The sequence below is a fragment of the Phascolarctos cinereus genome, unplaced genomic scaffold (assembly GCF_003287225.1).
Source record: "Phascolarctos cinereus isolate Bilbo 61053 unplaced genomic scaffold, phaCin_HiC Scaffold_7;HRSCAF=346, whole genome shotgun sequence".
Classification (NCBI taxonomy): domain Eukaryota; kingdom Metazoa; phylum Chordata; class Mammalia; order Diprotodontia; family Phascolarctidae; genus Phascolarctos; species Phascolarctos cinereus.
The window spans coordinates 14,599,669-14,671,757 of NW_027556180.1; the positions used below are offsets into that span (position 1 = coordinate 14,599,669).

At 39.2% G+C, this 72,089-nt stretch overlaps 1 long non-coding RNA gene across 2 annotated transcripts; it reads left to right on the plus strand.

Annotated features, from left to right (window-relative positions):
* The first annotated feature begins 12,308 nt into the window (after positions 1-12,308).
* On the plus strand, positions 12,309-52,944 carry LOC110210123 (uncharacterized). Of its 2 annotated transcripts, XR_002325028.2 has the most exons (4): positions 12,309-12,476; positions 37,615-37,801; positions 42,206-42,387; positions 52,845-52,944. It is a non-coding gene; the product is annotated as an uncharacterized LOC110210123 (long non-coding RNA). The 2 variants fall into 2 exon arrangements; XR_002325030.2 differs by lacking the exon at positions 37,615-37,801.
* Positions 52,945-72,089: the final 19,145 nt, after the last annotated feature.

Here is a 72,089-nt window from a genome sequence, read left to right on the forward strand (position 1 = left end):
AGATTTTGAGTTCTAATTTTTCTCCCCATCTCTCCCCTTCCCCCACCCCAAACTGGCATGCATTCTGCATACCCCTTCCCCCAATCTGACCTCCCTTCTATCACCCCCCCTTCTCTTATTCCCTTCCGCTTCTATTTTCCTGTAGTGCAGGATAGATTTCTATATCCCATGGCCAGCATATCTTATTTCCCAGTTGCACGTAAAAACAATTTTAACATTTGTTTTTAAAACTTGGGGTTCCAAATTCTCTCCCTACCTCCTTCTCCACCCACCCCTATTGAGAGGGCAAGCAATTTGATAGAGGTTATACATGTGTGGTCATGAAAAACACTTCCATAACAGTCATGTTGTGAAAAAGTAACTATCCTCTCCTCCATCTTATCCCACCTCCTGTTTATTCTATTCTCTCCTTTGATCCTGTCCCTCCTCAGAAGTGCTTGCTTCTGATTGCCCCCTCCCCCAATCTGTCTTCCCGTCTATCATCCCCCCTGCTCTCTTATCCCCTTCCCCCCTATGTTACTGTAGAGTAATAGAGATTTCCATACTCAGTTCAGTGTGGATGCTATTCCCTCCTTAAGCCAAATCTGATGAGAGTAAGATTCACTCATTCTCTCTCACCTCTCCTCTCTTTCCCTCCACTGTAAAAGGGGTTTTTTTGGTCCATTTCATGTGAGATAATTTACCCCATTCTACCTCTCCCTTTCTCCTTCTCCTAGTGTAATCCTCTCTTGCCCCTTAATTTTATTTTTTAGATATCATCCCTTCATATTCAACTCACCCTGTGCCCCCATCCAGCACTCTATGCACTACACCACCTAGATGATGCATCTTTTGGAATCCATGGCTTCAAGGCTCAGTTCAAGTACACACACACACACACACACACACACACACACACACACACACACACTTACCAATACATATACATGCACATATATATATATACATTCATACATGTATACATATACATATTGTGTATTTGTGTGTATGTGTACACACACACACACACACACACACACACACACACACACGTATATATTCCTACCCTAATGCTGAGAAAGGTCTCATGAGTTATAAATATCATCTTTTCATGTAGGAAGCTAAGCAGTTCAACTTTAATAAGTCCCTTATGATTTCTCTTTCCTGATTACCTTTTCATGCTTCTCTTGAGTCTTGAATTTGAAAGTCATTTTTTTTTTTTGTTCAGCTCTGGTCTTTTCATCAAGAATGCTTGAAACTCCTCTATTTCATTGAATCTCCATTTTTCCCCTGAAGGATTGCACTCAATTTTTTTTTCCCTAGGTAGGTGATTCTTGGTTTCAATTCTATTATATTATATTCCAAGCCCTCCAGTCCCTTAATGTAGACACTGCTAAATCTTGTGTTATCCTGATTGTGTTTCCACAATACTTGAATTGTGTCCTTCTGGCTGCTTGCAATATTTTCTCCTTGACCTGAGAACTCTGGAATTTGGCTATAATATTCCTACGAGTTTTACTTTGGAGATCTCTTTCAGGAGGTGATCAACGGATTCTTTCAATTTCTAGTTTGGCCTCTGGTTCTAGAATGTCAGGGAAGTTTTCCTTGATAATTGCTTGAAAGATGGCATCTGGGCTCTTTTTTTAAATCATGGCTCTCAGGTAGTACAAAAATTTTTAGATTCTCTCTCCTGGATCCATCTTTTTTTTTTTTTTTTGCTAGGCTATGGGGTTAAGTAACTTGCCCAGGGTCACACAGCTAGTAAGTGTTATGTGTCTGAGGCCGGATTTGAACTCAGGTCCTCCTGAATCCAGGGCCAGTGCTCTATCCACTGTGCCACCTAGCTGCCCCTCTCCTGGATCTATCTTCAGGTCACTTATTTTTTCCCATGAGATATTTCACATTGTCTTCCATTTTTTTCATTCTTTTGTTTTTGTGTTATAATTTCTTGATTTCTCATAGAGTCATTAGCTTCCATTTGATCCTTTCTAATTGTTAAGGAATTATTTTCTTTAGTGAGCTTTTGGACTTCCTTTTCCATTTGGCCAGTTCTGCTTCTTAAGGCATTCTTCTCCTCATTGGCTTTTTGGACCTCTTTTGCCATTTGGGTTAGTCTATTTTTAAGGTGTTATTTTCTTCAGTATTTTTTTTTTGGAACTCCTTTAGCAAGCTGTTGACTTGTTTTACATGATTTTCTTGCATCACTGTCATTTATCTTCTCAATTTTTCCTCTACTTCTATTATTTGCTTCTCAGAATCCTTTTTGAGCTCATCCATGGCCTGGAACTAATTTATATTTTTTTCTTGGAGGCTTTGGATATAGGAGCTTTGACTTTGTTGTCTTCTTCTGGTTGTATGTTTTGGTCTTCTTTGTCACCAAAGTAAGGTTCTATACTCTGAGTTTTTTCTCACTGTTTGCTCATGTTACCAGCCAATTACTTGATTTTTAAACTCTTTGTTGAGGTAGGGCTCTACTTCCTGTGTGGAGGGTGAACTGTCCTAAGCTTCAGAGGCTTTGCGTAGCTGTTTTCAGAGTTACTTCAAGGTACCCATAAATTTTCAGTTCTTCCAAGGTGGTATGATCAAATGAGAGGTATTTACTCCTTTCCTGGCCTTGCCTCTGATCTATGAGTCACCACAAGCACTCTTTTCTGCCTTGGAACTGTGAAGAGGATTCCCTCTTTACTGCCACTACAATCTCTGCCATGCCAGCACTCCTCCTTGCCCCAGGACCAGGACCCAGAACTGCAACCCATATCCAAGCAGAGGCAAAGCAAGAGAATCCTGCCTCAGCACCAGCAAAGAGAGTCCTGCAATCCCCCTCTGATCAATCGTTCAATCCCCTTACCATGTGTAGGCCAAGAGCACCAGAAACAGCCACTGCCCTGGGGCTACACCACAGCTGAGGACAGACCACGTTCCTCTCTCACCTAAGTCGGATAGACCATTGCTACTGACCTTCTAAGTTGTCTTTGGCATTTGTGAGTTGAGAAGTCTGGAAACTGCCACAGCTGCTAGTGATTCAGTCCCCTGAGGCCTGCTCCAGCTTCACTAAGGCCTGGCTTTGCTGTGGGGCCCATGCTGAACTACTGTGCTCCTCTCCCAGCCCAGCACAACAGACCTTTCCTGCTGACCTTCTAGGTTGTCTTGGGCTGGAAATTTGTTTTACTCTTTCTTTTTGTGGGTTCTGCTGTTCTAAAATTTCTTAGAGCCATTTCTACAGGTGTTTGGAGGGATTTGGGGGAGAGCTCAAGCAAGTCACTGCTTTTGCTTGGCCATCTTGGCTCCACCCCATTGATCTTCATTTTTGGAGGGCCAAAATGACATCACTTCATCGGGGTCAAGGTATCATGTGTGTCCAACTGTGGCTAATGAGGCCAATAAGAGCTTAGAAGTCTCTACCATAGTTCGGGCCAAATAGTCCACATGAATGTTTGGAGTGGAAATATCTCTAAATTTGAGTGGAGATGTCTCTAAATTTGCACAACTCATGTTTCATTTGATGTGCTGTCATTTTGCTTCACTCATAGAGCACAGTGCCTTCTTTGTTGCAGGTATTCCATGCTGGGTGGTCCTACGCAGCATCTCCCATGCCTCACAATCAGTTCAAAAGTTCTTCAGTGAGATCTTGAGAGTGTCCTTGTATCATTTCTTCTGATCTCCACGTGAGCACTTGTTTTTGTGAGCTCTCAGTAAAAGAGTCTTTTAGGCAAACATACATTTGGCATTCAAAAAATGTGGCCCAGCCATCGAAGTTGCATTCTCTGCAGCAGAGTTTGAATGCTTGGAAGGTCAGCTTGAGAAAGGACCCCAGTATCCGGTACCTTGTCTTGCCAGGTGATCTTCAGAAGCTTTCTAAGACAATGCAGCTGGAAGTGATTCAGTTTCCTGGTATGGAGTGTATACTGTCCAGGTTTCACAGGCATACAACAATGAGATCAGCACAATGGCTCTGTAAACCATCAGGTTAGTAATCAGCCTAGTGTCTCTTCTCTCACACACTTCCCTTTGGAACATCCCAAACACTGAGCTAGTTTTGGCAATGTGTGTCTGTCAACCTCATCGCCTGTGTCAGCATCCCTAGTAAGTATACTGTGAAGGTAAGTGAATTTATCCACAGCATTCACCATTTCTCCATTTGCTGTAGCTGAGGGTTCCATATATGAATGGTGTGGTGCTGGCAAGTGAAGAAGCTGAGTTTTCTTGGTATTTGTCAGATCAAAATGAGCACAAGCAGCAGAGAATCTAGCCATACTTTGTTGCATCTCAGTGTCAGAGGCTGCATTGAGTGCACAATCATCTGCAAAATACCCTTTCAGAAGGAAGCTGTTCACTCTCGTTACCACGTGGCTAACTCAAGCCACGGTGACTCAGCCCTCTCCCCTCTCTTAATGGAGGGGTAGAGGGTAAAGTACTAAACTCCTCCCAAAGCCTTTTCTTTATAGAGACTTTGAGATCACTCCACTCTACATCTGCAGATCTGCTTAGTTTCACCTCTTCGGACCAAGAGTCCCCCCACCTCAGCCTGCAGAGTTCCCCCACTACCTCCCCCTACCCCTGTGCCTCTTGGTGACTCGCTTCTCTTTCTAGCTTCCTTTTGCACATTACCTTCCCCCATTAGATTGTTAGCTCCTTGAGGACAGAAGCTGTCTTTCTTTTTCTTATGTGTATCCCCAGTGTTAAGCATAGTACTTGGCACATTTCGTTGTTGTTGAGTCATGACCTCATTTGGGGTTTTCTTGGCAAAGATACCAGAGTGGTTTGCCATTTCCTTCTCCAACTCATTTTACAGATGAGGAAACTGAGGCCAACAGGGTTAAGTGACTTGCCCAGGGTCACATAACTGCTAACTAACTGTCTGAGGCTGGATTTGAACCCAAGTCTTCCTGACTCCAGCCCTGGCACTTTATACAACATGCCACCTAGCTGCCCAGGTGTATATTAGGCACTTCATAAATGTTTATTGAATTGGATTGCTTAGGAATGTAATTGGATCACCCTGCACAGGGCATAGGGATAATAATTGAAAAAATTAAGAGTACATTTTGGGGGGAACACCCAGTAATACTTCAGACCTTTTTTTCCTGCACAACCTTTGTTCCAGGAAATAATAGAAAAAGAAAATGCCTGTCTATTATTTACTCAGTGAAGAAGATGAAGCATTTTCTGAAGAAGTAGAAGAAGAAGAAGAAGAAGATGATGATGATGATGATGATGATGATGATGATGATGATGATGATGATGATGGAGACAAAGAAGAACAAGAACAAGAAAAACAAGAAAGAAGAAGAGTGGTCTTCAGGAAAACCTTTATGGAATGAGGTTTTGACATGGAGCATCTAAGCCCCAGTTTCCATGGAAAAGTCCTTCTGGTCATCAATCTTTGAGGAGTTATGATCCCTAATTATTATTTTCTATTATTTTGTAGCACCCATCTTCCAAAAGTGCTGTAAAAGTTCTAAATTTTTTGTATGAAATTAACTTTGTTAATTCTACTCAATTACATTTTACAATAGTCTTATTTTATTGGTTTTATTTATTTAAATTAGGTGAACTTCATTTTTATTTAAGAATTTTGCCACTCATCTCAACAACATGGTATTATAGTATCTACAACAAGGCGTTGTCCTCTATAGTTCCAGCTCTTATAAAAACCTTGAACTAAACACAGCCAAGCCCAGGATGCCAAGGCATGCTACTGGTTCTTCATTCTCGGTTAACACCGTGTGTGGTACATAGTAAGCAAATGCTTCGTTGCTGAGTAGGTTGACATTTACCCATTAATCAACTCTTTTGAGAGTTGATTCAATAAGTTCCAAACCCACCTAAAAGGTCTGTCATCCAGTCCTCACCTCTCTTGTCCTAGGGGACATTGAAAGATACTTTGTCACATGGCTGAAATGTAGACTAACTGTGACTACATGTTAATATTTTATAATACTAAATTTTAATATTTTGTAATTGCATTGGCATCTTTCTAAGAATGGATGATACCCACCAATAAGCAATATACAAAAATAAGAACATTTTCTTGTAATTTTAATATGATCCCACTATTTCCTACGTCAATATGTTGCCCATAGAAAAATCCTCATGGAGACAAACCTCTACCTAAATATTGTCCTCAGAACAACACGAATGGTCCTCCTTTATAACTTACAAGAAGGGATGCCTCTCCATTGATCTAACCATAAGATCTTTGGGAACACTCTACCAATCAATCAGTCTAACCCTGACAGCTATGCTTAATAATATTTAAAGGCTAATTGAATCCTCCCACTCTTAAGGTATTTACACACTCAACTGATATGCATCAATTTAGCAAAAATAAATAAATGGGGCGATTCATTACAGCAGCTGGGATTTTTGCCTGTACATGATACCTAATAACCAGTTTCATATATGTATGTGTGTGTGTTTATTTATATCTGTATATCTATGTATGCATATATATGCATGTGTGTATGTATATCTATATCTGTACATGTGTGTGTGTAAGTATGTATATCTATCTATCTACATATATGTGTATGTATATATGTACGTATTCCGATCTGGATAATACTGACTTGACCTTAATAAAGCTATATCAAGAATACACCATTTTGAGAGAAAGTTATCTTGTTCGGACCAACAGTTCATTCAGTAGAATTGTGTAGATGTGACCAACGATCCACTATGTGTCAGTCTTACAAAAAATTGGAGGCAGAGAGCCCCAATGAACAGAATGCATTCCAATTCAAAAATATTAATTAGCTAATGGAATGCAAGCTCCTCAAGGGCAGAAGTAGTTTCATTTTTGTGCTTGTATGCACAGTGCCTAACACATAGTAATCAACTGATGGATCAAAAAGCATTTATTAATCACCTAAAACGTGTCAGGCACTGTGCTACACACAAGGAGTACAGATACACATTGAGATGACAGTACACACACTTCCCCAGCGTCTGCTCAAGTTTTTGGATGTTGAATGCTCCATTCAAAAGGAACAAAGTGTAGATTAAACAGTGGTTTTCTCTTTAATGGTCACTTTTTCTATTGGTTTTTCCAAAGTAACTTCCGAAAACAAGATATCTTGAATTTGGATTGAACATGAGTACATGTCCCGTCTGTTGTCTGGTTTCCCTGGTGACCATTGTGGCATCATCTGATATTCTGAGACTCAAGCTGTACAGCACCACCCAGGTTCAGTCACGATGAAATAAGAGACAGAACAGAGAGTTTTCCTTGCAGGCATTTACATTTTCTAAAAATATACATTTGAAGACTCTGAAGATGCTACACATCTTTCCCTTCAAGAAGCCTATGTTCACCTTGGTACAACCTGGGAATAAAGAATCTTGGCTTCTACTCTAAATGCTTACATTTAAATTATATTGTAGAACTTGTATAGCACTTTGCGTACATCTTCTCATTCAATTTCCATAATAACCCTGCGTAATGGGGACTATTATCCCTATTTTACAGGTAAGAAAACTGAGACAGGAAGATTAAGTGACTGGGGCATGATCATCCAGCTAGCACAGGCCTCAGACAGGATTTACTAATGGATCATATTTTCATAGGGTTTTAAAGTTTACAAAGCGCTTTATACCTAGTTGTCTCATTTGGTCTGTTCTTCACAACCATCCTGTTAAGGAGGGACTATTTTTAACCTCATTTGACAGATGAGGAAACTGAGGAGGAGAAGTTTAAGAGGCTCACCAGAATCAGACAGCAAGGGTTTAATAGTAGTGAACTCAGATCTTCCCTCACTGGAGTCCAGTGCTCTACAGATAAGCCAAGCAGCCTCCCAGATGTCTGCTGATTTAAAGTCACCACTCTCTTCATTCTCCAATCACCCTGGAGTTCATTCTTGTGCCTCCAGTGGGGGCTTCTGAGCCTCCAGAGCTGGAAGGGCTTTGCTGTTGACATGTTTGTCCTTTCCTAGTTTCTCAAACAGAGTCCACAAGGGTCGGCAGTCCAGTGTACGGGATTTTCAGTGGACGGGTGAGATGAAGAGTGTGTGCCACACGTTGCCAGGAAGGGTAAGAGATGCAGCATCTCCAGCGTCCTCATCTGTGTATTTTTAGAAAACATAAGTGCCTGCCAGGAGAGCTCTCTGTCCTGCCTCTTGTTTTGTCGTGACTGAATCTGGGTGGTGCTGTACAGCTCGGGCCCCTGAACAGCAGATGATGCCACAATAATCACCATGGAAACCAGACAACAGATGGGATAAGTGCCCACATTCAGCCCAAATCCAAGACTGTTGTTGGTGTTGTTCTTGTTCTTTGTTCTCAGAAAACATGGTATCCCAAAGTCACTTTGGGAAAACCAATTGAAAAGCTGGCTGGTTTGTTTTTCTTAATCACTGTTTAGTCTACATTTTGTTCTCTTTGAATGGAACATTCAGCATTCAAAAACTTGAACAACTAATAGAATAGGAGATTGAGAGAGAGACTGGGGAAATTGTGGGAGAAGTGTATGTATGGAGCTGTCTCAAGAAGACAAAAGATGGCCAAGATGCCAAGATGGTAAAGGAGCGCCATCGTGCAGTGCAGCAAGAAAATATTTTGAGGAGGTGCCAGTTTCAAGACCATGTTCCAAGAACAGGAATTGAATTCAGGAAGACTTGTGCTCAAATTCATATCTCTTAACACAAACTAGACACGCACCATCCTGTTCAGGCCCTCGTCACTTCTTACCATCACTATCACAACAATCTTGTCTCAACTCTCTCCTCACCCCAATCCCTCCTCCACTCAGAGATCAAAGTGATTTTTCCTAAAATACACACTAGGCCATGCTACACCCTCTCCCCCTCAACTCAATAAACTCCAGTGGCTCAAAGATCCAATATAAAATCCTCTACTTGACAACCAGGAGATCACTGTACACAGTAACAGCAATATTGTATGATGATCAACTGTGAATAACTTAGCTCTTCTCAGTAATACAGTGATCCAAGAAAATCCCAAAGGACCCATGATGAAAAATGCTATCCACCTCCACAGAAAGAACTGATGGAATCTCAATGCAGACTGAAGCATAATATTTTTCACTTTATTTTTTCTTGGGTGTTTTTTTTTGTCTGTGTTCTCTTTTGCAACATGGCTAATATGGAAATATGTTTTGCATGACTGCATATATATGTGTGTGTGTGTGTGTGTGTGTGTGTGTGTGTGTGTATGTGTGTGTGTGTGTGTGTGTGTGTGTGTAAAACATATCAAAGTACTTGCATTCTCAACAAGTGTAGAGGGGAGGGAAGAAATTGGGAACTCAAATTTTTTAAATGAATGTTAAAATGTGTTACATATAATTTTAACATATAATTTACATATAATTGAGAAAATAAAATATAAATATTCTTTAAAAAATCAAATCAAATCCTCTTCTTGCTATTTAAAGTCCTTCACAACCTCTACTTTCTCATTCAGTTTTGGTTTTGGTTTCATACTTTATTCCTCTTCACTCACTAAGAGCTAGCCAGCCTGGGTTTTTTGTTTGTGTTGTTTTCCATGTTCCTCTCACATGACACTAGATCTCCCAATTCCAAGCCTTTGCTCTGCCTTCTTCCCATTCAGGAAATGTTTTCCCTCCTCACCTTGACCCCCAAGCTTCCTTCGAATCCCACTTTCTGGAAGGGGCCTTTCATTTACACTCTATATATCTTGTATATGAACATAGATGAACATAGCTATTTACATTTTGTCTCCAGCACTAGATTGCAAGTTCCTTGAGGGCTGTGACCATGTGGTCACATTTCTTTGCATTCCCAGTGTTTGGCATGGTGCCAAGCACAAGGTAAACTTATAATAAATGCTTAAATAAATGCTGACTGACTGACTGGCTGATCTACTAGGCAAATCAATTAGCCTTTTTATTTCTTTAGACAGATCTCCAAGATTATGTATACATTACAGAGAAGTGGGCCATCTGCTCTGGTGCAGACAATTCTCTTTATGAATGAAAGCCCAAAGATGGACCTCCCATTAAATAACTTCTCAACAAAGATAATATAACTAGATAATATATATATATATATATATATATATAATGTGTATATATTACTATTTGTAATATATATATATATATATATATATGTGTGTATATATATATACACACACACACACACACACACACACACATACACACACACACACACACACATATATATATAATATAACTCCTGGTTTTCCTCAATGGGAGCAGTAAAGTGAAAAACTCTATGCATTTTTTCTATCACTTAAACCAGAGCCTTATATGTGCCAAGAGCCCCTTTGACAGCCTGGTAAAATACATGAACCCCTTTTCAAAATAATGTGTGAAAATACATGAAATAAAATACATGAGATTAAAAATGAAACCAAAATAAAAGTGCATACTTCCTTCTCCACTTTCACAGGCCCTATGCAATCTATCCATGGATCCTAGGTTAAGAAATCCTTGACTCACCACCATTGATTCCCAGCCTTTGAGCTGTGAACCCCTGGGGGTCACAGAGTTATTTATTGCAAGGGGTCCATAAATCCAGATTTGTGGCCTTGTCATTTTGATCCTCCTTGAGTTCCAACAAAACTTGTTGCATGAATAATGGGTTTCATGTTGACAATTTTATAAAAACAGCTCCAGCCATGTTAAATGATTCCATATAATAAATAAGCAAGCAGACTTTTGTGGACTCAAAAGATAATATGCCTCACAAATAATGCACGGCAAATTTTCAAATGTATGTGAATACTATTGTGATTTTTTTTCGGGGGGGAGGCAGAGGGTAGATGTCTAGGTCTGTGATTTCATCAACATAGGGAACTCACACCATATAAAGTCTCTCCATCGATATAATTCAATAAATCATTTGTAATTTGTAATCTTAGGGAGGGTTCTGAGGCACTCAGAAGTTAAGTGACTTGCTCAAGGTCAGACAATGAATATAAATCAGAATTAGAACTCAAATCCAGATCTCTCAGTCTCTAAAGCCATCTGTTCTCTAAACCATGTTGCTTCTCTCTGCTATTCTGATTAATGAAATGTAAATTCCTTTTAAAGTACCAGGAAGCATGGGCATTACGAACAGAGAACTGGCCTAGATTCAAGTCCCATATCTTGGCTGGGTGATCCCAGGTAAGTTCTCTGAACTGTAGGCATCCTGCTTCCCAGAGGGTGTTGACCTGAATGATAAGAGAAGATTCCACACAGGGGGCTCCCTTCACTAAGGACTCACCAATTCAGTTCCCAAGCTTCAGGATTCATCCCGGCTTTTTGTCCTTGTGCAAGTGATCAGTCATGTGGGACCCATGACATTTTAATGCAGAAAAGGGGTCACCTAACTCAAAAGGCTGGAAAACACTGACAAACTGGGAAATCCCACTGCACTCCTATACCACACCTGGCTTAAGTGCAAAAGAAAATTGAACAACAACCATCATTCTGAACCTATGGAATATGCTTAGGATGATTCCAAGGTGAAATATTCACATCCAAGGAGCAACTGACTTCCCATTTCACCACTGACAAATAAAAGAATTGGAGGCTCATATAATGTTAAGAGTCCAAAGGGGGCTCAAGGGTCTTCGGGTCTACCCCAAAACTAAACAAGAGGCCAGACTACACTGTACCTAGTAAGTGGTCATCCAGCCTCAGAGGGATGGGAAGGCCCATACTGCTTTGCATTGTTCTAATTCAGGGGTTCCTGACCTTCTCAACCTTCATAAGCCCTTGGATCTCAGTAAACCTTCCCATTTCCCTTATTCGACATGAAAGCAAATAAATTGTAAGGTTCATTCACATCGACATAAAAAAATATGAAAGATTAATTCTTCATAAAGAATTTTTTAAAAACTACATGTTTTGTACCATAAATTTATTCTCTCCCCAATGCATAAATGTATTAACTAATACTTTTAAAATATTTCATTAGGATGATACAGTTATTTACCAAATATGTCCATACATTTTTGACTAGCTTTTCCAGACTGGCTGGGGTTGGGAATGCTTGCTCTGATTGTTAGGAAGTTTTTTCTTTCTTTTTTTTTCCATGACACAAAGCTTCAGTTTATCTCTCACAGCCTCTACCCATGGCTCCTCATTCTTTCCTCTGGGGCCAAGCAGAACAAATCCAAACCCCATTCTACGACAAATTGCAAATATCCCAAAGTAATACCACCATTGAAAAAGGCATTTAGTCTAAAGAGTCATGACTGTCCTTCGACGTCTCATCATGACATGTTGGTAACTAGGGGTTCTAGAACACCAACACCAGTGGAATACAAGCCCCAACCTAGAATAGCTTTGATTATGACCTAATGACAAATTGTTGTCAAAGCAATAGCCTAAGAGAGGTCAGAAAGATTCAGTGCTAAAGAACTGATGAACAAGTAAATGAGATACAGAAGCCTATGAAGTTGGTGTACTACAGGGGCATTGTTGAGGCCCATGAAATCACCAAGCAGTTAAGAGGCACCATGGACAGAGCATTGGACCTGGATTCAGACAATTTCCAACTGTGTAACCCTTAGTAAGTTACTTAACTTCTCAGCCCCAGTTGCCTCATATGTAAAACAAGGATAATAATAACACCTGCCTAACAGGATTGTTAGGAGGGTCAAATGAGATGACATGTATAAAATGTTTTGCAAATTTTAAAACACCATACAAAAGCTAGGTGGTCATTATTATAATCATAGATTCTCTAAGAATTTGAGTAGATCTAAGTATTCAGGATGTGGGACGGCTAGGTGCTGCAGTGGAAAGATCACTGGGCTTGGAATCAGAAAGATGAGTTCAAATCCAGTCTCACTTACTAGCTGTGTGACTCTAAGCAAATCAGTTAATCCCTATTTGCCTCAGTGCCTCTCACCTGTAAAATGAGGACATACTGGAGAAGGAAATGGCAAACCATTCCAGTATCTCTGCCAAGAAAACCCCATGGGCAAGTCTATGGGGATCATACAGGGTCAGACACAACTGAACAACTATACAATAACAACAAGGTATTCAGGACAAGTCAAGTCAAATCAAGAAGGACATAGACAATCTTGGTATTCACCCCTCATAGGTATTCTCTGGCCTTCTGATTGGAGGGCAGAATGACAAGCGCCTCCTCCAACTCTATTTAAAAGGGTGCCCAGACCAGCCATCTCTCATTTACCATCTGGCTGCACTTTACCTTGGACATCTCCATCACGCTCCCTTGTCACTTACCTCCTCCTCACCTTCCTTTTGTCTGTAGTCTTTCCACAATAGATAATAAGATTTTTGCTGGAAAGAACTTTCACTTTTCCTTATTTGGATTCCCAGTGCTTAGCATAATGCCTAGAATACAGTAAGTGCTTAATAAATGTCTATTGACTGACTATGTGCCAGGCACTATCCTAAGTGCTGCAGATATACACAAAGAAAGGCAAAACTAGTCTCTGCCCTCAAGGAACTTAAAATCTAATTATAAGGACAAGAACTTACCTGAATGCCATCTCTAATCCCAAGTAGAGAACAAGGGACTTAAGGGAATATTAAAATGATATCTATAATATCTCCTAAATACCGAGTCTTCCGGATCTGCTTGTTTTAGGATTAGATAGAAACAGCCTAGGGTTATATATTTGTTTGCTTGAATTATGGCTGGTCGATTTAGTTAAATCATGCCTGTCGTGTGCTGTAGACACTGGGCTGTTTTACGTGTTCTTCTAATTGATTTTTGTTGGTTCTTTGAAGTGCCTTCCATATACATCTTTAGATTCTGACAGCTGCTCAATGCCTGTTCTGTCAATGACAAATATCTGCAGAGGTCTCATTGGAGTGAGATGTTACTTAGGTGTCCAATTTTTCACTTCAGAACAGGACTACTTTCACTAAACCACATTTGTTTATTGTTCTCTGGCCTGCAATAATGTCCCAGTGCTTTGGCCAAGCAACAGTAGATTTATCTGGGCTAAATCAGAAAGAAAGAATTCAACTTTTTTCATATGGTAATTTGTAACTACTTTCCTAAATGTGGGAGGGAAATATTCACTTGGGATTATACTTTCTCAGTTATGTCTCTGCCTTAGCTTTTATGACATTCCATTTTCATGGTTCTCTTCCTATCCCTCTGACTATGCATTCCCTGTCTCTTTTGCTATCTTATTCTCCTACTTCCCCTTAAGTATGGTTTGGCACCCTGGTTCTGTTCTAGAGAGGGCCAGATTAAGGTCATTGTCGACACTAAGTGCTTCTATTTCATAGACCCTTTGTTGGTTTCATTTTTTAAGTATATCTGAGATATCATGTGACTGGTAAGATAACAGAATATTTGTTTGGGGGTAGCCCTTAGCAAAATAAAAGCTTCAGAAAGCAGAATTATGCACCATAGGCTATTTAAAACTGAGGTGTGGTGGAAATGGCATAGTGAAGGGATCAATGGCTCAGGGAGCAGAAGATCTGGATTCAAATCCCACCTCCGATTTTCCTACCTATGTCATTTGGGGCAACTTCCCTTCTCTGGGTCTCAGTATCCTCATCTGTAAAATGAGGGGAATGGACTCAATGGCCTTATTCCAGTTCTACACAGGATAGTCTATGAATAAGGTCTGAGGGCATCTGGATTTATGTAAAAAAAAAAAAACCAACACTAGGAACATTGTATAAGGTTAATCTTCTCAAAATAACATCAGAGGATTTAGGATCACAGATCTGGATCCGAAGAGGACATCTGCTCCAACTACTTCATTTTACAGATGACTTGAGTATTCAGAGTTCCCACGCAGTGCCATCATCCATCCCACTGTGCACTAGTCACAAGTGAGTGCAAGCCAACTCATAAGACTTGGGATGCAGTCTGGCTATGATGGGCCCTGTCTGCTCTCTCCACAGCAATGACTCAGCCTCAATCATTCTTCAGACTCAAAAAAGTAGCATACACTGATCCTGTCTAGCCAAGCAAAGGACATGGAGAACAAGTTGAGGATGGGATTTGGGGCAAGGTGGGGTGTTGGAAAACAGCACAAAAGGTAAAGGAAAAAAGAGCATCCATGTTCAGTCATGTCCAATGCTTCATGACCTCATAAACCATAGCAACTAGGTTCTTCTATCCTCTACCATGTCTCAAAGTTGGTCCAAGTTCACATTCATTGTTTCCATGACACTATCTATCCATCTCATCCTCTGCTGTAGCCTTTTCCTTTTGCCTTCAATATTTCCCAACATCAGGGTCTTTTCCAATGACACCTGTCTTCTCATTATGGGGCCAAAGTATTTAAGCTTCAGCTTTGGTATTTGACCTTCCAGTGAATATCTGAATTAATTTATTTAAGTATTGACTGATTTGATTTCCTCACTATCCAAAGAACTCTAAAAAAGTCTTCTTCAACACCATAATTTGAGAGCTTCCATAGCTAATGTAAAAAGGGACTGAAAATCCAGCTGGGGCCAATTGTCTGACCTTCCAGAGTTTACTGGACAAGAACCCAAGCCAGGTTGACCAACTCCACCACCACCACCACCATAGACATACACACTCATGCAAGGAGGTTGAGGATGCTCAGCAGCTCAGCCTGAAGTATCTGCACAGCATTATAAAGGAGAATGGGAACCAGAATCAGTAGGGAAACCAAAGCAAGTGACTAGAAATGCAAGAGAAAGACTAAAAGAGTAAAAATTAAAGAGAGAAAGCATAATAAAAATCTACCTTATAACCAGATAGATCAAGAGAGAGGATCATAAGGATAAAAATAAAAGTAATACGAGTAGAGTCCAGAAAACCAACTGCAAATAGGAAGTTAAGGAAAATGACACAAAAATCCCCACAAAAAAAAAAATCAATCCATCCCACTCCCTTGGGATCATGAAACAGCAGCAAGAAATTTTAAAATGATTCAAAAGAGAAATGAAACTCTTAGAAGAAAATATTAGGATTGAAATTGGGTCAGAAATCAGAGTTCTCCTAACAGTACTAAAACACACGGAGAGATGATTAGGGAAAAAAATGAATGAACACTGGAGAAACTCTCCAAATAGGAGGGTCTGAGAGAGAAAAAATAGCAGATCTGGAACTCAAAATGCTGACATAGAATAAAATTTAACAGAATAGAAGGAAAAGACAATGACATTTAAAATAAATCATAAGCCATATTTTTTTCCTTAGGGTCTTTATACAGAATAATTTATACCAGGGCAGCAACATTGTACAGCAAAAAACTTTGAAAGACTTAACTCTGATACAGGAAAGCACAGACCAGTCTTTTCTCCAGAGGACTGATGATGAAATATGTTACCGAAATCTTGTCAGAGATGGGGCAGACTCCAAAGAAGACATGCATTATTATTTTGCTTAACTATATTTACTTGTTCCAAGGTCTTTATCGGGGTGGGGGTAAGCAAGGTTAGCACTACAGATATTAAAATAAAATAAAAGACCATTGAAAAACATTTTAAATGCATAGAAAAACCAGGAGAAAGTTCTAAAGGAAGCACAGATGAGCAGAATCATTTCGAATGTATCATTGAATTTATTATACACACCCACACATATTTTAAAGAGCACATAGTCTGAAAGAGATATACAGCTTCATATACAATCTTCTGATTTCTTCTGTGTACATGGAAATGTTCTTTTTGGAGTGTTTAAGCTCAGAATTAAAAAAAAAAAAAGAAAACTTCTTAAAAAAGATGGAAAAGTAGTAATCCCGTACTATGTCCTTGTGAGACCTCTTCTGGTGTATTGTGTTCAATTTTAGGCACAAGGGTTTTTTTGGTTTGTTTCTTTTGTTTTGTTTGGGACTGGATCTCTCTATCTCACCCATGCTGGAAATAGAGCAGCCGCTCATCGGCTTGATCTTAATACTGATCAGCATGGATAAAGTTTTAACCCACTTCATTTTTCCAACCCAGGCCAATTTTCCCCTTTGTAAACAACCAAGTGGCTCTTTGCTGCTAGAGGGTCACCATATTGGTGTCAGACGGAGATGAACACTTGATAAACTTTATTCTTATAGTGTAATATATGTTAGCCCTACTGTAGCTCAAAATTCCCAGACTCAAGTGATTCAGCAGCCTCATCCCAGCAATGAGGATTCCAGATATGCCCACCTTGCCTGGCTGGCAAGATGTTTTAAGATTGACATTGATAAACTGGAGAATGTCCAGAGGAAGGCAACCAGGATGGCAAAGAGTCCTGAGTCTATGTCATATGAGGATGGGATTGGAGAGAAAAGAAGACAAAGGGCATCATGTTAACTTCACAAGTATCTAAAAGGCTTTCATGTAGAGGAGAGAATATTCAATTTGGACCCAGAGGACAGAATTAGGAGGAAATGGGGACAAATCTAAGCTTGATGTTAGGACAAACTCTAACATTAAGATTTGTCCAAAAGTGGAATGGGTTTCCTCAAGAGGTGATTGATATTCTCTCCCTGAAGGTACTTCAAAGGCTAGACAATATTCCTCAAGTACTTTGTATTTGTGATTATCTTTAAATATGGATTGGACTGGTCAGTATCTAGATTCCCTCCAAATTCTCAAATTCTGTGAGATGTCATTTAAAACTTTGGCAACTACACTGTCTTCCTCTGGGAATGTAAGTGAATGGTTATTTTTGCTTAAGAATTTATGCATACATGTACATATGCATGTTTGTATATAACAGTATTGATCACTGAAGTCCCCTTTTCCTAATATTATGGTGCCTGTCTAGTAGAGTATCTATCTGGCACATGTGTAGAACCTGTCAGTTCACTCAGCTGATGCACCACAGGCTGAAGCTGGGAAGCCTGATTCCAGGAGAGTCAGGAGGATGAGAAAGGGAAATGCCTTGGAGAGACTAGTTAGACATGATGCAATTGCATCTGGCTGGTTAACCCCATGGTACATGGGAGGCTCTTTGATTAGATGCGGAAGTATTCACAAGCCTAATTCCCTTCTACCATCTCTATCTTGCCTCTGGTCTTTTCTTCAGTATCTGGTAAGAGACCATGTTTTATGGGGAGAAGCTGTGGGGCCTTTGCTCTGTCTGACGTCAGGTGGCCCCAAAAAATGGGTCTTGGCTTTTGGTGCCTGTTTTTTGTTCTTTTGCATTTGAGGTGAAAAGAATGGAGCTTACATAACCTTAGGAGTTTTAAAAGGTCTGTAAGTCACCTTGGCATCCCAGCATTCCAGAGTATGGGTTGATGGTGAGTAAAATATAAGTGCCCTGAGGAGGAAGGGGTGACCTTTGAGAATAATTTGTGGGCCCACAGGCCAGCTGAGATGATAACTCATCAGGAAGTCAGGCTGTATCTGGACATAAATTTGTTCTGCCCAGTGCCGTGTAAGAACTGAGCTAAGCTGAACCTACTTTCCCCAGGTGACTGAGGTGGTGAAAGGAAGAATGAGCCTGAAGAACCTGCACTTTGGCACTTTTGTTCTTGCAAACCTTCCAAGCAAATATCCCTTTGAAAAAGCTAATTGGTGTTAAATGGAACTGGGGAGCTAGCCATTGGTTCCTATGGTGCAGGGACAGACAAAACTTGTGGGGGCTTAAGCCATAACGTTTTGAAAAAAGAAACCTTCAAACTTTTCAAGAGTAACCTCGATGCCTGAGCATTTATACAGCCTGTCTGACTTTGGAGGAGAAAGTCAGAGAGCATGGCTTAGAAGAGATTCATTCCTCCCATAGAATTCAGTCTAGTATTAATATAAAGAATTCCAAGGAAAATCTTGAGTACCTCTTTTAAAGGGCCTAAATCTACTCTCTTGAGAACAGAGCCCAAGGCCATTCTTCTGGGAGGGAGGAAGACAGGAAAGGAGAAAAATGGAAAAGCAAAGAAAGAGACAAAAACAGAGAGAGAGACTTAGATACAGACACAGACAGAGAGTTATCAATTATTTATCATCCTGCATGCCTACTCTTAATTTTGTTGTTTAGTCGATCAGTTGTGTCTGGGTCTTCATTTGGGTTTACTTGGCAAAGATACCTGAGTGGGTTGCAATTTCCTTCTCCAGCTCATTTTACAGATGAGGAAAGAGAAGCAAACAGGGTGAAGGGACTTGCCCAGGGTCACACAGCTAGTAAATGTCAAAGGCTAGATTTTAATTCAGGTCCTACTGACTTCAGGGCTGGCATTCTAGCCACTGCACCACCAAACTGCCCATCTAGTCTTCTAGTCTTAATCACTTCTTTTTTCTTTGTTTTAAATTCTTAAAACCAAACAAAAAGGTCCCCTCCTATTTCCACAATTTATTACTTCATAAAGAAGTGTTGAATCGGGCCCTGAAAGCTTCCTAGGGTATCACTTTGGGTCATGGAAAACAGATTTTTATTTCCCCTTGTTTATGGACTGTGAGTAGACTTAGGTAAATCAAGCATTGGGATTTTAGAAAGGAATGCGCTGGTAAATGTTAGATAACCTTTGGGTGGGGGCTAGGGAGGAGACAGGAAATGTAAGCTCATACAATTTCAAGTTTAATATGTATTATTATTAACATTTTCTCCATCACTTTCTCAAGTCTAAACAATCAACAAAATAATAAATCAAGCTCTGATTTGTAATGTTTGCTAATTTCCAAGGTGTTAATGCTCACACTGAAAATTTACCAATCAGCTCTCACAAGGCAGTTTGAACTGGCACCAGCAAGGTCATTCCTGATTCTATGGTCCTCACTGCTGTCATTGTAATGAATTACGATAGTCAAAGAGCTCAAAGCATAGATGTGGTGCAGAGGTAACAGCTGACTCTTTGTTTCCCCATGGGTCACTATGCCAGCACCCTAAGATTTCTAGGAAGCAAGGAAGCCATATTACATATTATAGATAGGGCTTTTCCCTGTATAAAAGAGGAAAAGCTGATCCACCATATTTGTTAATCTGTTGCTTCACTCTTCCCCCCTTCCATGAATTACATTGTGCACAGAGTTTGAGGTGTGCAGCACAGCTGAATCCAGGGACTTCTAGAATCAGTTTCCAGAAACCTAATTTGCATACATACCTTTTATGTGGTTGGTGTCCTCTCTTTTCCCACTTTTCCCTACCATGTAGAGCTACTGATTTACCACAGAACCACTCACTTAGAGGAAACGTATTTACTGAGAACTATAGAAATTAAAACAGGGAGGAAAAACTTGATCAATTCTTTTAATTTATGAAAAGCCTTGCAAACTCAAAGCCAAAAGCACAAGTGTGAACTGTTGCCTCTTTAGTGCGGATGATTCAATGACCGTCTGTCAAGCACAGTGGAGATGGTGTCCTTGTTCATGATTCATTGGATCACCTCTGAGACTCCTTTCAATACAAAGACTATGGTTTCAGGGGAGAAAAACCTTGGGAAACGTAGCAGCCTCCAAGCTCTTCCCTCACCTTTTTTGGAGGGTTTTTAGGGGGATGTCAGTATGGGAGAATCTTTATAACTGAAACTTAGATAAATCAAATGCAGAGGTTGTAGAGAGAAGAGGAGAAGGTGGAGAATGGAGAAGCTCACCACAGGTCCACCTAGGAGAATTCGGGTCTTTAGAACTCTTGTAAGGTTGAAAAGGTTGAGGATAGAATGGTTAAATCATCCAATCAGCAGCTAAAAGGGTGACTGATCCTTACCCTAGGAAGTTAACTCTAAAAGTGGCCTCCTGCAAGAGGTAGACTTGGCCAATCAGAATGGAACAGGATGATGAAGCAAACCTCTGAGGTCAAGCAGAGCTGAAGCCCAAGAAAAGGGTCCATGCATCCATGAATCAGGTCAAGTGGAAAGTAGGTACTCTCTTCACAAGATAAGTAACCCAGGAGCAGCTAGGTGGCTCAGTGAATAGAGCACCAGCCCTGAAGTCAGGAGGACCTGAGTTCAAATCCGGCCTCAGACCAAACACTTAACAGTTACTAGGTGTGTAACACTGAGCAAGTCACTTAACCTCAACTGCCTAAGAGACAGAGAGAGAGAGAGAGAGAGAGAGAGAGAGAGAGAGAATGAGAGAATTAAAGAGAGAGAATATAGTTGAGATTAGAAAGAACACACAGATCTGTGTGATTTATAACCTTACAGATTTTGAGTTGGAAGGTTGGAAGGGACATCAAAGGCCAGACAGCAAGGTGGCACAGTAACAAGAGTGCTGGGCCTAGAGTCAGGAAGATCTGAGTTCAAATCCATCCTCAGAATTTTTTACCTATATGACGTTGGGCAAGTCACTTAACCGGTCTGCTTCAGTTTCCTCAACTGTAAAATGGGTGGGGGGGAAGAGGAGAAGAAAGAGAAGGAGGAGGAGAGGAGGAGAGGAAGGAGGAGAGTTATTGCTGTAATGATCAAATTAGATATTTGTAAAGCACTTTGAAAACCTTGAAGCCCCATATACATACTAGCTATTATTATCTCCTCATTTTACATATGAAGGAACTGAGACCTTTAGAGACTGAGGTAACTTGCTCCAAATAACTCTGGTTAGAAGTAGCAGAGATAAGATTTGATTCCAAGAGGTTAAGTGCTCCTTCACTGTACCAGTACTCATTGTTTCAAATGGTAAATGTCAGGATGTACTTCAAGGATCTATGATTTCATAAGCGCAGGTCCACCAGCCACTAAACAAGATCATTAGTAGCTGTAGCCAGAAAAGGAAATAAATCATCACCATCTGACCAAACTTCTTTAGATCATCTTCTGCAAACTTAGTAAGGCTGATTTTGGACATGAGATGTACAGGTTTTTGATGAGAATATTTTCCAGCTTGGAAGAACCTTCTGACCTTGCCTTCCAATATTTTACCTTAATGTCATAGACATTAAGAAAAAGGGAGAGAGAGAGGAAGAGAGGGGAGGGGAGGAGGGAGGGAGGGAGAGAGAGAGAGAGAGAGAGAGAGAGAGAGAGAGAGAGAGAGAGAGAGAGAGAGAGAGAGGTGCACAGGCACATGGAAAGAGAGACAGAGGACAGAAAGACAGACAGACAGACAGATTGATTGATGATAGACAAAGCATTTATTAAATACTTATATGTTATGCACTATATTAAGCACTCAGGATAAAAATACAAGCAAAAATAAAGGCATTCCCTGTCCTGAAGGAACTTACATGCTAACAGGAGAAGACAACACATATTCTCCCCCCAAACTGGGGGAAGGTTAAAAAAAAGTCCTGAGAGGCAGAGGCAGAGGAATAAAGGAGTCAGCCTGGCTGGCTGGGGTGCTTCCTCCAAATAGAGGCTATGGAAAGCACTTAATAATTGGAAAGGGGGCATTAAAGGTTTAGATGGATCTTCTATAATAAGAAGACTGCAGGACAGAGACATCTTCCAGAGTGAGACAACTACTAGGAAATCGTGAAAAGTCCAGAGAAGTGGGAGAAGAGTGGAGAAGTGAGCATGTCTGGCTTGGTCACTTCCTAAAAATGGGGGAAGGGAAGCTCCTGTAGTGCAGAGACTGATCGTGGTTTTATTTTTGGATTCCCAGAACACATAGAAGTGTCTTGAATGAAGACGATGCTTAATAAAAGTATCACACATACATGGAAGGGAACTCAAGATAACAGCTTGTACAGTGGTCCCTATTTGGTGCTTCTTAAACGCCTTGGGAGTTCACAATGATAGGCCAAGGGATTGAGCTAAAAATTCTTAAATATACTTCCAGCAATAAATCATTATAAATGATTTTATGGGTAGTATGTCAAGTCACCTTGGGATTCATAATATGTTTTACCGTTGCTGTTATAAGGGGTTCATGGCCTAATGGGAACCATTGATCCAGCCTAGCCCTTCCACTTTGTACATAAGGGAACTGCGGCCTACCACAATTAAGTAATTTGCCCGAAGTCATGATACTAGTCAATGTCAAAATTAGTACTTGAACTCGGGCCTACTGGTCTTTTTACTACTCTGCTCCTCAGAAAATGAGACTCAGAGATGTTGAGGGATGTACCCAAGGCCACAGAGATAAGAAATGTACAGCCAGGATTTGAAATAAGGTTCATAGCATCATAGAGCTAGAGACAGAAGGTACCCTCGAAGCCCCCTAGTGTCAAAGGTGGGATCTGAATCCATGTCCCATGATTCAAGAATCAGTGCTTTTTCCTGTGACCCCAGACTCTTCCTTCTTTCTACTGCACCTCTCTGCTTAGTTAAATATTGACATCTTCTGCTATTTTTCTGTCTTGTTATAGTTACATTTTTATAGGAAAAAAGTAGTGCCCTTGTATTATGGGCCATTATCTCACAGCTTAGCTGCCAACCTAAAGAACAGGTCTGCATGCAATGAGGCCCGGCACCTGGTGGCGGTTTCCTCGATTGCAGTCACAGTGCCAAGCAGAAAAATACAAAGGCAATGGCCATAAGAAAAACCAGTTCCTAGGGAGGTGAGGAAGACAGGTGAAAAGAGATCTCTTGCAAATTCGACTTATTTAGTAAAAGCAGTGTCACTTTTAATACAATCGAATCTTTCTTTAAGGATTCAAAATATAGTCTGGAAGGAGCAGTACTTTAGGCCCCCCCTTATAAATATCAGTTATTGGGCTATCGATGGAAAAGTGCCTGTTCCTAGAAAGTACTGATCTACTCAATGCTATTTCATGCATCTTTGATAGTAGCCGCTCTATGTTTGACTCATTAGAATGAGAGAATTGACAGAAGAGCAGAAGGGGCAAGGCCATATAGAAGCTAAAGGACTGGACTGAGGACCATGAAAAGGTCCAAGTCTACTTCTAACCAAAATCATTTAACCTCTCTTAGACTCAGTTTCCCCATGAGCAAAAGAGAAACATTCATTCTAGGATCATAGATTTCAATCTGCAAGTTCCTACTCCAACCCTTGTATTTTACAAATGGGGATATTGAGGAACCAAAAGGACAGGTGACTTGCTCAAGTTCACTGATATGTGTAAAACCTACCCCATGGGCTTTTTGTATGGATGAAATAAGAAAATGTATATTAGCTTCTTTGAAAACTAAAATGTTACATAAATATCTATTATTTTAAAAGTCTGTGAAAGTGTTCTGAGATTCTGGGACACCATAAATAGCAAGGATTATAAACAGTAAATAAAAGCCTCTGTGATAATAATTTTCAACCACTCAGAAACTGTTTTCTCTTTTTTTGCAGAGCATCGATATACAATTACAATGATTTTTTTTAATTTTTAAATATCTCTGAATTGAATTCTATGAAAAGACCTCTTGCACTAATAGCAAGTATTTTTTTCCTTTCTCCTAGGTGTAAGAATTGATGATCATTCTCTTAATTATTTCAACTACTTACGTACAGAAAGTTTAGCCTTTAAAGGTCCAAAGCCACTCCATTCATATTTATTATTTAGATAAATGATCCATAAAAATGGAAAGCCATTTTTATGAAGAATAAATCGTCATCCTACCTCTTACAGTTGTTCTAAAGGTTAATGACAGGCTTGTCATATCTCTCAGAATTTCATTTGGAATATATTGTCAGAAAAGGTATTTACCAGCAGCGACGTGTACGTGGAATCGATACTGATGAGCCACTGCTTTCTCTTAGACGCTGGACTAAAATATAGGTGTCCTTTAGTGTGTCATGGGCCCTGAATCAATGAGCTGGCTCTGCTTGAAGTAGGCAGCTAACTTATTGGGCACCCACAAACTGACGGGCAGGTTTGTAGATTACAAGAACTGCTTTTCTCTGCTAGGATGACAGATGAGGAGGTCATTGTCGCAGAGTATTTTAGAGGGAAAAAATCAAGTGAAGAGTGAATAGAGGAAAAGGAATTGGCTGCAACATAAAGCCCATGGAGAGGTGAGGAGAAAGCCTCATACCTCTATTTCTGTATAAAAATAAAATTGTCAGCTATGAACACCTCTTCCACCAAACAGTGGATCTTTCATTGTATGTCTTTCCCCTATTTTTATGTCCCTAGTGCTTAACACAGTGAATGGCATATAGCAGGCATTTAATAAATGTTTATGATTACCTCTTAACCCAGAAGTTATTGTTGCTTACTGTCAACAGTCCTTATTTAATAATCCCATAGTCTCCAAACAATTTTATCATGTTTTTGTTTTGTAAATTTAATCCTCTTGAGTCTTACAATAGTTACACACAAATGAATGAAGGGACCACAATGCCCTATAGTTACACTTATTCCACAGTTTTTAAATAGGTCTAATTTAATAATCTGGCTCTGACAACTGGCTTTTATATTTGAATTATAGCAGTTTTTAATGCATAAAGTTATTTCGTGGACTCTTTAAACCATCAAACTATTTATTTACGAAAGAGACGTGATCTTATGTCCTTTATAAATTAAGCCTCAATGTTTATGCAATTAGTTCTTTTCTATCCCTTATGCAAATAAAACTGTTTTTGAGCACAAATTTTAGTAGATTTTATTAAAGCAAAGTTCTTTTTTCTGACCCTTCTAGTACCAAATGTTTCATCTGTATTATAAGCAGTATTTTAAATCCTTTACTGATTGATTTATTGGGTTTTTTTTTCCCTAAATGCAAAAGTGCTTCCCTTTTTTGCCCCCATCCTTCTTTAGTATCAAACTGCTCCACATCAAAGGGCAGTGACATACACCAGCACTGGCTTTGGAACCTAAACCCCAAACCTGTAACTTAATAGTCAGTCAACAAGCTTTTATTAAATGTTTTCTGAGTGTCAGGCACTGGGCTAAGCAAAAAAGGATGCAAAGAAAGGCAAAATGAAACACAGTCCCTCCCCCTCAAGAAGTTTATAGTGCAATGGAGAGAGAGAACACACAAAAGTGAGCCAAAGGCAGGAGAGGGGGTGGTTGCAGAAGGTGCCTGTGTGGAAACATAGTGGAGATGTCCTGAAAGTCAGACATATTTTATAAATTCTCTGGTGCTCTCAACTTTGTACACCTGAGTCATGTGCCTGCTTACCTTATCCTTGTTTTGTTCTTCTAATTGGTTGATAATAATGAATTATGTTATGGACTGTAATAGTTTTGTGTTGGTGATTTTCACCACTTCACTATTTACCAAGAAAAACCCAATGGGTCATATTCTCATTGAATTTCTAGATAGAGTCTTTCTTGAGGGGGTGCATAGAGACATCACTGTGTACTTGAAAAACAAAATAATTTAGAATGCCCCAAGAAAAAGTGATTAAAAGTATATGGTATTATGAGAGATAGATCAGCAAAAACCATTTCACTGAATGATGCCTGGACTTTTTGCAGCAGTTCCACAAACTAAATTGTGCTTTTTACAATGATAATCATAGCTTGTTTGTGGGAGTTAGAATGACAATTTACCTAAATCTGGGAAAGATATGGTGGAACATATCTTTTAGTGTTCCCCTAGCCCTAACAAAGTTGCTTTCTACTCTAGACCAAAAAGGCAGCTTTCATCTTTAGCCACTTTATAATTTTCTAGGGGTAAAAGTGGTGGAGAAAACCAGATACAATAATAGTTCTTTACATCAAGAAAAAGAAGAGGTAATTGGTTGAAAAAATTTTAAGCCAATTAAAATGCTTTTAGCTACAAGGATAGAAAATGGACATTCTAAAGCACAAAATATAACATGGCACACAACATTGGCACACGATTGCCCTACTAATCTTGTTGGAAAGGAGACAAATAGAACTCCAAGGATGAGTTTAGCAGAAATGGTGAGGATGAGGATGAAGATAAATTGACAGTTTTGAGGCAAAATAAATTCAGCCACTGTCAGCACACCTTAAGGTTATCGTCCAAACAGTGTTACGGTCAATTCCAAAATCCGGGACTTGCTTGCCGTGCAACCCTGGACAATTTGCATAACTTCTCTGTGATGTCACCTGAGCTTTGATATTGGGATAACCTCTTAGTGCACCCAGGCAATTCTCCAATGCTAAAATTTGCTTGGAAAGTTCCTATCTATTTAGGTGTGGGGAGTTTCCTATACTAATGATTACCTTTTACATTCATCTACAGAATAGCTAGGAGACTCAAGTCAGATCCAAATACATGGAAAATAATCTAAAAGTCCTGTGTGAGAGGAAATGGGGCACACTGGATAGAGACTTGGCCTCAGAGTAAGGAGGATCTGGGTTCAAATGCTACCCCTTACACATACTGTCTGTTTTACCTTGAGCAACACACATGACTTCTTAGTCTCCTAGCACTTATTAAACTGTGGGTCCCAAACCCACATGGGATAATGAAAAATTTGGTGACAGTAAGAGGTTTCTGAATGCACAATGACCTAAAGTTAATTGAAAATCAAATGCATAATGAATCAGAGGCTGGTAGTGCTTGCCCATGTTGCACTGTGCCACTTCACTGTAGCCTTGGTTCTGAACACAAAGCGAGCACACGTTGCACTGCGTGTGCCCTCAGACCATGCAATACCAAAGAATGCTGCCAAAATGCACAAAGGGGTCTTGCATGGAAAAAGTTTAAGAAGCCCTGTCCTGGGCAACTCTTGAAGACCAGAAGCTGCTGAGAAAGTGGTGATCTGTATTGGTAAAGGATGAGTTCTTACTGGGAGTTACCTGCATTGATTATGCCACAGATCCAGTTAAAAAAAATAATAAATCCTGAAGAAACATCAGCTCTTATACTCATTAGCCAGGTGTCTCCATTTGGCCCTGCCAATAAAGGCTTGTCAAGATGAATAATCATTTATGATAGGTGACCTGCATTGATTTGATCTGTTTCACAGTGTAACTCTTGGATGGTGGGTGGGATGTTTAAAAGTGTTTACGGTTGGTAAATTTGGAAATTGCAAAGTCTTATTAATGGGAAAAGAAGTTAACATTTACTCTGGTAAAACTGAGAAATAAAACATGCTGGTATTTTCATAGAACAGAAAAATGGATACATATGTTAAAGCATATGCCTTCAAGTATGAATTCTGAAGCATCCACATGTCCAACTCACAATATAATGATCTTTACTGACCATCCATAAAGTTGGTATGTAGTTATTTTTAAGGTAGTTGCAGTGCAATGGATTTGGAACCAGAGAACCTGGACTTGAATCCTTGTTGGTTAATATTGGTTAAATCGCCTTCCTCTCTGGGTCTCAGTTTCCTCATCTGTAAAAATAGGGCATTGGACTAGTAGTCCTCAAAGGATGCACTCCTCTTTGGCTTTTAAAGACAAATTCCAAGCACTGGAGAGGTGAGCAGGCTTTCCTGTTTATTCCCTAACATTTAGCAGCTAATAAGTTATAAAAGAATAGCTATGTAGTAAATGTTACTACAACATGATTAAAAATTGAGAGCAAAGCCTAACATAACATTTGTGTATATTTCATTCAAGTACACTGAAGGATATAATTATGTTGTTCATTCATTTCAGTCATGTCCAGCTCTTCATGATCCCATTTGGGGTTTTCTTGGCAAAGATCATGGAGTAGTTTCCATTTTATAGATGAGGAAACTGAGGCAAACAAGGTGAAGGAACTTGCTCAGGGTTACCCAGCTAGTAAGTGTCCAAGGCTGAATTTGAACTCAGGTCTTCCTGACTCCATGTCTAGCACTTTATCTACTGTACCACCTAGCTGCCCCCAAGGGTATGATATAGCTCACCAGTCTTGAATATATAGAGAGATTAGGGAATACAATGCTCTAGCACACTACTAAGTGTTTTATTGTAAGTGCATGCTCCTCTATGCTTGTAGAGAGTTTCTGATCCTGAGAGCCATCAACATACTAAAATCCATGCAAAGGCCACCGGACACATCTTCAAAAGTGACTATTCTGGGTTGTTCTTACTTGTGTAACAACCACAGCAAAAGAAGATGTATCTCTCCATGGAGTCAGAGCCCATGTTTCTAGCTTCATGGAAGGTGCTTCATTCCAGCAGATTAGGGGACTCAGGTTAGCAGAAGGGTTCAGAGGTGGAGATCACCTCTGCTACTCATGTAAAGATTGTCAATGTGCTTGATAACACCTGCCAAGATGTATCTAAGTCTTGCATCTCATCAATTTCACTTACAAATGCAATTGCCAATCGAGTCACTCCAAGAACTTAGGTCTTATATATTGAGTCAGAAAAGCACAGGATTACAGGTCTAGAACTGGAAGAAACCATGCAGTTCTTATATTCTACCCCCTCATTTTACAGATATGGGAAGTGAGGCCAGAGCACTTGGCCAAGGTCAAAAAAGTAGTATCAAAAACAAGATTTTAACCCTGGTCCTCTCACTTCAAAACCAAGAAATTTTCTGCTGCACTATTTATATTGAAAGAGATGTGATAGTCTTAAGAAGAAAAGTTTGACAATAAAGACATAAATGACTACAAAGGAGAGAAAGGAGAGCTGTCTAAAAGCAGCCATGAGAATTTATGGGCAACTAATCACCTCAAGGTTTCGTGCCTGAGATGATGGAAATGGGGAACCGTTGTGTTTTCTTTTGTTTTGTTTCTGGGGAAAGAATTGAGAGCTTAGTTTTGGAGAATTGAATTGGTTCTATCTATAGGACATCCCAAGGACATAGTAATAATAACTCCCATTTTACAGTACCTTAAAGATTCCAGAGCACTTTCCATACAATCCTGTGATTCATTTAAAACATGTTTTTATTCTCATTTTTAAAGAGAGAAAAACTGAGAAATGATTTGTCCATAATCATGCAGTTTAAAAGCATGCTTCAATAGAAAGAGCCCTGGATTTTTCATCAGAACCCCTAAGTTTGAATTCCAACTTTTCTACTAGCTGTGTGTGTGACCTCAGTCAAGTCACAGCTTTTCTGGTCCTCTGTTCTTTTCTCTTTAAAATGAGGGAGGTGGGCTAGATGACCTCTAAGTCTTCTTCTAGTTCCAGAGTGACTATCTGATGAAATTCACCTGGGCTTGAGTCTTACAGAAATTCTGACTGCAATTCCAGTGATCTTTGCACCAGAAATAGCCAGGAAGCATTTGGGAATGCAAGGGTAAAGCTCTGGGAAGGAGTTGAGAATGGAGATGTATTCATGAATATATACATGCATATACATATATGGTAATTATCTTCATAGAATATATAAATGAAGTCAATGACATGGATGAAGTCACCAAGAGAGAGCATGTCAAGAAAAAGCAGGACACCTCGAGAGGGACAGCCCTATTTAAGATGAGAAGTAGAGGTAGAGAATCCATCCAAAGAGACACGGAACAAGTACTCAGAGAAAGGGGAACCATGAAAATGAAGTGCCGTGAAAGGCAAAGGCTAGAGGGAGGGGAGAGAAATGGAAGAAGAAAAGACGGTTGGAAGCAGTCAATAGGTTCAGATGTTAGAATGCTCAAGGAAGATGACTGGGAAAACTCCATAGATTTGGCAATGGAGATATCATCAATAACTTGGGAGAGAAATGTTTCATTAGAGTGATAGGAATGAACCCTGGTTGAAATGAATTAAAGAGTAAGTGATGGGGAGATAATAGTAAGAAACAGAAACTACTCTTTCGACAATTGTCACAGTGAAGAGGAAGAGAGAGATATGATCACTACATGTGGAATATCCAAATCAAGGCTCTGTGTATGTGTGTGTGTGTGTGTGTGTGTGTATCTGTGTATGTTCAGCCAACCCAACACTTATGTTCCAAGGATTAAAAAATGACCTTTAAGAGTGACCTTTGGGATATATCCCAAGAGTTGCTGAGATGAGGACTTATATGGTAGGTATGGCATATATGGTGCACCAAAGGTGTATAGAAACTGTGCTAAAAATAAGAAGCCCAATCTTCCCAGAGACTGGGATGGTTTCAAGGAGAATGTGCCACTAAGGTGCTAGAAAGAAATGTTTATGTGTTTGCTTATGCGGTGTCTTCCAAGTAACCGTGCCTTTGCAAAAGCTAATTAATATGAAGTGGTGAAATGCAACTTGGGTGCTCATCATTCACTTGTGGGCTAAAAGTGAGAAGAAAACAGCCGGGGAGGTGGGGGACTTCAGCTGATAGCCTTACAGAAGAAATGCTTACAATCTACTTGTACATCCCTAGAACCTTGAGGGAGTAATGCAGCCAGCCTGGCTCTAGCACACAGAGCCAGAGAACACTCATCAGTCACCAATATGGCCACTCCATCCAAAGATGCATATCACAGCTTTGCCATGTCTTAGTAGACAGTCTGCCTGAGTTGTTATCGCAAAAAGAAAAAATTAATCAACTGCTGGCTAACCTTTTGACAAAAAAAAAGCCTCTCTGCAGCTAGCTAGACTGGCTTTCTTTAGGTGACAGACTATCTGTCATCAGGTTATTGCGCAAAGTCATTCCAGCTTGGGAAACTCTGCTACAGCTAATGCTTCATGGGTTTTGACTTTGAAACCCCAGGTTCAAGTCCATTCCATGACGAGACAGAAGAGGCAGGCATCAGTGTGAATAGTATATTTGTATAGGGGTGTGGTGTGTGTGTGTGTGTGTGTGTGTTCTGAAAGAACTTGGGAAAAGAGATGAATGAATGAAGATAAAAAAGCTGTCTTAAAGTACTGGAAAGGCTGCCATGTAGGACAGGGATAGAATGTTTTCTTCTGGTTGAAATAAGCATATATATGATGTACACATATTTAATATATAAATACTTTTATGTATGAGATAGGAAGAAGCAAAGATAGAGAAGAGAGAGAGAGAATCTGAACCTGTAATTTCATTGATATAGCAATCTCCTGGTCAGGAAAGCCTTCAATTAATACAAAATTACCAACCTTTCTATGACTTAAAGTAACTGGGACACTAAAAGATTCAACAACAGGCACATTTATGTGCCAAGTATATGTCAGAGTCAGGGCTTGATCCCAAGGCTTCCTGATTCCAGGGCTGGCTCAGTTCAGCTCTGTTTCCCTCTCCTCTTTTTTTCCTCCCCTTTCCCCTTTTCCCTTCCCTCTGTCTCTCTCTCTCTCTCTTCTCCTTTTCCTCCTCCCTTTACCCCTCCTTCTTCCCATCTCCCTGCCTCTTTCTCTCTCTTATTCTTACTCTGATTTACTTGATTTTCAGGTTGACTGATTTGTCTTCTTTTCATATTATTAACTGAGCAGAACTATAGCATTTAGAACAGAAACCTACCTGTTAAAGAGCTGGGATTGCAATGTATACAATTCCCTAACCATCTCTCTACTTCTTTCCCCATACCAAGTTACAGAGCTGAAATCCAGCCAATAATAACAAGGCCAGCATGGAGAAAAAATTCAGAAGAATTAAGAAAGTATCCAATAGATTCCATATCATTCGTAAAGATGTTGGGCTATCACAGAACACTAAATCTTAATGTGTTCATTTTTATTTGATGCTGTCTTGTTGCCATACGGTCTCTATGTGGTGTTTGGTGCTTACATTCAGTCCATTTCTTATCATTATCACTTGGACCAGTAGGGTGTGCACGGCATGACCTGACCCAGCTTGATTCTAAGGTGTTAATTCCTCTAGAACTTGACTAGGACATGTTCCATATGCACGGATGATGCAGAATGAGGCTTTTACATTCAAACCTCTATTTGTAAGTTCAGATGATTTCATTACATAGGATTAGAGTAATGTCAGGGTTGTCTGTTTTTTCAATTGAGAAATACTGGCTTTTTAGATAATGATCCCCTAGGCAAGTTCATCACCAGCAGAGAAAAATTACTTCACATCGTCTTGAGCAACATTTGGATGAGAGATCTGTCATCAACTGAAATTAACCTGCACATGTCTCCAATAAGATGACGAGCATTTAGATATGCCAGCTGGAAGGTATTCATGCTTTCATTTCCCCCCAGCCATTGAAAATTCTTATAGTGTGCATCTGTGAAGGTGTCCTAATAATATCTTGGGGTATCACTGGGACCTACTCAGTCATTTAAACATAGCTACAGTGTCAGTAATCCATCTCTAGGTGAAATGAACACCAGAGACCTATTTACCTCAAGAACTGTGTTCCTGCCTTCTAAATTTTGATTTGCCTAGAGGATACTGGCAGCTTTCTGGATAAAAAGAAATGAGAGAGGAAATAAAGAAAAGGAAGGAAGGAAGGAAGGAAGGAAGGAAGGAAGGAAGGAAGGAAGGAAGGAAGGAAGGAAGGAAGGAAGGAAGGAAGGAAGGAAGGAAGGAAGGAAGGAAGGAAGGAAGGAAGGAAGGAAGGAAGGAAAGAGAGGGAGGAAGGAAGGAGGAAGGAAGGAAAGAGAGGGAGGAAGGAAGGAGGAAGGAGGAAGGAAGGAAGGAAGGAAGGGAGGAAGGAAGGAAGGAAGGAAGGAAGGAAGGAGAGGGAGGAAGGAAGGAAGGAAGGAAGGAAGGAAGGAAGGAAGGAAGGAAGGAAGGAAGGAAGGGAGGAAGGAAGGAAGGAAGGAAGGAAGGAAGGAAGGAAGGAAGGAGAGGGAGGAAGGAAGGAAGGAAGGAAGGAAGGAAGGAAGGAAGGAAGGAAGGAAGGAAGGAAGGAAGGAAGGAAGGAAGGAAGGAAGGAAGGAAGGAAGGAGAGGGAGGAAGGAAGGAAGGAAGGAAGGAAGGAAGGAAGGAAGGAAGGAAAAGGAAGGAAGGAAGGAAGGAAGGAAGGAAGGAAGGAAGGAAGGAGAGGGAGGAAGGGAGGAAGGAAGGAAGGAGAGGGAGGAAGGGAGGAAGGAAGGAAGGAAGGAGAGGGAGGAAGGAAGGAAGGAAGGAAGGAAGGAGGTAATATTTTTACCCCTGCTCTGAACAGAAGACCCATGCAGCAGCAAAGTCAGCAGGGCGAACTAACTGCCTTAAGAAACAAAAACAGTGCAAAAACTTTATTTTCCAGCAAAAGAGAGGGAGAGACTACCATTGCTCTTAATCATTATATGTTGGAAATTCATCCTCCACACTTTAGGAAGACGATTTGATGTTTGGGCCTCAACGTAGCAAAAGGCACAGTTACAATAAGCAGGAAAGGGCTCTCCAGAAGGGCAGCTTTGAAACTCGAGAGTGTGGTTTTGATCCATAAGCAATTGGATGATAGCTACTGGTAAGACTGGCCCTAACAGCTGTTGTGGGAAAGATTATGATGACTGGATTAGTTCATTTGATCTTGACTCTATAGATCTGGTGATCATTTCTCAGACATATGTCAGGGCTTTCTAATTTGGAGGGTGGAACACCAGTGTAAACCATAAGCCACATAAAATAACTTCATCCACAAGTCTTAGAGACTTGACAGGGCTTTGGCAATATGGCTGGCCCTTGGGCACCTGATCATATCAGAGGCAAGATAGAAACCTAGGTCTTCCTAACTCCAAGGGCATCATTTTATCTACCTTGCACACTTTCCCATAAACACAGATTGGAAAAATCCTAATAGATTTCAGATTAGTCCAACAATCCTAAGTTTTAGCCTCAAAGGTGCAGTTAGGTGGTGCCATAGTGCACAGAGCACCAGGCCTGAATCAGGAAGACTCATCTTCCTGAGTTCAAATCTGGCCTCAGATACCCACTAGCTGTGTGACCCTGGGCAAGTGGATTAACCCTGATTGCCTCAGTTTCTTCATTCATCAAATGAGCTGGAGAAGAAAATGGCAAACCTTTCCAATATCTTTACCAAGAAAGTCCCAAATGGTTTCATAGAACTGGACACAACTGAAAAATGACTGAAAAACATCAAATAAATATTCAAAACAGAAGTCCATGCTCTAAAAACATAAATGGAATTTGTTACAAGTTACTAGGAACTAGAAAGTTATTTCCCTTAGGATGATTTGGGGAAAAAAATAAATTGCCACTGGCTAGGACTTCTGGGAAACATTCTTGAAATTGGCAAAAATTCACTATAACTTATTTAATTCATCAACAAGTTTTGTTGTTCTTGTTCAGCTGTTGGTTTGGGGGTTTATTTGACTCTTCTGACTCCATTTAGGGTTTTCTGGGCAAATATATTGGAATGGTATGCTATTTCCTCCTCCAGCTCACTTTACAAATGAGAAAACTGAGGAAACAGGGTTAAGTGACTTGCCCAGAGTCTCACAGCTAGTCAAATGCCTGAGGCTAGGTTTGAACTCAGGAAGATGAGTCTTCCTGACTCCAGGCTTGGTGCAGTGTCCATTGCACCATCTAGCTGCCCATTCAACAAGTACAGGGGCTATATTCTTGGTGAGACTCCCAAGGGGCTGTGGAAGCATGTGGTGTATTCTCTGCCCTCCAGGTATTTATGGGTTAGTGAATTTGAAATCAGTAGGACTTGGGTTCAAATTCCATTGATCACTAGTTATGTGAGCAAGTTGCTTTCCCTCACTGTGTCTCAGTTTTCTCATCTGCAAAATGGGGTGGAAGTGGACTTGATAACTTCTAAGGTCCCTTCTAGTTTTGAACCTTTGATCCTATGATTAGAGGGATAGAATGTGGCAATCTGGTGAAGTAATTTAGTGTCCTAACTCAAGGGAATGAAGATATTAACATGAATTCCATGGCAAACTGAAACTGGCACTTTGCTGCCCCTGGTTCTGAATGTTGGCCCAACGTTTGTCATGCATGTTACAGTGGAACATGCTTATTTATCACTTCCACTGCCAAAGGGCCTTTTGTGTCTGAAGAGGGCACTAAGTCAACAGTAAGGTCTGTGTCTCAGTAGTACCGATGTAGGAGGACATTCTTAGCATAGGGTGGCATCCTCTGGAAAAATAACAACAAAAAGATCTTTCTGATTGCCTCCCTCTTGAAGACCATTAATCATAACCTGTCCATCCAGATGAGAAGGAAACACAGAGGCACAGCAGGAACCCAACAGCTGCAAGCTGAGAAATGGATCTGCATTCTTTCATTAAATGAATAAATAGCAAATGAGCTTAAACATCTAGGTCACAATTTATTTTTAGCAAAAAGCTGTGGAAATAGTCTTATTTTATATTGGCAAAACCAAAAAGTAGTGTCTTTTTAATAGGCACAATGTGTCCCAAAAGTCTTGGCGCAATTAAAAACTGTGGTAAGATCTTTGGAACGCACTGGTTTTTTTTTTTGTATTATCTAATACACCGCGAAATATAGTATTGCACATTTTTAGCTCAGCCTATACAGCTAGGAGTCATAGTGGATAGAGTACTGGGCCTGGAGTCAGGAAGACTCATCTTCTTGAGTTCATATCTACCCTTAGACACTTACTGTGTGACCCTGGGCAAATTGTTTAACTCCATTTGCCTCAGTTTCCTCATCTATAAAATGAACTGGAGAAGACAATGGCAAACCACTCTAGTATATTTGCCAAGAAAACCCCAAATGCAGTCATGAAAAGTCAGACTTGAGGGAAACAACTGAACAACAACAACAGCATGATATTACTGGTCTAGGGAATGCCCAGTGAGGAAACTGTGTCCATCAGTAGAGACAGGCAATCATTTTGCCATATATGGACTTAATGAATTGTCTTGGACACTGGGAAGTTAAATAGCTTTTGACATAGGATGAAAAACAAATGTGTCAGTGATGAGATTGAACCCCAGTCTTTCTGACTCTGAAGGTACCTTGCTCTCTCCACTATACCACAGCGCCTCAATTATCACCTCCGAGCCTCCCATTCACCCCAGCTATCTCCTTGACATCTGCTCTACCTCTGATCCTCATGCACTTCCCATTGGGCCTCCTAAGAACATGCCTCCATGACAATCCATGCAGCATTGGAACCACTATCGCGGGGCTGTATTTTTTATGTGGCCCATTCCATCTAGCCAATCTCCAACCTTAGACCAAGCTATACATTCCAGCTATCTAATTACCACTGACACCAAGTTAATGCCCTACAGCCACCTACCCCCATTTTCCACTTCTAGGCTGAGAACTGTAATCAAATCTATACTGCCATTGATTCTGGAAAGGGAGCATCGACTAACTCCCCCGTAGCCTCCTCACCATCCCTGGGGCTTCCCAAATCAAACCATCCCTTCCTTGCTATCACTCCTTCCTCCACACCAGGATGAAAAAACCTTGAGCGTAGGTAATGTCCTGCTTTTGTGTTTGCATCCCTAGCACTCAGCACAGTGTTTGACACACAGTAAGTATTTACTAAATTCCTTTCCTTCATTCATTTATTCATTCATTCATTGTTATTGTTACTATTAATAATTTTTTGGACCAGACCTATGATTTCATTAGTATAGAACACTACTGATGAAGAAAACTCCCTCTCCCAACTCGACTCTAGTTCTTTGTAAAGGAAGGGTTTTAGAGAATTGCCTAGATGCTAGAGCAGTGGAAGGCTCCGTGGCTTGGCTATAGTCCCAGCCATGTCACTGTGTCAGATGCCAGACTTGAAATCCGGACTTCTGGACTTTAAGTATAGCTTTCTTTCCACTACACCTTCCTGCATCTAACATGTATTGTGTGTGTGTGTGTGTGTGTGTGTGTGTGTGTGTGTGCGTGCACATGTGTTTGTATAAAGAGGAGCCTTTTAATACTTTGTTAGGATTTTAGTCTTTTTGAGATATTTCAATCTGACTTTTCCTTCCAAGGCAATGTGGACTTAGATTGTGTGGACTGAGTTGTAGACAGGATGCATACATCCATGTTTTATAATCAGTATCTTAGGCAAATAGAAGGAACTCATTTTTATCCCAATTTTTTTATCCCAATTTTTACCCCAATGTAAATCAATAAAAATATTACTATGTCTATTTCTTTGTTCTTTAGAATTGAGGTTTTTCAATTAAAGGGTTTCCATTCTCCTATTTAGCATCTAGATTGTTTGGTCAGTAGTAAGATCACTGCGGGCAGTCCACTTAGGGGTGGGTCTGGACCTGTGCTTCTACTGAGAGAGGGAGTCCACAGTGAAGAAACACACTTTATAAATGAAAATTGACAGCTGGAATGATTTCTTCTCCTTAGATTGTGAACTCCTTGAGGGCAGGGACTGTCTTCTGACTCTTTTTTCATCCCCAGGGTTTAGCACAGTGCCTGGTGCTTAGGAGGAGCTGAATAAATATAAATCGATTGACTGATTTCCTTGGATTGCTGAGACATTACATGACTTGTCCAGAGAGACACAGTCTATATATGTCAGAGGCTGGATTTCAACCCAAGTCATCCTGGCTTGCTCCATTACTTACTCCATGACACTGCTTCCCTGGTAAGAAGCATTTGTTGTTCTTCATGTCTGACTCTTCATAACCCTATTTGAGGTTTTTTTGACAAAGATTCTGGAGTGGTTTACCATTTCCTTCTCCAACTCATTTTAAAGCCGATGAAACTGAGGCAAATGGGATTAAGTGACTTTCCCAGGATCACACAGCTAGTGAGTGTCTGAGGCTGTATTTGAACTCAGGTCTTCCGGACTCCAAGCCCAGCACTCTATCCACTGTGCCACCTAGCTGCCTGGTAATAAGCATGGAGATTATAATATCTCTCCTATCTGGAGGTCACTTATCTGACCACCTCAAATGTCCCAAACCCAGCTATGAGTCAACACAAAATCCTTTAAGGACTTGCAAGGAAAATGATTGACAAAAGTTGCATTTCCTTCCTTCAACAAGAGCAGTGTGATGCCAACATTAGACCTGCATTCAGACAGTTATGGGTAAACCAGGGAAGCAGATTCAGAATAGATGGAGCAAACTGATGGCAGCAAGAAATCACAAATTTGGGCTGAAGAACATGAAAAAGCTATTGAGAAGCAGGCAGAAGAATTATTAAAACCCATTTGGACTCGATTGGGTTTAGCAGCTAATGGCTTTCCATTCCTCAATGCCCCTTAAGGTACTATTGTATTCAAACAAAGAACAATAATTGATGTTGTTGATAACGATGGAGAGCACACCTAGAAGACTGCTTTTGCTTCTGGCAGATGGCATGATATATAGTGCACTACCCTTGGAGTCAGAAAGACCTGAGGTCAAATCCATCCCCAGACATGGTGACCCTGGGCCAGTCACTGACTCTCCCTAAGCCTCTTCTCTGCAAAATGAGACAGTTCTAAGATACTTTCCAGTTACATACTTAGCGGCCAAGATTTTTATCAGGGGATGTTGCCTCTTCATACTCTCCACTTAGATGGATCTTTGCCATACCCATTAAAGATTCCCAAAAGCATGTAAACCATGCCTTCTGCTTTCCCATGCTGTGTATCTTGTGCCCATTTCTTCCTTGAAACCCTCCACAGGGGATGCATCCAAAGATCTAGCAGCTTTCCTGCAGATGTCCTGACATTGCACAAATATCGGTGAAATACACAGTTACCTGTCACTCTCTCTCCATTAGGGTTGTTCACAGTGGATCCCAATGGTAGTTTGATGGTCAATGAAACTCTTCTCCAAATAATGTCTTTTAACCCACAAAACAAAATATATAGGATTACAAGGGAAAGCAATTTTACTGAAATATAATTATAAATAAAGGTCCTGGGCCCTAGGTTAAGTTCCCTTGACAAGACTGGCCCACTGCCTTTTCCAATGAACTGTCTCTTCTATGACATGAACCATGATGTTTCTGGTGTCCAGGTCTCCATTTGGTAGAGCGTATCTAGGCTTACCACGTTTCTGTTGATTGACCTTTAGATGATGCAATTTTGCTTCAATGATTTAATTCCATATGGAGAGATGAAAAAAGTGTCAGGCCTGGACTCGGGAAGATTCATCTTCCTGAGTTCAAATCTGGCCTCACATACTTTCTAGCTGTGTGGATTTGGTCAAGTCACTTAACCCTGTTTTCCTCAGTTTCCTCATCTGTTAAATGAGCTGGAAAAGGAAGTGGCAAGCCACTCCAGTTTCTCTGCCAAGAAAACCCCAGTGGGATCACTAAGATTCAGACACAATTGAAAAAGCAACTGAATGACAAAAAGAAAATGCCACTGAAAGAATAATGGATGTTAAAAGTAATGGATTCTCATTTCAAGGGAAAACTTGAGGGTCATTAAAAACACATCACAGTTCCCCAAATGGAATCCTCTCCATTATCTCCTTCCCACTAATCCTTGGCAATGTTTGCCCACGTGGCATTTCTGCCCAAGATACTTCTACTAAGTTACCAGTTTGGGTGGTTGTCAACCCCAGCATGTTATCATCTTCCAGAGTCTAGGAATTCTTCATCCTTTTGGGTTGTTTTTTTCTGCGTAGACAGTCTGACTGAGCTCTTTTGAGGAATTTTGGATTCCATGTAGAGATGTTCCCCAGGACTTGGTTCAATAAAACATGATGCCATTTACAACAGAGCATCTGGAGAATGGTATCATCTGCAGGGAATCCCTTTTCCATTTGGCCTTTTCTTTGTACTTCTTCCATGGCCATGGACAGCATGTCACCCATCAAATGGTAACCAACTCCTTTTTTATACTATTGCTTACTGTAACCCATTCGTGAAAACAGCTTGAAATCAAACATTCATTGGGAAGAATTGGCAGCTCTTTAGGATGAAGAAAAAGTACTATCTGTGCCTCTCATACTCCTTAAAAACCTTCAGTACAGCATCATCCGACGGCATTTAAGAGCTGATTAGGAGAGAAGGAATGAGCTGGTGATGAAACCACTCTCCACTCCTTTTTTTTTTCTTTCTAGAGTCTCATTGTACTGCCGTCATCATCCCCAAATTGAGACTTCAGAGCTGAATCACCTCTTTGACACAGAAGGTCAATTCCCTGCCTTGTGCTATTTTCAGCACTGCATTATTCAGTTAGATTGGCAGTACTCTTAATTAACACCCTGTCCATATTTACTGTTAAAGTTCACAAGAAGATGGGAAACAAATTCACCAAAGACATGTAGGGCCCATAATCTGAGTTTTTGCAGCATGTAAAATGAAAATGATTTTCAACTGAGCACGCAGCCCATCCACTCCCTCAAATTGCATATTGGAAAATTATATTTTCTAATTATTCTGTATTGATCACCTGCATCTTGCTAGAGTGAGCATACTGTGGCTATGTTCCCTTGCTGCTAAGGATTTACATGCTGAAGAAATAATGCAGAACAGCATATATTCTTTCTTTCCAAAACAAAAACCTCTGAAGTTTAGATGGATACTAGGAGGCATTATATAGATAACTGACTGATTTATGTTGGGCTTTGACTGAGGAGAATAGAGGTCCCAGGGTGCATAAGTATCTAAATGAATATCCATGTGGCCAAAAATTGTGCAACATTTAAAATAGTCTTGCAGCTCAGAAAAGAAAATTGGATAATTTTGATATTTGTCCAAGGAGACAGAAATATAACAATACTTTCTTTGGGATGTGAGTATGACACAATCTGAATAGCACATCATTTAAAAGAGGTGTAAATGACAGAGCATGAGGAATGAGCTAGAAAAGCATGCTCACAATCAGCCATGGGTTTTTTCACACAGATGGCCCCCAGAGATTCACGCCTTAGCACAGCCCTCACACCGTACGCATTCATAACATACCACGTGCCTCATGGGCATTGTGATATTAATGGATGTCTGAGCTTCCTAATTAGCTTGACAGATTGGCGGGGGTCACAGCTACATTTGGAGCCTTGCACAAGGCTAGCTGCTGGGTGACGTTTTATTGTTTTGTTTATCATTTATTAATTACTGCTAACCACCGTGTCAGATGCAGTCTATTTCAAGTGACCTGAATGGCCAGCAGTGCACAAGAGCCTGAGCTGTCCATGGGACTTTCTTTTAGTAAGTTAATTTGCCCATAACTAATAGTACAGATTTTTCAGCCCTGGTAGTGAATCATGTGATGTGTGCAATGTTTGGAGGAAATTGGTTTAATTACCCAAAAAAATGTCACAGCAATAGTTTGGAGAACAAAAAAATGGCAAATCACAAAAATATAATGTGAACGAGGTATAACTAGATATTTTTCTTGTAAAAATGCAAAAATAATTTCTTTATCCTGAAAAAGAATGAGTAGAATATCTACCTTACCTCCCACCTACTTCAAGATGGATAAAATTCAAATGCAATGACACTTTCTTTTCTCAGTAGAGAGGCAGGGGAACGCTATTGACATACCAAGCTGTGCACACTGTCAGACAATCATACACATACGATATATAATTGCATCTATGTATGTACATAGATACATAATGTCTATATGTTTATATGTATTTTATTCTATATTCTATACAAAATGTATTGTATATACATGTGCGTGTATGTATCATGTGTGTAGATGTAAATAAGAGTTGAACAGAAAATTACGAGCTGCCGTTTCTGATCCTGACTGACCATATGTGTACTAGTTCAGCTTTTGAGAGCTTTGAAGAGAAGGGGGCTGCTCCCAGCCATATGTGACTCAGACCTGAAAGTTTTGCATCTTTCAAATGATGAAGTATATCCCCATTGACCATTGAGAAAGAAGAGCTAGTGACTCAGTGGACAACTGTCCTTTTAACTCTTCCATATGACAAGCAGCTCTCTCTTTCTCTAGATTGGGTGGGGGGAGTGGCGCTCCTCTCCCATATTGACCACCTTAAGGCATTTCCCTGTATCTACTAGAGCAAGCCTACTCAACTAGCAGAGCTTGCAATTGAGTCACTGGCTGCCTTCTTTCTTTTGTTTCTTTTACTAGGCAGGTGAATAGATATTGTCCTGGGACTTGGAGTAACCCAGGGAGTTCCAGAGGTCCTGGATCCATTGAGTGGATGTAACTACAAGGGAAGTTTCTTCATCAGAGAAAATAACCACGGGCAGGGAGATGAATGCAAGCTCTGGCCTGGATTAGCAGAAGAAATGGACTGGGAGTTTAGACAGGTAAATGAAATGAAATCTGAAGTGCCTAACCCTGACAACTGTTTTATGTCTAGATGGTTTTAAATAGTGACCTCTGAGCCAAATTGTAACAGTAGTTATAAGTTATATGTGATTGATTCCTTAGATTCTGCACATTTATATTGCAAGTATTTTGTGTGCAGGAAAAAAATACCTGTACCATATCTGATTTATATTTTACTTTGAATACCTTTCTCCTCCTCCCCCTTTGAGAAGATTTTAGACACGAGCTGATACTTAAACCTTAAGTAAAATTTCCATGTAATTCAGGAAGGGAAGGGGTTTCACAAACCACGCAGTTTGAGAAAAAGGGATCCTAACCCCTTTCACTACAGGTCAGGTTCTCCAATAACTGAATCTAATACAGATCATGTGTGCAAGTCCAGATCAGAGGGGATGCTTAAGGGAAAGAAAATGAGAGATTGCTTCAGCCCTATGGACTAGAATCAAGTTTTGTTAGATATTCAAGTACATATATGTTTATACATATACATATAAAGTTGTATATTCACACAGTGGTCAGAAGAAGTGACACAAGGACATTCTCAAGGTCTCTTTGAAGAACTTTCTAGGAAGCAGAATATGAAGACCTTTAAATTTAGAACTTTGCTTTATTTCATATAGAATTATGATATTGTCATTACAACACATCTTTCATCTAAGGATTTCAAAGCATATTGTCTCTTTTTAAAAATGATATTAATGTCTTTTTCCCCCATCTCCATCATTTTCTGATAACCCCATGATGAAATTGAGTCCTTCCTCTTAACAACAGCGACCAGTTAAGAAATATCAACAGACATAATGACTACCTGCTCTTTATCCTAAGGGGAGAGATGTGACAATGTAGATTATTTTTATCAAACCTAAGGATAATGAAAGATAAGACAAGATATTTTTCCAAGACATAAATGTGTGTGTGTGTGTGTGTGTGTGTGTGTGTGTGTGTGTGTGTTTTGAACTACCACATGTAGAAAACATTGGATTTGGAGTTAACACTTCCCTACTCTTTAAGTGTATCAAAGAGCTTGTGGTTAGAAACACAGGATAGAATTACACAATGATAGAATTACACAAATTTAGGCATTCCAAAATTCTCAAGCTTAGGACAATGAATCTCTATTTGATGAAAAGTATTAAGGATGACACATTGTTACTCCATTCCAACCAAAAAGTAATTAGGACTATATCACAAAGATCATACGCTATGACCGGGTGGGCTTACTATTAGGAATGCAGGCTGCTTCAACATTATGAAAACTATCAGCAAAATTGACCATATCAATAACAAAAACAACAAAAAATGTATGATTATATCAATAGATACAGGAAAAGCTTTTTGACAAAATACCATACTCATTCCTATTAAAAACACTAGAAAGCACAGGAACAAATGGAGCTTTCCTTAAAAAAAAGTAATATCTATCTAAAACCACCAGAAAGCATTATCTGTAACAGGGATGAACTAGAAGCGTTCCCAATAAGTTCAGGGGTGAAGCAAGGATGTCCATTAGCACCACTACTATTCAATATTATACTAGAAATGCTAGCTATTGTGATAAGAGAAGAAAAAGAAATTGAATAAATTAGAACAGGTAATGGTGAAACCAAACTAGCACTCTTTGCAGATGGTTTGATCATATAGTTAGAGAACCATAAAGAATCAGCTAAAAAACTAGTTGAAATAATTAACAACTTTAGCAGAGTTGCAGGAGATAAGTGGTGTTGTTCAGTTATTCAGTCATGTCTGACTCTTTATATGTCCATGGACCATAGCATACCAAGCCTTTTTATTCTCCACTGTCCCTCAAAGTCTTTCCAAGTTCATATTCATTGCATCCAAGCCTGCCCATCTCATTCTCTGCTGTTCCCTTTTCCTTTTGCTTTCAATATTTCCCAATGTCAGGGCCTTTTCCAATGAGCCCCATCTTCTCATTATATGGCCAAAGTATTTGATCTTCATCTTCAGTATTTGATCTTCCAGTGAATAGCCTGAATTAATGTCTTGAAGTATTGACTGATTTGGCCTCCTCGTTGTTCAAGAGACTCTCAAAAGTCTTCTGCAGCACCACAATTCAAAAGTGTTAAGTCTGTGTTTTCTGAGTTCTGAGAGTTATCGTCCAACTTTCACTGCCATAGATTGTTACTGGAAAAACCATAGCTTTGACTCTATGGGCCTTTGTTTGCAAGATGATGTCTCTGTTTTTTAATATGCTGTCCAGATTTGCCATAGTTTTGCTCTCAAGGAGCAAGTGTCTTTTAATTTCATGGCTGCAGTCACCACCTGCAATGATTTTTGAGACCAAGAATACAAAATCTGACACTGCTCCCATTTCTTCTCCCTCTGCCAAGAAGTGATGGGACCAGTTACCAAGATCTTAATTTTTTTTTTATGTTAAGCTTCAAGTCACCTTTTACCCTCTCTTCTTTCACCCTCATCAAGAGGCTTCTTAATTCCTCTTCACTTTGTGCCATCAGAGTAATGTCATCTGCATATCTGAGATTGTTGATATCTCTCCTGGCAACCTTAATTCTGGCTTTTGATTCATTCAGCCTGGCATTTCTCATGATGTACTCTACCTGCAAGTTAAATAAGGCTACAATATACAGCTTAGTCATACTCCTTTTCCAGTCTTAAGTCAATCAGCTGTTCCATGTTCAGTTCTAACTGTTGCTTCTTAGCCACCATATAGGTTCCTCTGGAGACAAGTAAGATGATCTGGTACTCCTATCTCTGTGAGCATTTACCACATTTTGTTGTGACCCATACAGTCAAAGGATTTAGTGTAGTCGATGAAGCACAGTAGACGATTTCTGTAACTCCTTTGCTTTCTCCAAAATCCAGTGAATGTTGGTTTGCTTTCTAGTTCCTCTGCTTCTTATAATTTTGGTTCATATATTGCTGAAGTCCAGCTTGCAGAATCTTAAGCATGATCTTACTGGCATGTGAAATGAGTTCAATTGCTTGGTAGTTTGAACATTCCTTTACATTGCCTTTCTTTAGGGTTGGGATACAAACTGATATTTTCCAATCCAGTGGCCACTCTTGTGTTTTTCCAAATTTGCTGGCATATTGAGTACAGTACTTTACCAGCATCATCTTGAAGAATTTTAAATAGATCAGCTGAGATTCCACCACCTCTACTAGCCTTATTGTTAACAGTGTTCCTAAGGCCTGCTTAACTTCATTCTCTGGGATGTCTAGCTATACATCAGCAACCACACCATCCTGGTGGTGATGTTAAGTCTTCCTTGTATAGTTCTTTTGTGTATTCTTGATACTTTTTTTTCTAAATCTCCTCTACTTCCGTTAAATCCCTATCATATTATTCTTTTAGCATGCCCATTTTTTGAATGAAATTTTCCCTTGATATCTCTAATTTTCTTAAAGAGATCTCTCTTCTTTCTTTTCTATTGTTTTCTTCTATTTGCATTGGTCATTTAAGAAAATTCTTGCTTTTCTCTGGAATTCTGCATTCTCCTTTACATTTTGCTTTCCTTCTTTCCTCAGCTATTTGTAGGGGATCGGAATACTAAAGTAGAAAATCAGAAGGTAATTGGAATAATAGCCAATTTGGCCTTGGAGTACAAAATTAAGCAGGGCAGAGAATTTTTTCAAGATAACTTACTAATTATGACAAACGCTCTTTTTCAACAACCCAAAAGGAAACTCTACACATGGACATCACCAGATGGTCAATATTCAAATCAGATTGATTTTATACTTTGCAGGTAAAGGTGGAGAAGCTTTATACAGTCAGTTAAAACAAGACTTGGAGCTGTCTGTGGCTCAGATAATGAGCTTCTTATTGCAAAATCCAGACAAAATGAAGAAAACAGAAAAACCATCAGACCATATAGGTATGACCTAAATAACAGCCCTTATGAATATGAAGTGGAGGTGATGAATAGATTTAAGTCATTAGATCTGGTAGATGGAGTGCCTGAATAACTATAGGCAGAGATTCACAGCATTGTATAGCAGACAACAACAAAAAACATTCCAAGGAAAAAGATGAGCAAAAGCCCAGATAAATTATCAGCATTTGTATATATTGCCAAGAAAGTCTAGTAGCAAGAGACAGAAATAGTAATTCCATTTAAAATATCTGAAGACAATGCAAAATACTTGGGAGTCTACCTGACAAAACAAACCCAGGAACTATATGAACACAATTACAAAACTCTGCACACGAATAATGTCAGATCTAAACAAATGAAGAAATATTAATTGTTCATGGGCATGCAAGCCAATATAATACCGATAACAATTCTACCTAAATTAATTTACTTAGTGCCATACCAATCAAACTACCAAAAAGTTATTTTATAGAGATTGAACAAAATGACAAAATTCATCTGGAAGAACAGAAGGTCAAGAATATCAAGGGAAGCAAAGAAAAAAAAATGTGAAAGAAGGTATTGTAGCAGTTCTAGATTTCAAACTAAATTACAAAGTGATAACCATCAAAACAATCTAGTACTGGCTAAGAAATATGGTGGTGAATCAATGGAATAGATTAGATACATCATACACAACAATAAATGATTATAGAAAGCTAGCATTTGATAAAATCAAAGATCCAAGCTTTTGGTAGAAGAACTCACAACCTGACAAAAATTGCTAGAGAAACTGAAAAGCTCTTTGGCAGAAACTAGGTATAGACTAACATCTCATACCATATACCAATGCATACATGATTTAGACATTAAAGGTGATACCATAAGCAAATTAGGAAATCATGGAATAGCTTACCTGTTAGATCTATCGAGAAGAGAGAAATTTAGGACAAAACAAGAAATACAGAACATTACTAAATGTAAAATGGATAATTTTCATATTACAAAATTTGAAAGTTTTTGCACAAACAAAACCAATGATACCAAAATTAGAAGGAAAGTAGAAAACTGAGGAATAATGCTACAGTATCTCTGACACAAGTGTCATTTCTCAAATATATTCTGAAGTGGAATCAAATTTATAAGAACACAAGTCATTCCCCAATTTATAAATGTCAAAGGAAATGAAGAGGCAGTTTTCAGATGAAGAAATCAAAGCTATCTATAGCCTTATGAAAAAATTCTGCAAATCATTATTGATTAGAGAAACACAAATTAAATAACAACTCTGGGGTACCATTTCACACCTATCGTATTGGCTAATATCACAGAAAAGGAAAATTATAAATGTAGGAGGGAATATAGAGAAATAAGGATACTAATACACTGTTGGTGGAGTTGTAAAGTGATCCAACCATTCTGAAGAGCAATTTGAAACTATGCCCAAAGGGTTATAAAGCTGTATGTACCCTTTGACCCAGCATACCACTAATAGGTCTGCATCTTAAAGAGGTTTTAAGAAACAAATGAAAAGGACCTAAATGCACAAAAATATTTGTAGCAGCTCTTTTTGTGGTGGCAAAGAATTGGAAATTGAGGAGATGTCCATCAGTTGGGAATGACTAAACAAGTTATGGTGTATGATTGTGATGGAATATTATTGTGCTATAAGAAATGACAAGCAGAATGCTTTCAGTAAAACCTGAGAAGACATATATGAAATGATTCAAAATGAAGTGAGCAGAACCAGGAGAACATTTTACATAGTAACAGTAATATTGTATGATGGTCTTCTTTGAATGAGTTAGCTACTGATCCGAGACAATTCCAGAGGACTCATAATAAAAAATTCTATCCACTTCCAGAGAAGGAACTGATGGAATGTGAATGCAGACTGAAGCACTTTTTTTTTCACTTTATTTTTCTTGGGGGTTTTGTTTGTTGGTGGTGGCTGCTTGGTCTGTGTTTTCTTTTGCAACATAGCTAATATGGAAATATTTTGTATGACTACGTATATATAATATATACGAAATTCCTTGTCTTCTCAAGGAAGAGGGAAAGAAAGGAGGGAAGGAAGAATATAATAGGGAACTCAACATTTAAAAAATGAATGTTAAATTTTTTTGTTTATATGTAATTGGGAAAAAGTAAATGACAAAAAAGGTGAGATTTTAGCTAAGATTTGAGAAGACAAGGAAGGCAGGAAAGGAAGGAAAGAAGGAATGAATGAACGAGCGAATGAACAAACAAATGAAGGAAAGAGGCTTAAATGAGGAAGCAGGTCGTTCCAGGCATGGGGAACAGCCAGTAAAAATGCCCATAACCAGCAAGAGAACCCATATTCAAAAGTGTGCTCTGGGAAATCAAACATTTTTAAATGGTTTAGCAGTCAAATTATTACCCTCTCTCTCCCCCTCCCCTTTCTTTTCCATGGGTGGTTACAACACAGACCTCACCCTTACTCCAAACTGCTCAGCCTTCCACCAGAAGTGTTTAACAGCCAGCTCTCTCAAAGAATAAAGTCACATGACATCCTTTTAATTTTAACCTGTATTATTAGCATTTTCTCTATCACTTTCTTAAGCCTAGACAACCAATAAAACAATAAATCAAGCCCTGACCTGTGGCATTGGCTGACATATGAAACATAAATGCTCACCCTGAAAATTTAACAATGGATTCTTAGGAGCCTGTTGAAGCTGGTTCAGCTCCCCTCTGGCTCCCTCTCTCTCATAACCGCCATCTTCCTTTCCATCTTTTCTCAGTCCTCACTGCTGCTGATCCTTCTCTTCAATCTCATCACAACCTCCACTCCCTCAGTCCTTCCCAATTCTTCTTTTTCAAGATTCATTACTGGTCCTTCAGTCTTGACCCCCTGGGTAGCTGCTTCAGTAATACACTTTCCTTCACCACTGGCTCTGCCTCCTCCCTTTACCCTTGTGCTCTCATCCTGTTGTTCTTTATTTCTAGATAACCTCTGCTATTCAATCTTAGTGAAGTCTATAGAGAATCATTGGTATTATCTCCATCAAAGCAGTACAAAAAGTGCTAGAATGGGAGTCAGAAGACCTGAGATTGAAACCCAGTTCTTTTACCTTATACCCGTGTGACCCTCAACAAGTCCCTTGACTTCTGTAAGACTTAGTTTCCTCATCTTTTGGGGGGAAGCAGTTAAGTGACCTGCCCAGGGTCATACAGATAGTGAGTGTCTAAGGCTGGATTTGAACTCAAATCCTCCTGACTTCGGAGCCTTTGCTCTATCCATTGCGCCACCTAGCTGCCACTCCTCATTAGTAAAATGAGGGTGTTGTTCAAGATTGGGGATACCTTTGGGAATCTGGCAAAGCCTATGGACCTCTTCTCAGAGTAATGTTCTTAAAACCATTAAATAAAATACACAGACTTGCCAAAAAAACTTTATCACATTGAAATACACTTATTGAAGTATCTATCTATATCTATCCATATTTTAGATAGATAGATAGATAGATAGATAGTATGTGCATATATATATACATATATATAGTATATGTATATATGGTACATGTATATTATATATATCGTATGTGTATGTGTGTGTGTGTGTATACACACACACACACACACACACACACACACACAATGTGTGTATGTGTAAGTTCATAGATACCCAAGTTAAGAATCCCTGGACTAGATGATCTCACCCTTAGATCTTATCCACAGTCTATGATCTGACCTTCATTCTAACTTCCTCATTTGTGTTAATGTCACTAAAATCTTTAGTCACCCAGATTAAAAAGCTCAGTTATTTCTAACATTTCTGCCCCACATTTTCCTCTTTCTGTAAGATCTATTTCAGGAACAAACGCTTCCATGGATCCTCCCCTAGCATTTCCATCTAAAAGTACTCCTTCCTCCCCGAATTTCTTGTACCAAGATACTTTTACCATTCTAACTTTTATTATGGCAGAGCAAGCACGATCTCCCCAAACACACTGTCTCAGAACTAGGCTGATACGTCTTCCCCTCAGGGTTCTAGGAGTAATCCCTGAGGGGTTTGGGATGTTTCTCTCTCTAAAGCCTTCAACCTGGATCAACATTCTGGGTGTCTTCATGCAGATGTTAACACCCAGCAGGTGAATGAAAAGTCACAGTTTATTTGAAATAAGTTCTTGCTATCATTTTTGGCCAGTTCAATGGGATTACAAATATTCCTGACTATTTAGGGCTGGGACACTTCTTTTCTAAGCCAAGTTGTTAACACGTCAAAATGATGTTACCAGTATGCCTTATGTGTACACTTGTAATAACCTCAATGGAATCTTGGCCCTATCTACAGTTAACCAAGCATGTGAGGGATTCTGTACCATCAAAATTAGGCCCAAATGGGCTAAGTACTCTGATTCTTGGTCTGATTTTGGTTTTCTACCCAATAACGTGTAAATATAGACATTAGTCACGGGCCAAGGATATGTGTTACTTATATCTAGAAGGAATATTGGGATCAGAAATAGTTTCCCCCCCCCTCCAGGGTTTATTGCATAGTTACAATCAAAAAAGTAGGTGTGTGTTCTAAGTAATGAGGCCCCCCTGTGATTCCTAACCTCCCCCTCTGCACTTTTATGTGCTGGAGTGGGGAGCAAAGAAGGCAGTGCAAGAGTAAGGGAGTTCAGCTGAAGTACAAACCACACACATGTGGATTTAAGAGAAAAAAAATAGATTAAACCAAAAGAGTCCTAAAGGACAGACAGGTCTAGCTCACACCCACAAACAGCTTAAATCGGTTACTTTGGAATTGGTTTCAGTAATTACTGTTATGCCATGTGATTACCACAGTAAAGCCCCAATTACATGACACATCCTCATCCATGGTGTATTTAAAATAAAAAAAGTATAAAAATAACAGAAAGGAACAGAGAGATCTACAAAAGCCACCAAGGTCAGAGACAAGGCTGCTGGTCAATCTCAGGATTCACGATGCCAGTTCCTACTTGGTTGTTTATTTCTAGAAAACTCACTTTGGCCAAGGGACCATTACAGAATAGTCAAGTCCAGTTATTTACAAAGACATCACTCCCATTTCCAGGAATGTCACTCCTAACAGAGCTTCAGGGAAACTACTGCTCTCTGATCTTTAAGGGTACAAGGTATCACTAGTGTTAAGCAGGTCACATGTTCAATAGTTGACTTTCCAATTCAGTTGAGTCATGAACTTTTATTTTTGTGAGTGTCCTTATAACTAATGGGTAAAAGTTCTATCTTTCCTTAGGCTTTTATTCCTACGTTAGATAGGTTTTAAAGCAATAACTCCCCCCTCTCCATGTTTTACTACAAAAAGGGCATGAATGATAAAACCCAAGGTCTCTAAGCAAATTTACATTTTTAAAATAAGTGCTCTCTATCAACAAGTTAGCAAGCATTTTTAAGCATTTACTGTGTGCCAAGCACTATCCTAAATGTATGGGAGGAAAAAACAGTCTCTGTCCTCAAGAAGCTATTGTTAAGGGAGGAAGATGACATGAAAGGGAGCTGAAAATCAAAGGGCAGAGGAAGGAAGAGGATAAAGTTATCGCCATAAAGAAGGAGTCTAGAGAATCAGGAATGGAATCCAAAAAAGGAGTGAAGGAATGAGCGTCACTAGCATTTCTTCCAAACCAAGACTCTGAAAGGAATTTACCGATCAGAGGGGGAGCTGCAGGGTGGAGGAACTTTACAGGGTGAGAATGCAGTGGAGAAGTCTGAAGAGGCAGGGGAATAATTAGGAATAAATTCATGAGTTTGCTTGGGGTGGTCAGTTCCTCAAAATGCAGGCTGTGGGACGAATTCATAAATGGGAAGGTAATGCCATAGGAGCAGAGGGATCTTTTCTGAGCAAAAGGAGAATGGTGGCATGGCTAAACCTACCTGCATCGGGCCAGATTTCATAAGAAATTCATCTAATGGCCATAGATTTAGATGAAGAAGGGACCTCATCTAATCCAACCCCCGCCCCTTGCTTTTATTTTTAATCTTTGGTTGAGACCGGTGATTTCATTAGAGACGGGAACTTAGCATGGCAGCTCCACCCCACTTCCTCCTCCCCTCTCCTTCTCCCCCCACCGACAAGGATCCACAACTCCTCCATAGCTTAGAGCAAAACTTCTTAAACTGTAGGTCATGAAGCTGCATGTGAGGGTCGGGAAAAATGTGGCAACAGTAAAAGGTTTCTGAATGCACAACAACCAAAAATTAATTCAAAACAGAATGCATAATGCATCTGAAGTGTTTCTGGCAGCGCTTGCCTGGGTTGCATCATGCAGCTTCACTGCAGCCTTGTTTCTGAACACACATGTGCCTTTTGCACTGCACATGCCATCATACAATGCAATGCCAATGAGCGCTGCCAGGAACACCTCGTCCCAGATCCGAGACTGTTGTATTTTATGAATTGCAGTGTTTTTACTGTACATACAAAGTCTTCTGCTCTTACAGAAACATAGTAGTTTAATTACAGAAAAATAAAGACAATATTTTCCTACCATCATTCCTCAGCATCAAAGTATCAAATTAGTATATCTTTCTATTGTACTGTGTTAGAATGTTTGATTTTTAAAATTGCTGTTATCTCTTTCTTTTTACAGAAACATGTTTAATTGCAGCAAGTAAAGACAAAGTCTTTTAATAATATTTCTCTACCATCATCTCTGTGTTATATGTAAGTGTGAACAACAATTTTTAAAATTAAGCACAAACTAATGTAATTTCATATATTAAAGCTAGTATTAATTTGAGAAATTATTAGCAATATTTATTTATATTTTAGGACAAAAATATTTTTCAGTTATGGATAGGTGACTAAATTTAGACAGAAGAGGTAAAAATATTGATGACAATGTGGCAGAGTCTTCACTACCAGGTTGTACTACACCTAAATTGACATGAAAAAGAAAATATATCAAATCACTTTCGTAATACAGATTTGCTTCTAATAATGATGATGCTCTTTGCTTAATTTGCAACAAAGTTTTGGCTGTGCAGAGCATGAAATCAGCCAAACTAAAATGACATCTTAATACCAAGCATGCAGTGTACTGCAATAAACCAAAGGAACATTTTGAACAGCTTTTAAAATCTTCAAATAAAGAAAAACTGTTTTGAGAGATTTGTTACTGTCAATGGAGAGTATTGAACTGCATCTTACAAAACTTCTTATTTAATTGCAAAAACTAAAAACCCCTATGAGGGAGAAGATCTCATGTTCCCTGCTGCTGTTAAAATGTCAGAAATAACTCATGGGAAAAAGTATGGGGGATGAAATTTATAAAATTCCTTTATCAAAAGATACTGTTTTCAAAAGAATTGCTGAAATTGGCAACGACCAATCCCAGCAGCTTGTTACCAGGCTTAAGGGCAGCCCAAAGTTTGCAATTAAGTTAGATGAAACAACTGATATTCCTAACAGGGCCCAGTTGTTATTTTATATAAGACATGTTTATGAAGGAAGTATACATGAGGGATTATTGTTTTGTCACTCCTCACAAGAGGGGAAGATAGATATAGTCATAGATATAGACATAGATATAGATGTAGATATAGATATAGATATAGACATAGACATAGACATAGACATAGGTATAGGTATAGGTATAGATATAGGTATAGATATAGATATAGATATAGATATAGATATAGATATAGATATAGGTATAGGTATAGGTATAGGTATAGGTATAGGTATAGGTATATATAGATATAGATATAGATATAGATATAGATATAGATATAGATATAGATATAGATATAGATATAGATATAGATATAGATATAGATATAGATAGATAGATATAGATAGACATATACATATATATATATATATATATATATCTTAAAGTCAATGAATTTTTCACAAATGAAGGTTTACAATGGAAAAAATTGCACTGGAGTCTGTACTGACTGGAGCAATGATGTGTGAGAATGTTGAATTTGTAGCAAAAGTTAAAGCTGGTAATAATGAACATATCACTTTCACTCACTGCATGATCCATCAGGAAGAACTCACAGTCCAAAAAACATCACCAAAGTTAGATATGCTTCGTGATAGTATCCAAATCACTAACTTCATTAAAAACCATGTCATTAATAGTCATTTGTTTTCAAACCTTTGGAAAGACACGGACTCCGGTTGCAAAGGCTTATTACAATATGCAGAAGTAAGGTGGCTTTCAAGAGGGCAGTGTTTAAACAGATTATTGAAATTGAAAAATGAAGTTATATTTTGACTGAACAGAGATCTGATTTTATTAATTTTTTCCATAGTGACTTATGGCTTCTAAAACTGTGTTATTTGTTGGATATTTTTGAAAAACTCAATGATTTAAATATGTTGCTTCAAGGAAAAAAAATATAACATCTTTATGTTAAAATATAAAATTTAAGTTTTACTAAAAAAAGTTATCATATGGAATAATAGAGTGGAAAATGGTTCTTTAGAAATGTTTACAGCTACAGAAGATTTTATAATTGAAAATAACTTTCCCAAAGATTTAATTGTAAGGGTAATAATTGATCATCTGAAGTGCTTGGAGACACAGTTTCAGAAATACTTCCCTTCAAATTTTTATCCTAAAAAGCTAAGTTGGATTCATAAACCATATCCAATTGAAATTTTTAAAAAATCAGTCATCTGTCATTAAAAGTTCAAGAAGAATTTGCTAAGTTATCAAGTGACACAGGTTTAAAACTTGAGTTTCCCAAAGAATCATTAAATGAATTTTGGCTTGGGATTAGGACAGAATTTCCAACAATTTCTGAAATGGCTCTAAATATACATCTACCGTGTTGTACTACATATTTGTGCAAAGTGGCATTCTCAGCATTGACAACTATAAAATCAAAATATTGATCAACTCTGAAAAATGTTGAAGATATTCTATATCCTGAAATATCAAATATTCCACCAGGATTTAACTCTTTATGTAAAAATAAATAAGCACATCCATCTCATTAGCATGTAAATTTGCTTTTGTATTTAATAAATGGTAAAATTATATGTGCACCAAAGAATTGTTTTAAAATACATTTCTTTATGATTTATTGTCAGCAAATGTTTGATCTGTATACCTATTTCATATACTTATATACCCGGGGTCATGTAAAAATTTCTCGGGTGAAAAGGGGTCATGAGTGAAAAAAGTTAAGAAGCCCTGGTCTAATACATCACTGTTCTCAGAGATCTCTCTAGCAAGATTTCTCAGGTTCCTATGCTTAACTTCTGTGGAAACAGAAGTGAATACATAATATACCACTGAGGCAAACTATACTTTAACCCCTGATTTTGAGAGTTATGCCTCTGACACATATTGGCCCTTACCCTGAGCAAGCTATATAAATTCTTAGTGCCCCCAAGCAACTCTCTAGGCTAGATATAAATTGTGGAAGAGGAGTTGATCTGTATTTATAGGCTTATTTTCTCGAGAAATTATCTAAATCAATAAAGTCACAAGTCTAGATTTAAAAGCAACAACATTACTCTTCATTCATCAATTTACCAATCTGAAATTGACATCCATCATCTGTAGCCAGGAAGTCTGACATTTTAGGATCCTGTTTCTGGGCAATAAGTTTAACAGGAATTGTGCTGGACACATCCACACCTCATTTTGACTTCTCTTTCTTTATGGATTAGAAATATTCCTAGAAATTTGTGGGTGAATCATGTCTTTGTATATTTAATAAAATTTTCCTATTGACTTTCGCAATATTTTTAGAGCTATATTACAGTGGAAAAGTGTCCCTGACTTACAATAAAAGTCATACTATTATATCTTGACAGTTTAAAGCATTTTTTCTGCCTCAGTCAATGTGCTCTCCAGGTACATTTAACTCTCCCCTGCAACCTTATGAGAGAAAAAAAAATATTCAAATGGGCAAATAACTCATAAGATATTTAGTACCCTAATTAATTAAATTAAAAGCATATACAGCATATAATATCTAGTTAATGTATATTTCCTTGCAAGTCCAGATTGAATCCGGGGGACATCACATATTCCAGTTCATACCAGAATCCACTAGCTAAAAGAGTCATCAGAAATGATTTTCCCAGCAGAACTCAGAAACTGATTTTCAGTCTAAGAAGAAAAGAAAAAGCTGATATCTCTGTTTGCAAACACTCCCTTATAAATTTGGGAGAACAGAAATTATATAGTTCATAAAAATGGTCTATGAAGCCATGAGATTTCAAGAATCATTCTTTCATAAGGGATGACACATAAGTAGAAGATACCATACTGCAACACTAACATACATCACAAATCAAGAAAGATATTCACTTGAGGTGGTCTTAGGCTTCTGTGACATTTAGTAAATTCATATAATACTCCATCAAGATAAAATGAATGCCGAAGAAAACCCAAACACTTTCTTGTTTTGTAAAAAGTGCTTAGCAATTCTAAGGTATTATTTTACACTCATCTGCTGTTGTCTATTCACTGTAACTAATTGGTCTGCATTTGGTGTTATCAGTTTTTAATTTCATAAGTAAATGAACAGTATAATATGGAGGCCTCCCTCCCCTTATGGAAAGGCATTCTTTGTTTGGTTATGGCTAACTGCACAGAACTGAGGTCCTTCATCATTTGCACATGTACAATATTAATAAAAAAAAATACCAATGCATTTCATGCTTCTGACTTCTTCTAGCAAGAGTCTGGCTTTTTCCTTCTATATCTAAGGCCTGATTCATTCACTGTGAGATCATTTCTATTTGGGTGCATGCACTCTAGAATATGGGGATGATACAATACAATGAGTCTTCTGTTGGGAGCCTTTCATAAGCATGAAGGAATTCATACAATATGAACTGGGAAATGAGCTCACATAGAATATCTATTAGGGTGAACTGAAGTATTTGGAAATTGGCATGCCTTGATGTCAATGAAATACCATTCTCTGCTTTCACTTCTTCATATCTAAAGGGCACAGGATTTAACGGTATGTTTATGGATATCTAAAAGGAGCTAATATTACAGTTCTAAATTTTCTAGGTGTTTCTTGATAGAAACATAATATCCAAATTTATGACTTAAATTTAGAGACCACTGAGAAGAATTAGGTAGAGTTGGTGCTATCTTTAATTCCTTTTGCGTCATTGAATGCCTTATTTTGTTGATTATGTCTATAATGTCAAAACTTCAGGATGAAAAGTGGATGATTCAGTAAACCCTCTGGATGTTTTGTTTTCCTGATGCCCTAACACCAGCTCCATGATACAATGTTCCATTCTGGATCCCTAGGCAAAGTTTTGCCCATAGGTTTCCCAATGACCAATGTTTCCAGTTTATTTAGCATGTAACTAACTTCTTTCAATAGGCCACAAAGTTGCTTATATGGTATGTGTTCCTAGATAGTAGATATGGGGAAAAGCCCTGGCTGCGGGCCTGAGGAGCTTGGGTTCAAATCTCATGATGCTTATTAACTGTATGACCTTGGGCAAGTCACTAACCTGCTTGGACAGCGGTTTCCTCTAGACCGATGGTCCCGTCTGTCATCCTATTACTCGGATGAGGAGCTGCATTATCCTTTTTCTTCCAATCATTCGGCATAATGCCACTCTCATGTTTAATCTTACTACTATCCCACTACCCAGTTCTGGATTCCATTCTTCTTTCTTTCCCTCAATCTGTCTTTCTTTTGGAACCGTGGATGGAACAGGGGAAGGAGAGAAGCTTTAAAATCCAAGGCTACCCATTGTCTTTTAAACAGATTTCTTAACTCAGCCTATGAGTCACCTGATTTAGCATCTCCTTAGCGTTGTTATGGTTTCAGCCATTTCATCCCCGTCATTGAGTTGCAGGTCACAACCTTCAATGTTCAGAGGTTATCATATAATGCATTCTCTCGATGCGATGTGCTCTAAAACAATCACACTAAAGACAATCCTTGTAGGATAGCAGCGGGGGGGGAAGAAGGAAAATCTATGAATGCTTCTTTTCTTCAACAAACATCCTGAATAGAATCTACTGTGCAAAATACCTATTTTAAACAGTCTCATTGTCCTTGAGTAAAAATTAACTCCTTTTTTGAAATATTAATTCCCATAGTTTTAAGAAGAAATAGTTCTGGCACCACAAAACCTTTATTCTATCTTTAAGACTTTTCATAACACTTTTATCAGAAAATATTTGTAAGATTTGGAGCTACTAAAAAGAAATCTAATTATTAGGAAAATAATGAGTTGACAATGCATTCCCATCATCCAGGATAGATTGAAAATTCAATAATTCATAAGATTTATTATGTCCTCATTGTGAATATTCCCTCCAACATTAGACATCACAAAGCTGGGTGAGCCACTTCTCTTAGCCTCCTCCATGTCTCTATAGATGGCCCCATGAGATGCCATGTGCAAAGAAAACTTTTCAACTGGATAAAATCTAAAGTGCTTTATAAATCTTAAAGTACCTTTTAAATGTTAATTATTATTATTATTATTATTATTTTTATCATCATCATCATCATCATAAATTGGAGTATCTTTCCAATAATATCCATCTCTACAACTGGCTAGTTTGGTTTTGAGACAACAAAGACAAGTTCATTTCTTGGCCAAGATTCCAAGGCTATCAAGCTTAATTGGACATGCAAGACCTTCCACTATATTAGTAGAGCCCTTTGAAAACAGAAGGTCACGGTTATACCATGATGACATATCAGAAGAACGCTTTCATGCAGGACACCATAAGAATGAGTGTGATTTCACTCTAACGTGAACTAGTGGGTCTTGTCTTGTTACTACAGCACATTTTGATGTTCAAACTTTTGTTTTTCTCCAGATGCTCCTTTTAATCCAAATAAAAATATTTATTTCCAACTTTTTACTTTTTTGTGACCATGTGCAAGTACTTTGGGCAAGTTTCTCTGGGCCTCAGCTTCCACACTCATAAAAAGAAACACTGGACTCATTGGCTCCGATATCTCTTCAAGCTTTCGACCTATGATCCCAAGATTACTGAATCCTATTTATTATTGTTTTAAAGTGATTTTTTATATTTTAAAATATTAGGCCAAATTTTGAAAGGCCAAGTCTCCAAGCCTGTACTTCTAATTTAAGAACACTGGCTCCCCATTAGATGAATAGGCAAATGCTATAAACCAATAGTTTTCAGAAAAAGAAATGAGCATTTTTAACTGAAAGCAGTGTGGTAAAGTAGGGAGAGCATTTGCTTGGGAGTCAGAGGTTCACTTATAGTCGTGTCAGTCATGTCCAATTGACCGTGACCCAAGTTGAGGTTTTCTTTGCAGAGATATTGGAGTGGTTTGCCATTTCCTTCTCCAGCTCATGTTACAGATGAGGAAACTGAGGCAAATAGGGTTAAGTTATTTGCCCAGAGTCACACAACTAGTGAGTGTCTGAGGCCAGATTTCAATTCAGGAAGATGAATCTTCCTGACTCCAGTCCCAACATTCTATCCACTGCCCCTGTCAAAGGACCTATGTTCAAATTCATTCTCTAACACAGAATACCTATGTGACTTTGGACAATCATTTAACCTCCTCAAGCTTCTAATTCTCCATCTGTATGAAGAGTCTGAAAAAGATGGCCTCAAGAATATCTATAGTTTTAACCCTATGATCCCATGATCGTATGTTTGAAATGTTTCAAATTATGAATAATAAAAAAAATGCTGCTTTTTTAAAAAAAATCTCAATTTTTATATGATACCCAGAAAACTTACAAAAGTGATAAAACATGGAAAAAGAACATTGGAGGAGCTTTATAAATCTAAACACACACATACATGCTGTTGATAGAGCTGTTAATTGGTCTAACTATTCTAGAAAGTAACCTGGAGTTATTCCAGAAGTCTCTAAACTCTTTGACCAAGTAATCACACTCTTGGATATACCCCAAAGACATCAAAACAGAAAGAAATGTCCCACGCATCGCAATATGATTATCACAGTACTTTTTGTGAAAACAACAACAAATAACTGGAAATTGGGGACAGCTGCACAAATTGTAATGCAAGTAAGTAATGAAATACTGTTGCACTCTAAGAAATTACAGAGATGAGGGAGTCAGAAAAATCTGGGAAGGCTTGTGTGAAGTGATGCAGAGCACAGAGAGCAGAGGCAGGAGAAAAATATCCACAATCACCGCAACAATGTTAATGAAAACAACCCTATAAAGTAAACAAGCCCAGATTCGTTATAATGACCAATAGTAGGCCCAAAGAAAAGATAATGGAACAGATTTATCTCTTCTCAAAAGAAAGGCGAGGGGCTATGGGTGAGGAATGTTACAGATATTGTCAGATATGACTTTTTTTCAAAGAAAGGTTTGATGTGATGGGTAAAGGAGAAATAAAAACAAAAAGATATTTTTAAAATAAAGAAAGAAAAAAAAAAAAATTGGTTTTTGCTTTCAGTCATGTCCAATTCTCCATAACCAGTTTTGGGATTTTCTTTGCAGAGATATTGGAGTGGTTTGCCATTTCCTTCTCCAGCCCATTTTACAGATGAGGAAACTGAAACAAACAGGGCTGAGTGACTTGCTCAGGGTCATACAGCTAGTAAGTTTCTGAGGCTAAATATGAACTCAGGTCTTCCTGACTCCAGGCCAGTGCTCTAGTTCACTGCCCCACCTAGCTACCCCCAAACTCAGCAAACCTGAGTTCTGGTTATGACTGCACTTCTGACCATGTGACCTGGGACAAATTATTTTACTTCTCTGACCTCAAGTTTTCTCCTAGTAAATAAGAGGAAAGCGCTGGACTATATGTCTGAGACTTCTTCCCTTTTAAAAATTGTGTAGCTTCACAGAACACCTTCTTTCAATGAGAGGAAGTGATATCAGGTGAAGCCTATGACTTTCAATTCTCAGCAAAAAAGGGATAATGTGGGGCAGCTAGGTGGCATAGTAGATAGAGCACCAGCCCTGGAGTCAGGAAGACCCGAGTTCAAATCTGTCATCAAACCAAACATCACTTGTCACTTACTAGCTGTGTGACCCTGGGCAAATCACTTAACCCCAACTGCCAAAAAATAAAAGGAAGAACGTTCCACTGACCTCGAGGATTAGAACTATACATTTGTTAATTCAGAGTTCAAAATTATTCTCTCTCTCATTCACACACATATCTGCACATACATACTATGTGTATGTGTGAATGCATGTGGGTATGTATGGGGGGGGGGCGCATGTATGTATATTGGGTTTCTATGGGGACAAAATAAGGACACCTCCTCCAACCTTAACTCACGAGCAGAATTTTTCCAGATATTGTTGTGATTTCCAGCTCGGAAGGTCATGAAAAAGCCAGGACATTGAGCCTGATTTCCCAGGGCAAAGGACTGAAATAATTTGCAATCCTTGAAAATCATTTCAAAAAATAAACTAGGTGACCACCAGCATCTCCTATCTGGATTTTTCTTCCCTATTTAATGAGTGAAAGCTGCCCAGCTGGCTTCAGGTGATGAATCTGTCACTAGACTTGGATCCAGGAGACCCACATTCTAGTTCAAACTCTGATTCTTAACAGGTGTGTAAACTGAGGCAAATCCCATCCTCTTTCTTGGCCTCTGTTTCCTTATCTGTAAAAAGAAGGCATTGAACGAGGTGACCTTTAAGAGAGACACCCTTGAGTTTGGGCAGTCTGTGATTCCTTCAAGCAGATAAAACCCTTATTGTTGTGCATGGGGCTTTTTGTTTAATTTTGTTTTCTCCTTCATCATGGAGACATTTTGCCAGGAGTTTTCTTTGTCAATCTTCCATATTAGGGGTTACAGGGAGTAGAATGGGGAGAAATTGGTAATGAATCAAGAAAATAGGGTTTTGAAGTAAGGCTACTGGATACTCCATTGAAGTGGAACACACGTGTTTAATGGACTGAGCCCTCAACACAACTGGTGTGCTGATGATGGTTGCTAATGACACACACTTCACGGAAAGGGAATTTTTACTGGCCAACAGTCATCTGCCGGCGGAAGGAATGGACAGCAGTTACAGCAGTGCCCCCTTGTGGCAACTTCAAGGGTAGGAACCTAGAGCTCCAGTTCAGCGTCCCAGATAGACAGAGAGGAGACACACAGAGTCACTGGTCTAAGCAGAGAGGTCTCAGCACCTAGTATTGCTTTCTATATATGGCCATGTCTCACTAAACAGATGTAGGCATCCTTCTCCTGGAAGCCATCCCTGTGAAAAGCAAAAACCCATATTCTAAAAACCATGTTTCCATCCATTTTAATGAGGATAAATATGGAGTGTTCCTGGACCTCCCCAAAAGTCACTGTCTTTTCACTCAAATGACCAAGTAACAAACAGCTAAGTAAAATTTTAGTTCACAGCATTTACCAAAATTGGAGAGAAAGAGACAGAAACAGAGACAGACGTTGAGATGGGAGAAAAGAAGCAGACTGAGTCATGCTGTTATCAGAGGTTAGGAGAAATTTGAAGGCAAGAATGTCAAGGAGCAAAATGGAGCCCCATTGAATTGGTGCACCTCTGTAGGATAAAGAATATTCCAAAAGTACAGTTCTGCTCATCTTACTCACCTACTCAAACTCAATATGGCTCTCTATGACCTCAAGAGTCACACACAAATGCCTTTGGCTTTCCAACCCGTCTCCATTGTATCTGTCCAACCTAATTATATATTGTTTCAGTTCCCGGAACCTGCACTCACTCACAACATACTGTCTCACATCTCTAGAATGCTCTCACCTCTATTTCTTATATTCCCTAGCTTCCTTCAAAGCTCAGCTCAGATGCCATCTCCTACATGAGAACTTTCTCATCTCTGTAGCTGCTATTGCTTCCATCTACCCCCCCAAAAAAAAATTTGCTGTTCACTGGTGTCTTAACTCTCCATGACTACATTTGGGGTTTTCTTGGCAAAGACAGTGTTTTGGCATTTCCTTCTCCAGCTCATTTTACAAATGAGGAAAGTGAGGCAAACAGGTTTAATTAACTTGCCCAGGGTCACAAAGCTGATAAGTATCTGAGGATGGATTTGAACTTGGGTCCTCCTCTAGGCCTCCGCCTTTCATTGTATCCATTGTGCTACCTAGCTGCCCCCCAAAATAATCTTTATTTATTTCATATGTGTGTATATTAGAAAACATCATAGGTGGAGATACACACACACACACACACACACACACACATATCAGCTATGGCATGAGCACAACAGAGATTCTTCATCATTCAAGTGGCATCAAGAAGACAAGTTTGTCCCTGATAGGAAGCAGATGTTCTCAGAAAGCATATCTTCTCCAGACTGTAGTCTCTATCCTTCCACGTGGGTAGGGTCATACTTGCTATTTGAAATAATTTGTTCCTAATGGTAAAAAAGTGAAAGAGTAAAAAGTACTTATGTTACTAAAAAATATCCATAAAGCAAGTTTCCATGAAGCAATGGGATGGAGGTTGAAAACAAAATAATGATGATGGTAATGAACAATGATGATCATAAGCAGAGAGGAATGGTGACCTAATGGCTAGAGAGATGGCCTTAAAGTTGGAAATACCTGGATTCAGATCCCACTACTGCCAGATACGGGTACACAGAGCTCTAAGGCCATTAGTTGCCAACTTCCGCTGGCTGAGGGAGTAGCCTTTCTTGGGAGTTCACTAGACCAATGAAATACTAGGCTCCATCTTTGTACCTAATAATGTCTGATATTCATACAGCCCTTTCAGGTTTGCAAAGTGCTTTGCATAAGCTATCTGATTTGATCCTTACAACAATTCCTGGGGTAGGTGCTGTTATTATCCCCATTTTACTGATAAGGAAACTGAGGCACAGAGAAGTGATGTGGCCAAGGTCATCCATCCTGAAAGACACTGAAGGAGGATTTGAAAATGTGGGACTTCTGACAAGAAGGCCGTAAGCACTGCACCACCTTTCACTCCACTCAAATGTGCCTGGGGATTTACTCATGATTCTGCTCTATAAAAACCTCACTAAAAGACAAGATCCTGACTGTAGAGCTGGAAGGACTTCAGAAGGAATGTAGGCCATACCCTTCTTTCTAGAGTTGGGAAAACAAAGGTCCATGGATTTGGAGTGACTTCACAAAGGTCACTCAGGAAGTGAGGATTTGAATCCAGGTCCTCTGACTCCAGAACTTCCCACCGCATCATTATGACAACAGTAAGGAGGCCATGTGGTACCATGTCAAAAGCCCTGCTGCTTCAACTAGACCCTGACCATCTGTGTGACACTGTACAAGTGGCTCCCCCTCTCTGGCCTTCAGCTTCTTCAGCTACAAAATAAGGAGTTAGTCAGATGTCTCTGAGATCCCCTTTGGTTCTAGATCTGTGATTCTATGATCACCTGGCCTAGCAGACCCTCCCCCTCTTCCCAAGATCACAGGAGGCCTGGGCACATTTACAAAGAACTTAGCAAACTTTAAAGTGCTATAGGATTAAATAATAATAATTTTGTGAGGCTATATGACATTATGGGTATAGAACTGAAAAGACCCAGCAACTAATTGGGTATGGAGTAAGAGGAAGAGTAAATAGACAAACATAGCTCCAAGCTTGTGGAACTGAGTGACTGGAAAGAAGGGAATGTCCTCAATAAAAATAGTAAAGTTAGGAAGAAGGGGAGTTTCAGGGACTGTGTTCATTTCTGGGTGCCACATTTTGGGTAGAACACTGAGAAAACAGAGGACATCCAGAAGGGGTACATAGGACGGGAAAAGGCTGAAAATTCATGCAATATTTTGACTGAAGGGACTTGGCATTTTAGACTGGAAAAGAACAGAGTTCATAAAAGCATAAATTAAAGGTAGAAGTTACCTTAAAGGCCATTCAGACCATCCTCTCATTTTGCAGTTGAGCAAATAATGGACCCAGACAGATTCAAAGATTTTCCTAAGGTCATACAGAAGGAAAGTGGCATAGCCGTGATTCAAATTGAAAAAAAAAAAAAACCAGCACGTTTTCTACTGCACCATACTTAGGGTTCCCCTCTGACATCATCATTATTTTTAAATATTTGAAGAGCTCTACTTGTTTCCTGAGGACAGAACTGGGCCATGATCAGACCAATTCTTTAGTTATTCCTGGATGAGCTGTGTTAATCTACTTTGTATGGCCCCACTCAACATCTTTATGGCTTTGAGGACCAAACCACCTGTGCCTGGCTACCGATTTACTAATGTGTTGTTCCCCATTACAACATAAATTCCTCAAGGGCAGACACCATTTGTACTTTTGGATTTGAAAGCATTCAGTACAGTGCTTGACACAGGGATTTGATAAGTGCTTTTCATTCATTCAATCATTTATTCATTCAAGTTACAAAGGGACATACTTCATACTAATGTTAGAAAAACCATCTTATCAAAGAGAGCTATCCAAAAAGGGACATAGCCTTTCTCAAGGGTACTAGCTTCCCTTTCAAGGAGTCCTTTGAAGTAAATTCTGGATGATCTTTTTGGGTAGCATGTTGGCAGGATTTGTCTCTAAGTTGGACTAACCCCCCCACCAAAGTCCCTCCCAGTTCTTTTATTTACCTTTTTAAATTTTTTTTAGCTACTGTCATTATATATATATATATTTTTTAAATTTTTAGCTGTCATTTTATATATATATGTGTATATATATACATATATATGTATACATATATGTGTGTATATAGATATATGTGTGTATATATATATATATATATATATATATATATATATATATATAATTTTCCCTCAATTACATGTTGAAGTGATTAACATTTTTTTAAAAGTTTTGCATTCCAAATTCTATCCTTCCCTTCCCTACCCCCTCTCTGGTATGGTAAGCAATCAGATACAGGTTATACATGTGCAATCATGTAAAACAGTTCAATATTAGTCATTTTGAACAAAAAGACTTGAATTTCAAAAAAGAATGAAAGTGAAAAATAGCATCCTAAGAGTATATTTTCTAGTAGTGATTCTTCTCCTATTGTGCTGTTAAAAAGTTTCAATATTGAAATATTTCCTTGTCAGATATCTTAACAAAATCCCTCAACATTTTTTATGGCTCACACTATTGACCTCCCTTCAGAGGGAGATACTGGTGTCAATCGAGCTTAGGCCTCACAGAAGCCCCCTACCATCACGGCCCAGTGGAACAGCAAGTGCCCTGACCTTCCAATCAAAGGACATCGGGGAGAGGCCCAGCTCCAATACGTATGAGGAATTTTTGAGCTGGTTGCAACCTCCCTCAACCTGTTTCTTCATGTGTAAAATGAGAATGATAATATTTGCTTTGCTGCTTCCTAGAGTTGTTGCAAAAAAAAAAAGCACCTAAAAATGCTACCTTGAGCTAGGGAAGCCATCATATCATGTAGGAAATATTTCACACTTGAGAACACTCTTGTATACATTACCTCTTTTGGTCTTCTATGAAATAGGTCAAGGCAGATATCACTGGTGCTGAGAGACAGCCTGGATTAGCGGTTAGCATGCTGTTACCAGAAATAGCGAGAGCCAAGTTCAAATTCTGCCTCAGCTACTTACAGCTGTGTGATCTCAGATGAGCCATTCAAGCTGCGTTAGTTTCCTCATCTGACAAATTGAGATAATAACTCCACCCTCCCAAAGTTGCAGCGAGCCTCAATCCGAGTCGCATAAAATCCAGAGCTCAGGGAAGGAACCCAGCCAGGGAAGCCCACAGGGAAGCCTCTCTCTGTCCTGTCTACCTTTTTTCATCATTGAATACCATAATTATGATATTGGGCTCATACTTCATTGAGGAATTTATGATTGGATTGCATGAGTCATTACCTCTGGTCTTCATGTATATTTCCTGTGCTTGTATCTTGGTCCAGTTTAAAACTGGATGGGTGCTGTCCCATTTCTTGGTCCAGCTCCTTGGAAGTTCGTTGTTCTCCAGGCCTCTTAAGAACACAATAAGACAGGACAACACCTTAACTAAATTTTATATATAGAGAGAGAGAATAAACAGGAATAATTAGTGGGGTGAAGAAGTAAGCTGAATAACACTGAAACCCCTGAGTCAGAGCTTTCTGACTTCAAGGAGCAGGAAAGACTTCCTGCTTCATATCAGAGGAAACAGATTATTAGTACCTTTCCCTTAGCATGGCAGCCATGAGGGCAAATGGTGAGCTCTATGAAGGCCTTTTCGCCAAACTGGACACATTTCACTGTACAATATCTATATCACGAGCAACATCTCATTCCTTCTCATAGTCACTCTGGATATGGGCTCAAGGGAGATCTCTTAAGGTACTGGCTTGACCCACATATCCCTTCTCAAGATGAATGTCTGTTTGCTATTCATGTTATGTACCTCCCTTCCCCCCAACTTTTTCATCTTCCTAGAAATCTGCTCACCCAGTCCACCGCTATGTCACCCAAGAGCATGTCTCTGCTGTGACTTCTATCTTTTTATGTCCATTCTTTTCTGCTATTAGGTGAAAGAATATAAATTTAGAATATCAAATCAATGGACTATCAAATCCCTGATGTCATGGTCCTTTTCAAGAACAAAGGACAAACCACACACACGCACACACACACACACACACACACACACACACACACAATCAATTCAGGCCATGACCTTATGAGCTTCAAAAGTCATGGACCGCTCAAGGCCAAAGAAATGGAGTCCATATCAGATTATACAGCCAGAGGCTGATGAGGGACAATGTCCTTCACAATGAAGGAAGCCAAGAAGGAGGGAGGGAGAGAGTGAGGGAGGGGACATTAACAGCAAGGGAGTCACAGCAATGAATTTATCTGTTCTGATCCATTCACAAGTGAACTTGTTCTGATAAATGCTTTCCATCTACTTACTTTGAGTCTGAGCCCACTTTTCCCAGGGACCAGGGTGCTATCAGGTTGAGTGTGTCCCAATGTATTGTGGTAGAAATGAGGGAGGGGGCATTTGTACTTTTGCTCTTGTTTTATTTTCTCAGTAAATATCTTCTTTGTAAAAGCTAATTGGAGGGGCAGCTAGGTGGTGCAGCGAATAGAGCTCTGGTCTTGGAGTCAGAAGGACCTGAGTTCAAATCCAGCCTCAGACACTTAACACGTACTAGCTGTGTGACCCTGAGCAACTTAACCCCAATTGCCTCACCAAAAAGCAAAAAAAAAAAAAAGCTAATTGGAGGGGCAACTAGGTGGTTCAGTGGAAAGACCACCAGCCCTGGAGTCGGGAATACCTGAGTTCAAATCCAGCCTCAGACACATAACACTTACTATCTGTGCGACCCTGAGCAAGTCACTTAACCCCATTGCCTAGCCAATAAATAAATAAATAATCTAATTGGAGGCAATTAGTTAAAAGAAACTGGGGCACTAATCACTGGAAAGATTGTCAGTATAAGGGAGAAGCTAACCATTGCTGTTGTTCAATCATTTCAGTCACATCTGACTCTTTGTGACCTTGTTTAGGCTTTTTTTTGTCAGAGATAGTGGAGTGGTTTTGCCATTTCCTTCTCCAGCTCATTTTACAGATGAGAAACTGAGGCAAATAAGGTTAAATGACTTGTCTACGGTCACAAAGCTTGTAAGTCCCTGAGACCAGATTTGAACTCAGGAAAATGAACCTTCCTGACTTCAGGCCCAGGACTCTATCCATTGCACCACCTAATTGCCAGATATTAACTATAACTGGCAGCAAACAGTTATGGTGGTTATAGAAGGACATGGTTATATAAGGACATACTAGAATTGGGGACTCAAGCTGCTAGCATTAGTGAAAAATCATACAGTAGCCCCTCAGGGGAAAGCCTCAGAACCTTCCTCCAGGTACCTACCTCATCAATGTGAGTGGGAGTTGGGATGAGGATCTGAAGAGTTTATAGGGCTACAAATAGAAGTTAAAATCACTATTTTTTTCTTCTATTCTTGAAAATGGTCACTTCCGCTATATTATAGTCTGTCCTGCTAGGGCATAGAGAAGAATTCTTGTCATTCTCCAAGTATGATTTGCCTGTCAGGTTGGATTGTACAGTGTCTTCTCAGTCCAAATAGGTGAAGGGCCAAGCTCCCTGTGAACTCCCTCGGATCAATGTGATTAGGGGAGAATAGGGAATAACAAAATCTATATGTGAATCGTTGAGCAGGCTCAAGGCACTCTCCAACAGTCTCAAAGCTCCCCTGTGCCAAGCTCAAAAAGATTCAGATTAAGTTGTCCCGCCAGGGCTTTACTCTCCCACTTTCCAATCTTCTGGGGCATTCCAAAACTAGAAATACAAAGCTTTTTTTATACCTTTCCTCGAGTAAATCTGCAACTATCCTATTTCATTTCTTGCCCATAGGCAACTAAAGTGAATTTACATAAATAAACATAAAATATTCCTCCAAACAGGTTAATGCTATTTCTTGGCAGAAGCTGCAGTCATCAATTATAAGGCTTCTTGACAGAATATGTGCACTTTTAGCTGCAGGTGGCTAGGGAAGACAGAATTTTTCTCTTTGCTTTTTTTTTCCCCCAAAAGAAAAAGAAAGTGATAATTTACACATAGATAAAAGAAATATTCTTTATATAATAATTGAATCAAGTTTATCCAAAGTCCTGACTCTATGGAATGTAATTGGAAAACACTCACAAGAAAACATTCTACAGAATAAGAGAATTATTGAGATCCAAAGCTTCCTCATGTGTGCCTTCCTCCATTCTTTCCTCATTCCTTCTTTCTTCCTCCTTATTTTTCTTTATCCCCAATTTCTCTTTATTCCTCTTCTTTCCTTTTGCTTACTTTCTTTATCCTCCTTCCTTCAGTATTTCCTCTCTTTCTTCCTCTCTTGCTTTTTTTATTCCTTTTCCTTATTTCTTCTTTCTCCATTCTTTTCATTTCTCATTTGTTTCTTTGGCCCTTCCTTCTTTTTCTCCAATTTCTTCCTTCCTTTCTCCTATCCCTTTTTCTTCCTTCATTGCTTTCTTCACTTGAGTTCCAAACAATTGAATTTTAGATAAGAATCCTCTTGGGTGAGACCAGAGCTACTTCTCCCAGGTTTGAGCAGAAATCTCTCTCTCCCAGCAGAAGAGCTCATCCACTCTGTGTCTTTCTATTATATTCTAATCTGGATAACATCTCCAGTTTCTTCTTACCATTAGCTTGGTTAAACGAATTTACTTGCTGTTTGCTAGTCCTGATGGTCTTTTAGATAACTAGCCTTTGATGCAAAGGAGCCGGAGCGACAAGTGTAGTGAACAGTGAAGGTGGTAGATTGTTTTGAACCTGAAAATCATGCCCCTTCACCAGCAATATGGGGTGGGACGGGCAGGAGGGGCAGTGAATAGATATAATTCTATCTGACTGGGGCAAGAAATGCCCAGTATTACAGCCCCTTCTCCTGTTTCCCCTCAAGGTCAGAATCACAGTCTCCTCTGGAAAGGGGTAGGAAAGGTTCCAGAGAAATCAATCAGACTTCCCTTTGAGCCCCCTGTCTATTTGTTCAGACATGCCATGTGAACATACACATCTTACATTAAGATACATACATACTGTATGATAAAAATAACACCAGTAACAATCATAGCAGATGTTCATGTCATACACTAAGGCTAACAAAGCCTACATTATCTCAGTCAATCCTTACAACCCTATGAGGTAGATGCTATAGGGATGTTCATGCCTGTTTTATAGATAAGGAAACTGAGGCTGACAAAGTCTGACTGCTATCATATAGCCACTATGTGCCAGAGATGGGATCTCCAGAACTGCTCCCTCCCCCACCCCCATCACAAATGTTTAATGTGTGTCTCAAGGTTGTCAGATCCTAACCTGAATACAGCATTTAGAAATATAGCTTACAAATACAGGCTATCTGAAGTAGGATTTTGATGTTCTATTTATAAGAACAAGCCTGAAATCATGATAGTTCCTAAAAATACCTTAAAATTCAGACTCCTGACAAGGCTTCTTACCCGTAGGAATAAAGGTGCTCTATGGTGTCTCCAGATATGTGTCCAGAAGGTGATACCATCCCCTGAGAATGATGCACTTGTGTGTGTCACACATTCTGATGGTATAAAGACATCTCACCACCAGCTAAGAAAGAAAGGCACAGAAAATAGCTCCGGTCCCTAGGGTCTGGATTTGGATGAAAATACCTTTTTAATGTAAGGGTTTCTTTTTTTTCTGTAAAAGTACAACTGAAAGATTTAGAGGGTGTGAAAAAACAGCTCGATAAATGTCACGGCTTTGTATATTCAGAAGAAGAAAAGAACAGAGTCATAGCTACAACAATGCCCATCCCAGCTCAGTGCCAGCCCTTGGGGTGAGCATCAGCCATGCACCAACCAAAACAATCTCTTTCTTTAAATACTGAAATCATCTATGATCTCATCAATGTTAGTGCTCCCTCCACTGGTACATGTTACCTATTCACAACTTCTCCTATGTAACTCTTGTCCCCATTCTCTGGTAAATCCTCTGTAGGGAATCAATTTACTGAACTGCAGGCCCTCCTCTAAGCTTTTCAACTGCAAGAATATCAATACAATGCTCAAGTCATTCATCTATCATCCCTCCCTCTCCATTCCTAACCAGCCTGTCACTTTCTCCAATCTTACATTTCCTAGATGCTTTATGACAGTGAATCATAGAACACCACAATCTCTGAAGAATAAAAATTGCCAGTATCCCGAAGGGCAATGAAAAACCTTGCTGTGGGGATAAATGGGTGATGGCATATTTCCAACAATAACTGAAATACAAGTGATGATGTCAAAAAGTGAATTTCTCTCTTTTTTTTGAAAAAAAAAAAAGAAAAGAAAATGAAGCAAAGCTAGTACCACTTTGGATTTTTCTTTTCTTAACAAATCAGGGCACCATAGTGGGTTCTAGTTCTTATCCTAACTAACTGTATGGACTTAAGAAAGTTGTTTCTTAAGCTCTCTGGGGCCTCAGTTTCTTCAT